The sequence below is a fragment of the Physella acuta genome, unplaced genomic scaffold (genome assembly GCF_028476545.2).
Source record: "Physella acuta isolate Inbredline_101_S28 unplaced genomic scaffold, ASM2847654v3 ptg001205l, whole genome shotgun sequence".
NCBI lineage: Eukaryota > Metazoa > Mollusca > Gastropoda > Physidae > Physella > Physella acuta.
Genome location: NW_026732722.1, coordinates 14,541 through 79,703, shown reverse-complemented (window position 1 = coordinate 79,703; position 65,163 = coordinate 14,541). Strand labels below are relative to the sequence as shown.

Here is a 65,163-nt window from a genome sequence, read left to right as displayed (position 1 = left end):
TGTTCGAGATCTCGATGACAACGTGATCTTATAAATATATCTGCGTATTCACTGAAGTCGCACTTAATATGTTAGCACAGGGACGGCAACTTGCGGATCGCAAGCCGCATGCGGCTCCTGTGATGTCATGGTGCGCTCTCCAGTTCCATGCTTAATAATTAATAATTATTTAGTTTCATTTTCAAAACGCATAAAAATATTATAATGAAAAGAAAAACAACTTTAATAGGATTAAAAAACTCACCAGAGAACAGTGAGAATAGGCGAGGTAGAAAGTAAATGGACAGCTGACAGCCGTTTGGGCACCAGGCCCAACCCCACAGCCGCGCTGTAGCCAGCCCCGTGGAGACCATTCCATGTTTGCCACTGCCCAAGGGCCGCCCTTTTCGATTGTCGTTACATGGGGAATGTTATTTTATTCAGAATGCATTCCTCTACCTGTCAGTATGCAATAATTTTACCTGAGTGACGAAGTATGTTAGTTATTAGTTTCCTACGGTTGAGCTATAAGGTACTGGACTCTGGGTTCGCGTGGGGTGAAAGATAAGCCTTGTGAGAACCGAAAGACAGAAGCGACCGATACAGTAATCAAACCGATATCCAAACCAGTCAGTCGGAGCCTGCCGTGCTGAGGCCTGCCTGGCAATGAAAGACACCTTCTGAACCAGAATAATAGCTTTTGAAACAGGTAAAACTCTTTAAGTATTATTTTTGCAATTACCAGTAAATAGGTGTGTGTGCAATTCAGTGATCCAACCCATACCTTATCATTATTTAAAAAAAAAAATGATCTTTAAAGTACACAATAAAATAGTTGCTTATTAGAAAATGTGTGAGCTCAACTATAAGACCAATGGTTTAGTTACATGTAGGCTATTGTTTAAAATCTTCCGCCTATTAGATCAAATAGTAATAAAAATAGAAAAGCGTGCTTTTATACCAACTCTGATTTTTAAAAACTTAAATTATATCGTAAGATTTTAGCATTTATGATGACAATATATTTAATTCTGATTGTAGACAACATATTTTTGTTAAAGAAATAAACTAAAGTTTCTTTACTACATAATAAAGTAATTAGTGATATGTGATAATATTTGCAATTAAATTTGTAGATATACATATTTATATTAAGAGAGTGATTATTTCCCCTAGTTCGTTTGTCTTAATTTTCAAGGATTAAAAAACGATTGTGTTGCGTTCATCGTGTGTATCTTTTTTTTTTTTTGTTTTTTTTTTATTTAGAGTGATAAATTGTTTAATTTTGTCGGCCAACATTGTGTGTTTTGTTCTTATTTCTTCAGAGTACTTTCAGAGTATTTTCAATTTATTTTAAATCATAGTGAAGCAATGACATACAGCCAAAATATATATATATATATATATATATATATATATATATATGTATACATATATATATATATATATATATATATATATATATATATATATATATATATAATGCTTGAAAAAAATGGAACCCCCCCCCCCCCCATGAGAAGATCCTGGCTACGCCACAGGGTGTCCGTAAAGAAAAAACAAAAAGTTATTTTCTTCTAAAGTGGATTGGGATAGTCCTATAGATATATTATGTGATTTCTAATTGTATCATAGCAGATCTAGCTAAAACAGTTTTTGTGCGAAACATGTGTTTGTTCTTATATGAAATATTAAGTTCATATTTAGCGCTATTTATTTCAAATCAAAGTCAAATGTATTTACCTAATCCTTATCAAATATTAAAATATTGAAAAAAATAATGTTAAATGCTCTTTAATACTGGGATAATTTGTAAATTGTAACTTTTGGCTCTTCCGTCTCTAAAGGTTGCCGACCCCTGTGCTAAGGTTATCGTAAGATTGTCTATTTATCTATACGAAATTAACATTTTTAAAAACCCATTGGAACAGGGGTCGGCAACCTTTTGATACGTAAGAGCCAAAGTTACAATTTACAAACTTTCCTAGTTTTTAAAGAGCCACAACATTTTTAGTTCAATATTCGGTATTTGATTAGGATTAGGTAAATAAAGTTGATTTGTTATTCAAAATAAACAGCTTTAAATATGAAATAATATTTATTCATATAAAAACAGACATGTCTCGCCAGAATAGTAAAATTAGTAATCAAATAATATTATTCTAGCAATATCTAAATCCACTTTAGAAGCTATTTATTTTATTTTATTTTCTCTTTACGGATATCACCGTCTCAGGAGGTGTCTCCCATTAGCCAGTCAGGCCTCAACACGACAAACGCCTTCTAATTGGCTTGGATATGGGTTTGAATAACATGCATCGTTCGCTTCTATCCTGGTTCTCACCAGGCTTATCTTCCATTCCACTGAACGCGGGGTAAATTCGTACCCCAACGTCCAGTAAAAATGAAATTATATAACTATTAATATTTGTTCAAGGAGCTGGAGAGCCGCATCTGGAGGTGAAAAGAGCCGCATGCGGCTCCCAAGCCGCAGGTTGCCGACCCCTACATTAGAACAGTGGTTAGGTAGGATAAAAACAAGCTTTAAATTTCAACCTACAAGTTGTTTTAAAAGTTATTTATATCTTTTTATATTTCACAAAAATCCCGGATTTTTTATATGAATATAAAATATATAATTAAAATATTTTTGAAACATTTAAATAATATTAATTCTTTAATGCAACACTGATTTTTGTAATATATTAATTATTATATTTTAATCCATAGGTGAGTTTTTTTTCAAGGGAATGTACTCCACATTAAACGACAAAGCTATTGGAGCAATCATGCTGGTTATCTCCCTTACCATTCTCTGCCTGAGTCTGGTCGCCATTGTCAAACTGCTGCATTCCCTTCTCCAAGGCCCCATCGCTCTCATCATCAAAAAATTCATCAACGCGGACTTTCCCGGACCGCTGGGCTACCTCACCGGATACCTCGCCATCATCATCGGCGCCGGGTTGACCATCATCGTCCAGAGCTCCTCCATCTTCACCTCCACCCTCACCCCGCTCGTCGGCATCGGGGTCATCGAACTCGACCGGATGTACCCTTTGACCCTTTGGTCAAACATCGGCATTACGACCACGGCGATTCACTCAGCCTTAGCCAACACGGACGGCCTCAGAAACGCGTTACAAGCAGCCTTCTGCCACCTCTTCTTCAACATCACCGGCATCCTCCTGTTCTACCCCATCCCCTACCTCCGCTTCCCCATCCCGCTTGCCAAATTTCTAGGCAACTGCACGGCCGAGTACCGCTGGTTCGCCATCGTCTTCCTCATGTTCTTCCTCTTCCCCGCCCTAGTCTTCGCTCTCTCCATCCCGGGCTGGTACGTCCTCCTCGGCGTCCTCGGGCCCGTCTGCCTTCTCTTCATCATCATCGACGTCATCAAATGCCTGCAGGCTAAACGTCCCCAGAGCCTGCCCAGAAAGATCCAAGACTGGATGTTCCTACCCCAGCCGCTACGGTCTTTAGAACCCTATGATCGCGCCATGCAGAAAGTCTTCTTCTGCAAGCGATTCCAGACAGACTCTACCGAGAAGACAGACACTGGTGCCACGTCAGACAGACACGCTAACGGAGAGTCCAGCACGCGACTTTAGTATTACCACGTTGTAATAGATTGAAATAATTGTGAGGTCAAGGGAACTCACTCTTCTGTATTAGTTATATTTATAATATTGTTATCTTGAGTGATGTCCCTTGTATACTTCCTCCCGTCCTCTCTGTGTATTACCATCGTGGTAGTTAGACCCAATTAAACGTGTTATATACAACCACAGGCTTCTGTCGTCAATCTATTATAACTGGCGACGAAGGATAAACATCTACTAGAAAGAGCACCTAACTACGCAAAAAAGAGGTTTGCTAGAGCTTATTAGCTAATTATTTCTAGAATTATGGCGCTGTATGGCCAAATAAAAGAATTTGATGCGAATGATGAAATCATTCAAGATTACCTAGAGAGGTTAAGCTTTTACCTAGAAGCAAACAACGTGACGATAGAAGCCAAAAAGAGAGCTGTTTTGTTAACAGTCATAGGGCCTCAACAATTTAGGCTACTAAAAGACTTATGCGCACCAGCCAGTCTAACTACCAAGAGCTTTAACGAGCTGAGCAAATTGCTAACAGACCACCATGCGCCTACCCCATCAAAGTTTTTATGTAGAGCTAGATTTGACAGTAGGACTCGTCAACCAAACGAGTCAATATCAGAATATGTTGCTGCTTTACGTCATTTAAGTAGATTTTGTGAATTCGGCGATACGCTGTCTGACAGACTATGTGAAAAGTTTGTGACAGGTGTAAACAGCCCTGATATTCAAAGAAAGTTGCTGCTCGAGTCAGATCTAAAATTGGAAAAAGCAATACAACTTGCAACTTCATACCAGCAGTCATCAGATGCGGCGAAATCTCTTACGCCTTCAGGGATCCATGCAGTAAACAGCAGGTTAGTCAACAAACACCAACCCCATCAGAGCATTCCAATTTATGCTAAACAGCCTGCTCGTTCAAATCCTAGTTCTAAATCTAGTAATAATTATCAAAAATGTCATCGATGCAAAGGTCCCCATGCATCTCATCGGTGCAAGTTCAAGTCTGCAACTTGTTATAAGTGCAGTGAGCAAGGTCACATTGCTAAGGCCTGCTTTGCAAAGTCTTCGTCTGTTGCTAAATCTAGCCAGTCAAGACAGTACCGCAACCAAAGGCAGCACTATGTTAACTCTCACCAAGACTACCTAACCCAACCAATGAACCACTCTACCAGTGAAAATGCTCAAACTGATTTGCAGCCGGATTTCAACCTGTTCTCTGTGAAATCAATAAGTCATGCTCCCATCAATGTACCAGTTTATATCAACGGTAAGAGCATCAGCTTCCAACTTGACACTGGAGCATCTCTAACAGTCATAACAAAGAAAGATTTTGACGCTGTCACAGGAGGATCAGTGCCTCTACAGCCATGTCACAAGTGCCTAACAACATACACTGGTGACAATGTTCCGGTAATAGGAGAGTGTATGGTTCATGTAAGTTATAATGGTCAAAGTGTTAAACTTCCTCTTCTTGTGGTTGAAGGAAATGGACCGCCATTACTAGGTAGGAACTGGTTAAGTGATCTTAAGTTAAATTGGGAGAGTATTTGTTCATTGAAGAATGTAAAAGAATCTAGTCTTACTTCACTAGATAAAGTTATATCTGAAAATAAATGTGTTTTTGGTAATTCAGGTTTACTAAATGATAGAACAGTGAAGTTAAGCATTAAAGATACAAATCCAAGATACTGCAAAGCTAGAGTTCCACCTTATGCAATGAGGAATAAAATTGAAAATGAGCTAAGCAGATTAGAATCTAATGGCATTATAAAGAAGGTAGACTATTCCGATTGGGCGACACCCATTGTGCCAGTGTTAAAGAAGGATGGTTCTATAAGAATTTGTGGAGATTATAAAACTACACTGAATAAGCAAATAGAGCTAAATAGGTACCCTATACCTAACATTGAGGAAATCTCTTTGAATTTGGCAGGAGGAGACAAATTCACTGAATTAGACTTTAGTCATGCTTACACTCAACTAGAACTGCATCCAGATTCAAAAGTCTATACGACAATAAACACACATAAAGGACTCTACCAATATGAAAGACTATGTTTTGGCATATCATCCAGCCCTGGAATTTTCCAAGCTGTCATGGACAGTATTTTTAAGGACATTCCAAATGTTTGTGTGTACTTTGACAATGTGTACATAACTGGTAAGAATGACACTGAACATCTTAAAACACTTGATAAAGTCTTGAAAATTGTTGGTGAAAAAGGTTTAAAGATAAACAAAGATAAATGTCAATTCATGTTGACAGAAATTAGTTTTCTTGGTTATATATTAAGCAAGCAAGGTATCAGACCTCAACCTGAGAAAACAAAAGCCATTAAAGAAGCACCCAAACCTGAAAATACCCAACAACTAAGAGCTTTTTTGGGCTTGATAAATTACTATGCAAAGTTCATAGGAAATCTGTCTGGTAAACTATCACCACTGTACAAGCTGCTACAGAAAAATGCAACTTGGCACTGGGGTAAACAACAAGAAGCTGCTTTTAATACAGCAAAAGAGGCTTTGTCTGCTGACACCTTACTAACTCACTATGACCCAGGGAAAAGACTTATATTAACATGTGATGCTTCACCAGATGGTGTAGGAGCAGTCTTGTCCCACATGGATGAGAAGGGTGACAGACCCATTGCTTTTGCCAGTAGATCTTTGAACCAGGCTGAGAAAAATTATTCTCAGTTAGATAGGGAAGGCTTAGGCATCATTTTTGGTGTTAAGAAATTTCATAAGTTTCTGTTTGGTAGGAAGTTCACCATCTTTACAGATCATAAACCATTGCTAGGTTTATTTGGAGAAAACAAAACCCTACCTGAGCATGCCTCACCAGGAATTCAAAGATGGGCTATCACACTAACTGCATACAATTATGAATTGAAATACAAACCTGGATCTGAGAATAGTGCAGATAGTCTTAGTAGATTACCTTTAAAAAACCAAAGCCTGAGCTATGTACCAGAAGATGTATTTGTTCTCTTCACTATCATGGATAACTCCAATATAAATGTGAATGATATTAAAAGAGAAACACAAAAAGATGAGTGCTTAATAAAAGTATATGAGTACTGTAAGAATGGTTGGCCTGAAGAGTCTGTGAATGATGACTTAAGGCCATGTAAAATAAGAAATAAAAACCTTTGTGAAGATAATATAAAAGATGGAGAAGATGCAGTCCATTATCAGTCAGAGTTACCTAAACAAAGTACTTGTAACTTAATAAATGATTATGGTGATATGGCAATTTCAAATGTTTTAAAGAGAATACATTAGTAAGAAGGAATGTGATCATCAAACAACTTTGCTAACATCATTAGCACTTACAGAAACTAAAAGGGTAACATCAAAAGAAAAGAGCAAAGATTTTTGCCATTGAATACACCCACTTCAAATACTGGATCACAGTTGCAAAGTGATATGGTCCAGGATATTACTTTTAAACAGTATTTTTGGTTACCAGGAAAGCACTATCAGATTACCTGAGGAAATTGATCAATCAAAGAAATCTATGTCAGTCAAGGATCTGAATAACAGCATAATACTTTCAGATGCCAATTCAAAAATAGTTCCATTAAATCATGACAAAACATTCATTGAAGGAGAATTTGGTGTTAATAAGAATGTGTATCTAAGAAATTATGGGAGAAAGGAAAAATGGATACCAGGTCAAATTGTTCAATGTACAGGACCTGTGTCTTATAAAGTTAAAAATAACTTGTGCAGATAATAAGTGTGAATCTATCAATCCCACCAAATCTGAACAGTTCACACCAACTCAGTTGTTCCACAACCAAGTTCTGTTGATATGAGTGAACCAAGTTGTCTGGAGTCAGAAAATGTAAATTCTGGAGTTAATGATTTAAATCCTAGACCTCCTGAGATAGAGAATCCAGATGGTCAGAATATTGAGTCACCAAATCAAAAGCCACTGAGAAGGTCAAGCAGGACAATCAAAGTCCCAAATAAGTTAGACCTATGATTCTAAAGGTCAAAAGGACTTTGACATTATTGTTTTGTATTTTGATTATGTTGTGGCATATTGTGCATTGTTGTAAGGATGTAATCTACCATAGTGTTCATGTTACAATATAATTGGTGATTTTAGGATACTATCAATTGTTCTATTGAGAGATGTGTTATTGTGTTCTAAGGGTAAAGGGATGTAATAGATTGAAATAATTGTGAGGTCAAGGGAACTCACTCTTCTGTATTAGTTATATTTATAATATTGTTATCTTGAGTGATGTCCCTTGTATACTTCCTCCCGTCCTCTCTGTGTATTACCATCGTGGTAGTTAGACCCAATTAAACGTGTTATATACAACCACAGGCTTCTGTCGTCAATCTATTATACACGTGACATTGTTTACAAACTAAGTTCGATTATTGAAAACCTATTTATTCTATTTTATTTAAATGTGTAACTTATGATTATATAAATTACATCAGTTTTAGTTCAATATGTAGATATAGCATGTATATAGCTTACAGAAGTTTGAACGTGATATATATATATATATATACTAGCCGTCCCGGCCAGGCCCTGCTCTGGCTTCTGTGAAAAACCTTTCTGTTAATGACCATTACCTGTGTGTTTAGTAATCATCATAAACCCGGCATTGCCCACCCAAACCACAACCAACCAAAACAACAAAACGCAAACATAACGCTAACACAATTACAAATACAAACGAAAACAAAAACCTAACAACAAACCCAACCACAACCACAAACACCAATACAAACACAAAGAAAAAACAAACAAAAAAGCAAACGAAAACAAAAACCTAACAACAAACCCAACCACAAACACCAATACCAACACAAAAAAATCAACGAAAAAAGCAAACGAAAACAAACCAAATCCAAACGCAAAACCAACCAAAAACACAAATGCAAACCCAAACAAAAAAACACAAACAAAAACGAAAAAAGAAAGAACAAAAACGAACCAAATCAAAACGCAACCACTAACGCAAACCCACCTAAACACAAAGAAAACACTAACGCGAACATAAACGCCCGGGGCGGAATCACCTGTTTTAGCTTAATGAACGACTATAGTACCCCAACTTATTCATAGTCTTTTGCACTCACTTAAACGAACGCGCCTGTTTCAATTTGATGAACAATTTTAATACTCCAAGCTTATCCGTAAAATACCTACAACATTTGCACTTGATCAATCCCCGCTAATTATGTAATTATTTTTTTTTCCCAACACCAAAACAAAGTAATTAAAAAGTAAATACTTTTCCACAAAATGCAATTGTTTTATAAAGGGAAGTAATTGTGTTTTTCCTAATTTATCAAAGGGAAGTAAGTGCTATGGGACTAAATAAAGACATAATTAGAATTTTTGTAAAAGATGATATTTTTTTTAAAACTTGTGTTTAATGAACATGCCGATAATTATTACTATAATTTGAAAAATGAAAATTATTTCCCAACACTTTCAATAGTAATTTTTTAGCTCATAAATTTAGACAAATGCGCACGATAATTTTCTAACTTTTAAATTCGTACACTTCCAACGACATACAAATGCATTACATACAGAACTGAGCTTTATATATTAGATATATAGATATATATATATATATATATATATATATATATATATATATATATATATATATATATATATATGACACATTTCAGTTAATTTTTTAAAAAAATATATAAAATACTTTTTTAGGAATTTTGAGCTCTGTGATCTTGTCATACGAGTTTTGTGAAATTTTATACATTTTTAATAACACGAAGGATTTTATTTAATTCTAATATTGCAGTCATTGTGTTGTTATTTATAACTTTAAAATAACTTTACTGATCCAAACTTGAGGCAATTGGTACGATAACTGCACGTCGTACTAGGTATTTGAACACTCTGTCTTTATACCACTTTGTATTCAGTTGTCTTTTGACGTGTTCGTGATTTCAACCAGAAGCGTGGGTCGGCGTGGGCGAGTCGGTAAAGCTCATGGTTGCTAAACCGAAAATTCTCGAGTTCGAATCCTCGGGCAGATGAGGCTCGTGAGCGGGAGCGGGCCACGCAATTTAAGGGCCCAAAGCCGTCCATAATAAAAAAAAAAATAATAATTAAAAAGAAATTATTTTTTTTTTGACTTGATGGATGTTTTGTAAAAAGATCATGTAGCTGAGGTTAGATTATCTTTATTCTATAGACACCACCTCCCCCACACGCTCTTGATATTTTTTTCCCTTTGTTTTTAAACCACTGTGAAAGCCGAGTCCTCTTTCTCTTACAATCAAACTTATCAAACCACTTCCTTGACTTATTTCCTTTTTAAATAGTCAAATAGGCGTGCTCAAAAGCTCTTTTTTTTAAATAGATTTGTACTAAACAAATAAAAAAGCAACTACTTCTTTTAATTATTATCTTTTAATAAAATACTTACTAAAGAGTGACATTGTTTAAAAATGAAATATATTTAAAATTAATAATATAAATACAAAAAAATAAATAAAAAATAAACATAACACGAGACACCATTCCTTATACAAAGCATTCATGTTTTAAATTCTTTTGACCGCCTCTAGGTAATACAGTCTTATAGCAGAGATAAAATAAAACTAAATTTTACGAAACACGCGAATGCACTTACACACATGACATGATGTTGTCATTTGTTTTAATTAAAAAAAAAAACCCACGTATTTCTCAAAACACGAACAGGCCAGCAATAAGTATCCTATGTTCGTATTTTGTTTGAGTATATATATATATATATATATATATATATATATATATATATATATATATATATATATATATATATATATATATACATAAACACATATATAGGCCTATATATTTATCTGGGGGGGGGGGGGGGGCTACAAAAATTTTTGCTGGGTGGCCCCTTTTTTCTAGTTCCGCCACTGATCGACCCGCGCTTTTTATTTATTTTACTTAACTTCATAATCATTTCCCCTTCGTGCCCAATACACACATGGCAGATAAATTAAATATCGTGTTTCAATCACCTAGACATACGGGGAGATAATGTGGTCAGTACTAAGCCTATCGGCCTTAGTTACCTAAGGTGCGCCAGGTACCCATCAGAGCTGAGTGAACTCACGGAGCCCAACAGAACTGAGCCCGGAACTCGAGACATTCGGACTAGCAGTCGAAAGCTTTATGTTTAGTATTATAGCTTAAAAAGTGTACTCTGACTCAGTGGCGTAGCGAGGTCGGGTGTCACCCAGTGCGGCACTTAATGGTGTCACCCCCCAGAGGCGTTGCGACCCTTCCCGGGTACAAACTTTCAAGTTTTCGATTTGCACCCCCCCCCCTCAAACTTTCAATTTGCACCCCCCCCCCCCTCAAGTTTTTCTCTATATAATTTGCTATTTTTTGCCTTGGTGTCACCCCCCCCCCCCCTAAATGTTGTCACCCGGTGGAGTCCGCACCCCCCGCCCCCCCCCCCACCCTCGCTACGCCCCTGCTCTAACTTTTGTAATTTAACGCTTGTGAAAGCTGGTTACTATATAGAGTATTTGAAATGTTTTTCCCATATTATTTAGTCTTAGATGAAGAAATAAACAAAGCACCGTTATACAAATGACACAATCCGTTACATTGTCACACGATCCGCAGGTCGATTAAACCACACCCAGAAGGACAACTCCTCCACCCCCCTCCACCCTCACTAATCTAAACACCCCCACTCAACTTACCCACAGTAAACCCAATCACATGTAGATTCATTTATATACACACAAACACTCAAATAATTTCCTTTGCTACACCACAACATCACAAAATCATTTCTCCTACAATAAATTATCCCGCACTAAATTCTATTCCTCTAAATTATCCCACACTAAATTCTCCCAAACAAAATTCTCCCACACTAAATTCTCACAAAGTAAATTCTCTCTAACTAAATTCTCCCATACTAAATTCTCCCACACTAAACTCTCCCACACTAAAAATCTCCCAAATCTAATCTCGATACAAAAATAGTCTCCACCAAAATCGCCCAAACATTCAACTCCCCCTTACTAGATTCCATCACACACCAACCCCCCCTCTCCCCCCCCCCCCCCCCCCGCGGTTTGCTCTCGTCTTCTGTTTCTGACAAAATTTCTCGCGAAGAAATTTTTTCTCAGGGTAAATAACAAACAATAATTTTGTTAATGGGAGGTAATTATAAAATTAAACGAACAAAAAAGAAAAGAAAAAGAAATATATATATTATAAAAAAAAACAAAAAACATACACTGGTATTAATGATATAAAATTAAATTACAACAAAAGTAATTAAAACTTTAGGTGATTAAGAACAAAATTTTAATTACAACTCCTAGTAATTGTTAGTTGTTAACACAAAAATTAGTAGTCTCTAGTCTCAACCAGCTGTAATATTAATACAAAGATTTATTAAATCCATTATTGATTGACAGTCAAAGCAGTGTGTTCTTATAACTATATTTACTGAAAAATCTGTAAAACTCAGACCACGTATGTCTTGTGACAGATTGGTATAAAAACAAGATGGCCGAAACCAGACGAAACCGGACAGACAAGACTTTCAACAAACTTCAGCTCGCCCTGTCCCGAGGATAACACGGACACCACGCAAACAACCAGCTGGCCTGTGTCAACACCCGTAACAGACACATATTCAAATGAAACTGTAAATGTTCTTCAAAGTGGGAGAAAAACCGGAGATGTGTCACAAAAGGAGAGCCCTGTACCTGTAAGTACACTCTTCAAAAAAAAAAATCACGCTTTCGGGGACCGCACCTGGGCGGCATCCCAAAAACACGCTATGTGTATTGATTAAAGGAAAAAAAGAACGTTGAATCCACGAATTCATATTAGAGGACCCATTTACGTGTAAACTGAACGTAAATCGTTCTCAAATTCTTAATGTCTACAACTTGGGGAAACCAAGCGAATTGTATATCTCTCTCAAATCAGATGAAATCTACAACTCTCTACATTTGGCAGTGATATGCGAACATTCGGATTATTCTAGCAGCATTTTGCTGCTGCATGTGGATAAACACGGTCAGAGGGGTCACCCAAAATGGGTACCCCCTACCATTACCCAGAATATGATCAACAAAATTATGATTGAAATATCAGAACCAGACACAATAGTTTCAACTCTTAAAATCGGGAAGAGTGATAAGTGGGCAGTCGATTTCTACCCAAACGTTCCTTTAAAGGATTTACCCCATTACATTGATCTTGAGATCGGTGTGGAAACTTACACCTTGTTACTACAACTTAACGGTAGAAGATCTATATGCCCCCTGTGTGGCACGACCAAACACGGGCCGGCCGCCTGCCGAAGCTTGTATGTAAGGAAAAGAGACATAATATCAATAGATAATGATGGTAACTATTTCGACAATGATCAACTTTTAGATGACAGAGAATATGTGTCAGACGACGCCACAGAAACCGAGCCAGCCCAAGAACCAGCCATAGCCATAGCCCCAACCACAGAAGGAGAATGGACAACAGTTCCGGGAAGAAGAAACAAGCCTTTGAGAAAAAAAAAAGACAGTTCACTAAGCAAAGAAAATGAACACATTATTGAAACTGATACTATCCAGAGCCCTACACGGCCAACCCCAACACGCCCAGCCCCAAAGGACTTTAATTTCGTGGAAGACAAACTAGACATTGTAGAACCAAAAGACATCATTCGAAACCGCTTAACCGCAGACAAACCACACGCCGACTAAATCATCAACATTAAAACATCCTTCAAACTAGTCTACACATGCATATCACGATATCCACACACCTTACAAACCACTCACTGATGTAAAACATCTGGGAATAGATTCCGATAAGACAGAATTTACGCCACACTGAGCATGAAAATCAACAAAGTAGAACACCTATTCTCAACACTACAGTTTAGCGACCATACAGCAGTTCTGACAACTTTAAACAACGAACAAACATAAAAATATAATACATACTACCTCTAAACTATAAAAGACATAATATAATTTTACACACAGTCATCACCAAAATCAAACAAAATCCAACATTGGGACGATTTTAAATAAGACATTAAGCGGATATCTATTCAATATGCTTGTAGCATTAATAGCGTTAGGGCCCACATAGAAACTAAATAGAAAAAAAAAAAAAAACTAAGTATGCTTAATAAAGGGAAAAAACAATAACAAAGAACAAATAGACTCAATAGAAACGAAGCTTTAAAAAGTATATAAATGTCGAGGGGCACAAATCAGCAGCAAAATAGAGCAGATAGGCTCGGAAAACCAAACACAGCACACTCTCATACTAGAACAAAGCATACAAAGATCAAAACAAATCAAACAAATAATGGACGAAAACAACCAAGAGACGACTGAACCAAGAACGATTTTAAAATCGACCCGCGCTTTTTATTTAACTTATCTTCATAATCATTTCCCCTTCGTGCCCAATACACAAATGGCAGATAAAGTAAAGACCGTGTTTCAATCACCTCGACATACAGGGAGATAATGTGGTCAGTACTAAGCCGATCCGCCTTAGTTACCTAAGGTGCGCCAGGTACCCATCAGAGCTGGGTGAACTCACGGAGCCCAACAGAACTGAGCCCGGAACTCGAGACATTCGGACTAGCAGTAGAAAGCTTTGTGTTTAGTATTATAGCTTAAAAAGTGTACTCTTACTTTTGTAATTTAGCGCTTGTGAAAGCTGGTTAATATATATGGTATTTGACGTGTTTTTCCCCTACTATTTAGTCTTAGATGAAGAAATAAATAAAGCACCGGTATACAAATGACGCAATTCGTCACATAATCCGGTGGTCGATTACACTACAACCAAAAGGACAACTCACCCCCCCCCCCCCCGCCCTCACCCCCACTAATCTAAACACCCCCACTCAACTTACCCACAGTAAACCCAATCACACGTAGATTTATTTATATACACACAAACACTCCCCCTTACTAGATTCCATCACACACTACTCCCCCCCCCCCAGAATATTAGTGTTAGTCCCGAGAGTGCACCAAGGTGTAACTCAGTTCACAGGGGTTTGCTGTCGTCTTCTGTTACTGTCAAAATATCTCGCGCGTCGAAAGTTTTGTCAGGGGAAAGAACAAACAATATTTTATTTTAAGGGAGTTAATTATATAATTAATCGATAAAAAAGAAGAGAAAAAAGAATCAATACATATTGAAACAAAAACAAGTAAACAAAAGTTAGTATTAATTATAGAAAATTAAATTACAAGGAAATTATTTAAAATTTTTGGTGATCAATATCAAAATGTTAATCACAACTCCTAGTAATTGTTAGTTGCTAATTCAATAATTAGTAGTCAATAGTATCAAGAAGCTTTACTATTAATAACAAGAAAACTGAATATGTAGTAGTCCTCATGGCTTGCCATTAGTAGAGTATTTATATTTACCAGTAAAAACTATAATGTATGCACCAATTCCTGTGTAAATTTGTTGAATAAAATCATTGAGAATAGAAAACAAGTAATTTAAAAAAGTCTAGTGACAATTTTAGCGCAATTTCCTTATGTTATCAAAATAATTATCATTAAAAAAGTTTTTAAAAACCCACGTTTTCTGATTGAACTAAAAAGTAGAGAATAAATGCTATACATCACAATAATGCAAGCGATCACTCTACTATAAGCGATGAAAAACGTGGGGCGCCGAAGTAAAAGTTTTTTATCGGTCATTGTTAATATAAGATGTAAAAGTTATATTACTATTGATTAGATAATACTATTAACTTTTATTAGGGAGCTTGTAGAGAGTCAACAGTATTAGAAACTGTAAGAAAATCACGGCGCCCCACGTTTTTCATCGCTTATAGGAGAGTGATCGCTTGCATTATTGTAATGTATATCATTTATTCTCTACTTTTTAGTTCAATCAGAAAACGTGGGTTTTTTAAAACTTTTTCTAATGATAATTATTTTCTACTTTTTAGTCTTTGTCTGTTTGTTTGCATTAAAATCTTGCTATCGATTTTATCTTTTCGCATTCACTTTTTTTTGGGTAAATGGAGACAACTCGTAAAAAACACGTGCCTTTTCCAATCGACGTTTCTTCTGTGTTGCCGTTTCTTTCACCATTTTGCCCTCGCGTGCACACCATTCGACCATCAATATTCTACTTCCTTTGTACACAAACACCGCGTAAGCACTACTCAGCCAATCGCGTGCTCGCTCCTTCAGTAAGCGAGTAGAGGGAAAGTACCGAACCTTGTTTTATCAAATTACAATTACTAGGTTATGTCCCTTTTTTGTACAAATACATAGGGGTCTAAAATGATCAATAACATTTTTCCATGGATCAATTTAGTAATAATAATAATTGAATATTGTATTGTCATTGGAAACAAAGCTTTCCTGGAAAATTTCAGCGCGTTAGCTAACTGGGAAGTGCCCGAAATTTCGATCGCAAGATTTGATTGGAAAAACAAACAAACAAACAGACGCGAAAGCAAGTTAAAGAAAACGTGGGAAAAAATAGCTCTGTCGTAGCGTAAATCAAGAGCAGGGTTAGTAAAACCATTGGTTAGTTCTTAAAACGTTTTTTATTAATTTTTTTTTCAGTATTTTACATGTTTTATTTACAATAGAGGATTGGTTTTTGGGCGGTGTTTTTGATGTCGAAAAAACTGTTTCTTGCTGTTGTGCAGGCGTGGCTGGTTCTTGAGATGCTGTTGGTTGTATTCTGTGGGTTGGGCAGTGGTTGGTCCAGTGGAGGGTTGAGGAGCATAGTTGGCAGGCTTGTCTTCTTCCGTTTATGGCGACTAAGATGTTGAGTGTTTTGTTTTTGTAGTTTATTTGGATGTAATGAGGGATGTTTGTTGAGTTATCAGTGTTTATGGAGAAGCTGCGGTTGTTGGTGTAAGGGATTGTAGTGATGAGTGGTGTTTTATTGCTGTAGGGTTGTAATGCTTGTATAAGTGTGAGGTCACTGAGTGTGGGGGGTGGGGGGGACCCATCTAAGGGTTCCGTTTATTTTGTCTTTTTCGTGTAGTGTAAAGTGTAGTGTGTAGGGGCCGTGTATTTTGTGGGTGTTGTGAAGAGTGGTGACATCAAAGGTGGTTGAAGAGAAATACCACGTATCTGCTCTTCCATAATTGAGGAGCAGTATTTGTTGGTCGCTGATGGGGTGTCGTAAGATATGCCCTCTCAGATTGGGCTGTCCTTTGGAGTGGATGGTTACTTGGATGGTTGGCGAATCAGCAGGGTAGGGTTCCGGACATTCTTGATCAGGTAAGTTCAGGATGGCAGTGGTGGCTGAAAGGGGTTGGTCCCTGGATTTCATTAAGCCACCCGAACCGTAGTCCGGGTGGCTCCTCCCCAAGTAAGAGTAAATATATATATTTTTTTTTTTTTTTTTTTTTTTTCTTTTTTTTTTTTTTGGCGTTTAATATTGTTCCTTCCACAAGTGGATAGGTTGCATGTTAAAAAATTACAATGTGATACATAGTATAACATTAAAAAGATATACAATGTCTTAATATTTCTTCTGATTTCTTTGTTCCATGTTTCTTGATTTCTTTGTTCTGATTTCTTGGTTCCATTTGTCTCTTTCTTGATTTTGTTTCCGGTTTGCTTTGACATAAAGTACAGGACAGTACAAACATGATCGCTTCTCTGTTTTTTGGCCTTTCTTCTTGTGCTTGATACGCTCTTGGTTTGATAATGGTTTATTCTTTGTTGGTAGTTGTACTTGGTGAGAGTGAGTTTGGTGTCTTGACGTTGATGGTGGAGTTGTTCGAATGGTGTAGAACTTGCGTTGAGGTGAGGCATGATGCGCATGGTGGTAGAGTTGTTCGATGAATTGAAGCTTGGGGAGATGAGTTGGGTGGGTTCTTGTGTTGAGAGATCTTTCGAGGTGAGTTGTTTTGAAGTATTGTTCATTGTGATTTGAGGAGGAGTAACGTGAAGTAGTCAAGTACTTGAGTTGGGCGAGGTGACGTTGAAGAGTGAAGTTTGCTGATGTTGCTGAGTCGATGGTTTTGAGCTTGGTGGAGTGATGATGAGGGCGAGGTAGAGCTGTTGGCGATTGTTTATTTTGAGTAGATGATCTTGAGAGATGGTTAGTTGATTTGCTAGTGTTTTGACGGAAGCTTCCCACCTAAGATTTCTCCTAGGTGGGTGTCGTCAGAGTGTTAGTGTGTTTGTTGGGAGCGAGGTAGATACGTTTGACGTAGTAGATGAGTTCGATTTCTTGAGCGAGGTAGTTGCGTTAGACGTAGTAGATGAGTTCGATTTGTTGGCGATAGACAGACCTCCCACCTAAGATTTCTCCTAGATGGGTGTCGTCAGGCTGAAAAATAAAAGATTGAATAGTTAGCCACTCGTACATTTGAAGCCACCCAATACAAGTACTGGGTGACTCATCTCGAGAGCGTGTGCGTTCGAGGGATGTGTGGGAGCAACCCCACAGCGGTCGTTTGCGAGATTTGCGTGAGTTAGAGTAGTAGGTTTGACCGCCTCTCGACCCCGGCAGCCAGCCCTAAAAAGGGCTGACCAACCAAATGGCTAAGATCCGTGTAGATCCATAACAGATACTACACTTTGATCTTAGCCAAAAGGCCGAGAAGCGGTAAATATTTTTTTTTTTTTTCTTTTTTTTTTTTTTTTTTTTTTTTTTTACTCATTATAATGCTCCTCTTTTTTTTTTTTTTTTTTTACTTTTATTTGCAATTTAAAACAAGTGCAACAACATCAGCATATTTTACATTTTTCTAAATGTTCTTAAAAAAACAACATATCAAGATGGATTTACAAATGTATACACATTTTTTATTAAATTTTATCATCTAATGAAACCATTTTGTCAGGATGAGCGTATTAATAATAAGTATGTACATGGTTATCATAATTGTTTTATATATGTTGTTATACAAAATTTTAAGGGATAATCAGTAAAAGGGGTTAAAGTAAAATGATAGTGTTGGAATCCGCATGAGGAGGGATTGACAAAACTTGTTTAAGTGGTGAGTACAGCGTGTCGTATTTGAAGAGTTGTCCTTCTCGATGTTTATGTTCTGTCGTCTGCATATATGTAAGAAATGGATCTGTCTGGATTGAGGATGTAGAATATTTGATTGTGGCAGGGGTCGTTGTCGGGGTGCTGGTCGTTGAGGTGTTTTTCTATGTCGTATTTGGTGAAGCGGTAAATATATTTTGATAAGATCAGACGACTACGTGACAATGGATGCGATTGTAAAAGTAATATTCTTGCTGTTAATATTATAGCGGGTTGGTACTATTGACTACTGATTATTGGATTGATAACTAACAATTACTAGAAGTTGTATTTAACATTTTTTTATTAATCACCAAAAGTTTTAAATTATTTTTTGTGGTTTATATTTTTTTATAATTAATACTAACATTTGTTTACTTGTTTTTGTTTCAATATGTATTAATAGTTTTTTCTTTTTGTTTTATCGTTTAATTTCATAATTACCTCCCATTAAAAAAAAATGTTTTCTCCCCTGAAAAAAAAAGTTCCATGTGCGAGATACTTTGACATAAACAAAAAGACGAGAGCAAACCGCTGTGAACTGTGTTACACCTTGGTGGAGACTATTTTTTGTATCGTGTTTAGATTTGGGAGGTTTTTAGTGTGGGATATTTTAGTGTGAGAGCATTTAGTGTGGGAGAATTTATTGTGGGAGAATTTAGTGTGGGAGAATTTAGTGTGGGAGAATTTAGTGTGAGCGAATTCAGTGTGCGAGAATTTAGTGTGAGAGAATTTAGTGTGGGAGAATTTATTGTGAGAGAATTTAGTGTGGGAGAGTTTAGTGTGGGAGGGTAAGGGTGGTTTTGAAATGAGGTGTACACATTTTTTGTGGAGCGCATTTCGTTCTATAAGAGAATATATGCCAGTTTAGTCACTTGTATTCGTTGACAGGTGATTTTTTGTTAAATTTGTTGACCTATAATTTTTGTCTTATGATCTTAGGTGACCTAAACTTAACTTTCTTAACTTATGATATTCAGGTGATATAGTTTTTAATTTGGTGACTTAAGATATTCAGGTGACTTCATCTTAAATTTGGTGACGTATAATATTCAGGTGCCTTCGTTTTAGATTTGGATACTTGTTGTTTAAGTACTGCTGAATTCATTTCGATAATATTCACATCTATCGTTTGGTGTCATTCTATTGAATTGTATCACCCCCGCTCCCCTATACCCCCTCCCTTGAATGGGTATTTTGACTCTACTTATTCCCATGTTGATGCCAGCTACCAGTGACAATCAAGTCACTCAATAAACTGTAAAAAACAACTGTCGATAGCAATCTAGCTTATTCGTAGAACAAAAAACCTAAGCAGGATATATATTTTTTTATTGGCCTGCATAGCTGCTTGTGCTTATTGTATCTTTCTGTGTGGAAATAAGCAACATGTTCTTTTGCCTTCAGTCTATAAGAGGGGAAAGCGGCATGTTGCTTACTTCATCTACTCGCAGATGAAATAAGCACTAACTGCTTAACTAAACCGGGACTGTATTAGTGAACGTGGTTGCTTATTTCCTCTACAGCAGTGGTTCTTAACCGTTTTAGAGGTACCGAACCCCATCAGTTTCAAATGAACATTCACTGAACCCTTATAAATAGTTATATCTTCCCCACTGGCAAAATCCGACCATGAATAATGAGTCGGGTGTTTGTTTTAACTTCCGCTGAACCCCTGAGACTCACTCACCGAAACCCTGGGGTTCGATCGAACATCAATTAAGAATAATAAAAAAAATTGTTTTTGCAGAAGTTGCACTGTTTATATTTTGTGTGTTCTGTTTCTTCATGAGTTTCCGCTTCCTTGACTGTTTTAAACTGGGTGGGGCAGAATCTACATATCGTGTGGTCGTGAATTAAAATCGTGCGTTTTTGTTCTTTGGTTGATTTTCCTTGTTCTGTGGGGCTGTGCTAAGTTTTTCTTTTTATTGATGAGGTGGCATTTGCTTCTATATCTGAGTTTGAGCTTCTTGTTGCAGTGTCTTGAAATGTTGTTGATTCCCTTGATGGTGGCTTCGCTGCAGTCGTAATTGGAGTTGCTTGTTGGTTCGTCGTCTTTGGGGATTCCGTTGGTTGCTGCGGTGTGGGTGATCCGCCTGGTGGTTCTGTTATAATCGTCAGTGAACTTGCTGCGGTGTGGGTGGTCCTGTATCCTGTGTTGTTGAGAGATTTGTTTCCAGGCAATGATTTGTCCAGTGAGTGGTGGAGGAGCAGATGTGGCACGCTTGTCTTCTACAGACGATTACGACTAGCACAGTGAGTGACTTATGTGAGACTTCATTAAACACGCTATAAACAGGTATTTTTTTAATGCTTTTATTTTCAATAAAACAATTGACAAAATATTTAACAATCACAGGAGTTAAATTAATAATAATAAATTACATTTTAGGTGATTCATGTATGAAAGAAAATGATGTATGACATAAAAATAAAAGGAGCGTGTCGTGCTTGACAGCCTCTAAGATTTGTACAATAATATACGTGTATACAAGAGCAAATAAACCAAGAAAGAAAATGACGATACTGTTTCGTTCTGACAGAACGTCTCAGTGTATCGGTGGGGTGGTTGTTGCGTGACATATACTCCACTTTGATCTTAACCAAAAGGCCGAGAATAGGAGTAAATAGGCGATTAAAGAAGACGCGCTATCTTAATCTAGCAATCTTTTTGGTATAAATATAATAGCTGGTTGGTACTAGTGACTACTAATTATTGGATTAATAACTAACAATTACTAGGAGTTGTAATTAATATTTTGTTATTGGTCACCACAAGTTTTAAATTGGTTTTTATAAGTTAATTTTGTATAATTAATACTAACGTTTGTTTACTTGTTTTTCTTCATTATATATTAATATTTGTTTATTATCTTTTTATCGCTTAATTTTATAATTATCTCCCTTCAAAAAATGTATTCTTTGTTTGTTTTTGCCCCTGACAATAAGTTCTACGCGCGGGATATTTTGACAGAAACAGAAGACGACAGCAAACCGCCGTGAACTGTGTTACACCTTGGTGCACTCTCGGGACTAACACTAATATTCTGTGTTAGTTTTTCATTCAATGTTGGGTGGGGTGGAGGGGGGGTGTCAAGGAATCTAGTAAGGGGGGGGGGGGGGGTTGAATGTTTGGGTGATTTTGGTGGAGACTATTTTTGTATCGAGTTTAGATTTGGGAGATTTTTAGTGTGGGAGAGTTTAGTGAGGGAAAATTTAGTGTGGAAAAAATTTAGTGTGGGAGAATTTAGTGTGGGAGAATTTAGTGTGGTAAAATTTAGTGTGGGAGAATTTAGTGTGGGAGAATTTAGTGTGGGAAAATTTAGTGTGGGAGAATTTAGCGTGGTAAAATTTAGTGTGGGAGAATTTAGTGTGGGCGAATTTAGCAGTCTAGCGTAAAATCGAGTAAAATTTCCCTTTTCGCACCTAACGGTCCAGGCGGCAAGTCAATTCCAGTTTTTCTCTTTACCATAGGACTACATAGCTAACTTATCAACCATACTTTACATACTTTCAACTTCATTTTTAGATGTAGTATTCGAAAAATCAATCACACTAACTTAACAAAAGAATCAACTCAATTAGCACCCGACTCAAAGGTCTTTAACTCAGAAAGTCCCCCCCCCCCCTCCTTATAAAATCGTTATTTGAGTGTGTGTGGGTATCAATAAAATAAATATAGGCCTTTGTTTACAAGGGTTTGTTTTATTCTTTAGCAAGATAAACTAATGGGATATGAAATAAATGAAGACTATCAATGTACACATTCAGCTTGTTACAATAGAATGAACACACTCGTAAAATGTGTTTTTAACTAATATTTCTTATATTAATAACATTTTGGATCCCGCACAGTCTACGTTGTGAATTTAATCAACCACTGTTCAATTAATAATATCCACCTTTGGCTTATAATGTTTAAGACAGCTTAGATATATCTTTATTTTATATTTTAAATAGACATAATGGCCTAATAATATAATACAAATATAACGGAATACAAAAGCGGAGAATGGTAGTATCGATATCGCTAATACTCAGGCCTACGGGGTCTATTTTGTTAGTCGGGTTTTACAGCTTGTAAACGTCTGAAGAAGAAAGTAAAAACAGGTGTGAAAATAATATTAAAAATGTACCGACTCACACTAAATTCAGATTAAGTCTGAATGTTTTCTTTTTTTAATTGATCAAAATACCAACGGATATAGCGACAAAACATTAGCGATACCGCTTCTCTCGATTTTTTTATTTAAGCCTCTACTATAATTACGAAAAAGATGATCTTCGTTTTAAAAAAAATTAAACTAAAAATCGTACAGTCTTACTTAAATCAACCTTGGTGTCATTATTTTTAATTGTAAATCATTTTATTTATAACTTAATTTCAACTTTATGTTGAGTTATCCTATACCTAATTCAATCATTAGTAGCACGTAGTATAGGCCTCAACATATTAGCTCAACTTATACAATTTTTACTATTTTAAAATTGTTAATTTGTTATCTTTGAATCTACTCATTTACTAGGTCAATTATTAACATTCTTTAAGAAAAAAATGTATAAAAATTGGTGAAATAATTCCTATAAAATGAAGGAACATAAAAATGCGGTATTGATACCGCTAAAAGGGTACCTAATTTGTGAGACATTTTGCATAGTCTGCTAAACGGATAAACCTAAAATAAATATGCTAGTTAGAAAGCTTTATAAAAAATGAAGATAATCCCACTAAAAACAGAGTTAGTCTCAATGTTTTACTATTTTAAGTAATTTTTTTAAAAACTCACCTTTTAAACTCAATATGAGATTAACAAAAACAAGTAAAAAGTTAAAATAAAAATTATACAGCGGTAACGGCCAATAACCGCTGCTAATAAGGAGGGCATACATGATTGGAATTAAATTCAAGTTCTATCGTTTTTTAAACGGTTAACAGAGCGATGCGAACGACTACATTTAACTTTTTTTATGTAATTTTTTTTTTTTGGAAAAATTGCAGTAAGAGATACTTTGTCAGCAGAACGTGATAAATCTTCTTGGTATTAATGTTACAGCTAGTTGATACTAATCACGACTGGTTATTAGATTGACATCTAATAATTACTAGGAGTTGTAATTAAAATTTTGTGATTAATGACCAAAACATTTAATGCCTTTTTTTAAATATATTTTTTTATAATTAATACTAATGTTTGTTTACTTAATTTTGTTTAAAAATGTATTACTTTTTTTTTCCATTTTTTTTATCGTTTAATATTATAATTATTTCCCCTTAAAAAAACCATTGTTTGTTTTCTCCCTTGACAAAAAAGTTCTACGCGCGAGATATTTTAACTTAACTCAGCCAAAAGACGACAGCAAACCGCTGTGAACTGTGTTACACCTTGGTGCACTCTCGGGAGTACCACTAATATTCTGTCAGTTTTTCATTCCACATTGAGTGGAATGGGTGGATTGGGGAGTGTGTGATGGAATCTAATATGGGGGAGTTGAATGTTTGGGTGATTTTGGTGGAGATTATTTTTGTATCGAGTTTAGGTTCGGGAGATTTTTAGTTTTGGAGAATTTATTGTGGGAAAATTTAGTTTAGTTAGGTGGAATTTAGTACGGGAGAATATAGTGCGGGACAATTAAGTATACGTGTCAACTGGTTATGCGCCATACGATACTGCATCATGATACGATACTGTACCACGATACGATTCTGTACCATGATACGTTTCTGCACCGCGGTAAGAAACTGCATCACGATACGATACTGCACTGCGTTACGATATTGTACCACGATACGATACTGCACCACGATACGTTACTGCATCACGATACGATACTGTATCACGATACGATACTGTATCACGATACGATACTGCACCACGATACGATACTGCATTACCTACTGACATACAAGTACTAAACATTTCAGCCCGCTGGTGAAATGAGAAAGTCAGGATCGTTTAAATTTACAGGAACAAAAGTTGAATTCAGTTCACAGACAGTGTGTTGTCTTCATAGGTCGCGAGAAAAACAGCAAGTCGGCTAGATGTTGTCTTCATGCTAATTAGCTGCTGTCCTTAATGCATGTCCTGTTATCTAACTGTTGTCCTATGTGACTGCTGAGCTAAGTATATGTCCTTTTTGATGTCCTCTATTTCTGTCCTACTAACTAGCTTTTGTCGTCAATTCATGTCCTACTATTTGACTGCTGAGCTCAGTTTATGTCCTTTTTGATGTCCTCAATATGTGTCTTACTAACTAGCTGATGTCCTCAATTCATGTCCTGCTATATGACATCAGAACTAAATTTATGTCCTACTATTTGATTGTTGTGCTAAGTTTATGCCCTTTTTGATGTCCTTTTTGATGTCCTCAATATATGTCTTACTAACTAGCTGATGTCCTCAATTCATGTCCTACTATATGACACCAGAAGTAAATTTATGTAACACTGATGTCCTAAAAGAATGTCCTGCCATCTAACTGATGTCTTCAACCAATAAACCTAGCTAATATGGGTATCTGAATATTTTTGAGGAAAGTAAAGGCGGATGGGCATACTGCCGACCATACTATCTTTTCTATGCCCAGGTCAATGAAATAAGAGAGCTCTACTTCACCTGCAACAGAGACCGTCAGGTTCAAAGGGTACTTGACTACTTACTTACAGTGACAAGGCAATTATATTTTTTAATATTAATAGAATTTCATATCGAATTAAACTTCCGGACTAATCCCTTAAAATAGATGAATAAATCATGATTTCATCAAAAGATATGTTTTTTGTATTTCTTTCAAGTGTCAAGATCCATTCAACGAAACGGCAACGAAAATACGACCTCCATGTCTGGAATATTCACATGTTTTATATTTCAGAATAAATTTACTTTTATTTACCAAATTTGCAAAGTGATTTTTAGATTTATTTTTTTCCTAGCAGGATCCAACTTAGAAAATGATGCAGTAAAATTTTGTCGCTCATGAGTTGATAGAGAAGAAAAGCGTTATTTCAATTAACGCGTGAGTATCTTGTTGCATTGTCCAAGCCTTTCCTACTTAACTAAATGAAGGCGAAGTCCGTTTGAATTCACGTAATATTCTATAAATGCATTTTGTTATCAAACTTTTGGTTAACAAAAACTTAAAGCTAGAACTTTGATACAATCAATATCAGTCAGAATGAAAGTTGGTAAATTAGGTTTTTCCTGAATCTGGTTAGTTGGTGTTCACGTAATTTAAAAAAAAAAATCCATCCTGATTGGTTGTTTAAGTTTTGTTGTGAGTGAATATTGTCTTATTCAGCTCTCTGATTGGCTGATTTAAAAAAAAAAAAACAATCGTGAAGTGTTGCAATCAAATTTTAATCGTAGGTCAAATTTTGTCTTACACTTGGGTTTGTAAATGTGCTGTGTCTACATTTCATTTTCGGTTAATACATTCAATTTACGTTACATACATTCATTTTACGGTAACTACATCATACTACCTACGTCACGATCTAACTACCAGTCACTTCTTCCACACAACTCCCCCACCCCCACCCCACACCCTTAAACATCCCCCCGTCCCACATTCAATGTTCAAATGAATACTTAGTAACATGTATTAAAAGCATTTGAAAAAAATATTATTGGGGGGGGGGGGGGTGTTCAAATAGGTAGAAGTAAACAACCCATACACAACTGTTCTATTAGACTTGGTCTTTTGTATTTGAAGCATTGACAAACTGTTAAATGACCAACTCAGTCAGACAACCCATTAAATGACCAACTCCGTTCTACAAACTGTGAAATGACCAACTCAGTTCTACAAACTGTGAAATGACCTACTCACTTCATACTACGTGTTTTGTCTAGTATTTGAACCAATGACAAACCGTAAAATGACCAACTCAGTTCAACGAACTGTTAAATGACCTACTTAGCCAGACAAACTGTTAAATTACCAATTCAGTTCGTTCAACTTGTTCAGTCTTGTAAATTGAACCACCGACAAATGGTTTAAAATTTAAACTTCTCCCACTACTCGAAAACTTTATGTATATCGTGACAATCATCTCTTGCTGTGTTGTGGTAATTATCTTTACCCGTTGATTACTTGCTAATGAAGAAACATTAAGCTGGAAAAAAGTCGTGTTGCTTATTGATGACATAACCAATGCTATTCCTACTCCACGGATTGCTATAATGCTAGAGTTAATATCATAAAAATGTGTATATCATATATCATATTATACTTTTTGATAAATCCTAAATCATATAGCGAGGGCTTGTTGATGTGTGTATATATTTTTAAAATTTATCCCAGCCTAAAAGATACCCTTTAAATGGACAAACATAAATGTAATAATCAGCAAATAACTCAGCTTAAAATTGGTACCCAGCATTACGCCATGTACTTGTAATGAGGATCAGGATGGTCGCGGAGTTTTGAGGTAAGCAGAATTTAGGGGTAAGCAGAATTTAGTGGTAAGCGGAATTTTGGGGTAAGCGGAATTTTGGGGTAAGCGGAATTTTGGGGTAAGCGGTGTTTAGGGGTAAAGGGAAGTTAGGGCTAAGCGTAGTTTAGGGGTACAGTACTTTAGGGGTAAACAAAATCTCGTGGTATACATAATTTTGAGGCATCGGACTGATCATTGCTCTACATGTTTACCTTGCAGTCTTTCGTGGTACGCCGTTCTTAACTTTCTTCTTAAGTGATTTTTATTCAATATTCTAAAAGTGGTCAGATTTTAATTGTAAAGCCATACAGTCTCGTAATTAAAAAACTTGTTTTTAAGTATCAAATTTCTTTGTTTTTTAAAATGCGATAAGTTTTTGTTTCGTAAAAAAAATTTAACAAAAAATAAAAATAAAATAAAAAATTATAAACGCTTTTTATAACAATGTCATTTCTTTTTTTTTTAGTTCTGAAAAATTTGTAATAAACAGTTAATGACACGTGACACTAAGACTTGAGAGCAAAAACGTGACAAACAATTTCGACAAAATCTTCGTCATCAAACAATAACGGAAAAAATACAACAGATATTTTTTAAAAAGTAACCTTCCAAGAATGTCACTGACAACTTTAATCCCAAAACTTAAAACACTGAAGCTTTTTTTGTGAAAAACAAACGAAACATAAAAAAACAACAACAAAAACCCTCAAAGTCAGCTTTCGCGGCTTATTCAAAACAAAAAAAAATTGAGTTATACACCAAGAATGAAAACAGCTTTGCTACAAACCATAAACAAGGGGCGACAATTTTCTCACAATAAAGACCGACATCTCTACCTCCACAAGGGCTGACAACTTCCCCACAAACCCCGACACAACGCCCTAATAAAGTCAAACCGCGGGCAAACTATTAAAACCCAATCCGACAAACGCCCCGTGGCTGTTTTCTACCTGATGGAGAAATTATGTCCAAAAGCCCCTTGTCATCACGCCACGGAATAGGCTAAGTGGGCTTTTCTAAATGGGAGAAAGTGACGTTGTAATTCCAGACATTGAAGACTTGATCTGGAAACATTAAACACAGAGGGGCGAGGCTGGCGTCTTTACACGTCTTTAAAATCGACGTTTTAAAATTTGAGGGAGCTTAACTTTGCTTTTAGAACTCGGTAACTAGTTTATACCAAGAAGTAAATAATGAGGATGTTCCGTGGAGTGATGTTATAAATATTTACATGTCAATAACTGGTGGATTTCTTCCCACGCAGTGTAGAAAAAAGTTGATATCAATAAATCCAAACTTAGAAAAACTTTAAGAAATCCACTGTACACGACGTGATAAAAATCTAAGTTTGGTTGGGGTAGGGTTTTTAGTTTATGGGTGACGAATTTTGTGTATGGGAGGGCGTGGCAGAGCGGTAGAGAGCTAGACTGTTAATCTGCTAATCCGAGAGTCTCGAGTTCGAAACCTGATCGAATTCGAATCCAGGTTCAAGAATGTCCGTGAGTCTACCAAACTATGTTGGGTATCAACTTTAGGGAAACAAAGGCGGCTGGACATTGTGATGACCACACTATTCCTTCATATGCCGAGGTCTCTGAAACAGATGAACTCTGCTTCATCTGCTTCATGTATCTTGGCCAAGAACGGGAAATGCTGATGATGTTTGTGTTGATGATGGTGATGATGTTTATGTTGATGATGGTGATGATGTTTATGTTGATGATGGTGATGATGTTTATATTGATGATGGTGATGATGTTTATGTTGATGATGGTGATGATGTTTATTTTGATGAATGTCATGTAGGCTCGACCGGTTAAAAACTGTTGCGATGACGTCATATTTACTCACCTATTCTAAACACAACGCGATGACGTCATATTTACTCACCTATTCTAAACACAACGCGATGACGTCATATTTACTCACCTATTATAAACACAACGCGATGACGTCATATTTACTCACCTATTCCAAACACAGAGCGGTGACGTCACAAAAATCTGCTTTAATTAGTTAAGTCATTTAAAAATCAACTACGGTAAAAAAAATGACTTAATTCTCGATATTTTTCAGTCCAGTATATTATGTAGACAATACCAGTAGATTTTTCTCTCACTTTGATTTCAACCCATCGTCAAACAAGCTCAAAATAAAATATAAGCCACCCGACCTAGCGGAATAATATTTTTCTTTATCCTATTGATTTAATGTATGTTTGAACGACAAGACACGCTTTTTTATTCCATTGAAATTTAACACTGGAAGATGCGACTAAGCTCCGAATTTTCTTTTTTTAAACAAAATCTTTCAACATGAAATATAAAAAAAAAAATAATCTCAAAAAAGTTTGATTCAATCATTTCTTAAATTATAGAAAAATTGTTTATATTGAAGTAGATAAAGCCATTGTTTAGGTTTACGTGTGGATAAATGTGATGTTACGTTTCCGTCGGAAAGTTTATTCTTGTTTTACTTGATTGTATCATCTAAGGGAGGCCTTACGGACAGAAATTACAAGGGGCAGGCTGACTTAATTAGATACATGAAATTAAGGGGGTAGGTTCCGGTAAAAAAAAAAATCGTTCATATACTAGAGAGAAAACAATTATTTTTCTCTAGTTTTTTAAAGGTACATTTTGTGTCCGTTAAAAACACTAAATTTAAGACCCCGAATTCCCAAAAATTTAGTGTTTTTACCAGAACCCAAAGTTTGAAAGTTCATAAGAAATTAGTTTTAAGATCTACACTAAAAATATTTTAGCTGAGTACCCCAAAATATGGTAGAAGATTATTAATTTATTCTTTATTTGGCTTTAAAGATAATACGTTATGAATGGTGGAAATCCTAAGAATATGTTAATTTTTCAAGATGGCCGCCCTAGTCATAGTTACCAAGCTTGCTTCACAATTAAAAAAAAAGAAAGCAATATACGGATGTACCTTAAAAAAAGCTATAGAGAAATAAAGGAATAGCATTTACATTGCTGGACAGTAGTTGAGGATAGCTGTTAGAAGACAGGACATTATTTCAGGACATCAGTAGGACATAAACTTACTTCAGCAGTCATATAGTGGGACATGAATTGAGGACAGTTAGATAGAAGGACATGAATTAAGGACAACAGCTAGTTAGGACATGAATTGAGGACAGCAGCACAAATTGAGGACAGTTAGATAGAAGGACATGAATTGAGGACAGCAGCTAGTTAGGACATGAATTGAGGACAGCAGCTAGTTAGCATGAAGACAACATCTAGCCGACTTGCTGTTTTTCTCGCGACCTATAAAGACAACACACAGTCTGTGAACTGAATTCAACCTGGATTCCTTTAAATTTAAACGATCCTGACTTTCTCATTCACCAGCGGGCTGAAATGTTTAGTACTTGTATGTCAGTAGGTAATGCAGTATCGTATCGAGGTGCAGTATCGTATCGTGATACAGTATCGTATTGTGGTGCAGCATCGTATCGTGATACAATATCGTATTGTGGTACAGTATCTTATTATGATGCAGTATCGTATCGCTGTGCAGCTTCGTATCGTGATGCAGTATCGTATCGTGAAACAGTATCGTATCGTGGTGCAGCATCGTATCGTGATACAGTATCGTATCGTGATTCAGTATCGTATCGTGATGCAGTATCGTATCGTGATACAATATCGTATTGTGGTACAGTATCTTATTATGATGCAGTATCGTATCGCTGTGCAGCTTCGTATCGTGATGCAGTATCGTATCGTGATACATTATCGTATCATTTGCAGTATCGTATCATGGTACAGTATCATATTGTGAAACATTATCTTATTATAATGCAGTATCGTATCGTTGTACATTATCGTATCGTGAAGCAATATCGTATCATGGTACATTATCGTAACGCAGTGCAGTACCGTATCGTGATGCAGTATCTTACCGCGGTGCAGAAACGTATCATGGTACAGCATCGTATCGTGATACAGTATCGTATCATGACGCAGTATCGTATGGCGCATAACTAGTTGACACGTATACTTAATTGTCCCGCACTAAATTCTCCCACACTACATTCTCCCGCACTATATTCTCCCACACTAAATTCTCCCACACTAAATTCTCCCACACTAAATTCCACCAAACTAAACTAATTTTTCCCACAATAAATTCTCCAAAACTAAAAATCTCCCAACTCTAAACTCGATACAAAAATAATTTCCACCAAATTCACCCAAACATTCAACTCCCCCATACTAGATTCCATTACACTCCCTCATCCACCCATCCCACCCAACGTGGAATGAAAAACTCAGAATATTAGTGTTACTCCCGAGAGTGCACCAAGGTGTAACACAGTTCACAGCGGTTTGCTCTCGTCTTTTGGTTGAATTAAAATATCTCGCGCATAGAACTTTTTTGTTACGGGAGGAAACATATATTGAGTTTTTTTCAAGGGAAGTAATTTTAAAATTAAATGATAAAAAGAAATGGAAAAATAATAATATACTTTTAAGCAAAAACAAGTAAACAAATATTAGTATAAATTATAGAAAATTAAAATTCAATAAACGTATTTAAAACCTTTGGTGATTAATAACAAAATTTTAATTACAACTCCTACTAATTGTTAGCTTTTAGTCTAATAATTAGAAATCACTTATATCAATCAACTTTAATATTTGTACCGAGAAAACTATTAAACATCGATGTGTGGCAGTTCAAATTTCTTAGGATATTTTTATTTGCGTGAAGCTTCTATATATTTCTTTGTAATCTACGATTACAAACAAACATACTTACATCTCACCTTACTTTCACCGATGTCGTCCTCCAAGACGACATTTAAAAAAATTGTCACCGCCAGCAAAGGGGCTGCGCCCTTGGATGTTCCCAATCCTTTTCAGATACAGCGAAGTCAACCGATCAATTAACTACCCTCATAATTGAACTGCCTGATGAAGATAGCCCTGATCTTTTCTCGACTCAACCAACACCAAGTACAGTCATGCAGGTGGTCATTCAAACCATTGAAATCTTAAACGTTTTGTATAGTGAACATTTAAAATGACATGCTTCATTATAATATGAGAAAAACTGTATGCAATACTATGTATTACATGTAAAAAAAAGGATCTGTTCTTATTAAAAAAAAATAAAAAAATTCTATATATAGTCTATACCGATTACGCAGACTCAATCAACAACATTAAAACATACTTCAAACTAATCGACTTATGCAGAGCGCAATATCCACACACAATACAAACCACCCACGGAAATAACACATCTGGAAATAGATTCCGTCTAGACAGAATTTACGCCCCAGTGAGCATGAAAATCAACAAAGTAGAACACCTATTCTCAACACTACAGTTTAGTGACCATACAGTAGTTCTGACAACTTTAAACAACGAACAAACACAAAGCAAACAAAAACATATCACATACATGATATTAAAAAAATTCACTATTGCTAGTCGAGCGCTACACAAAAGCATAAAAGACATAATACAATTTTACACACAGTCATCACCAAAATTTAACAAAATCCAACATTGAGACGATTTTAAATAAGACTTTAAGCGGATATCAATTTAATATGCTTGCATCATTAATATCATTAATAGGCTCGGAAAACCAAACACACCACACTCTCATACTAGAACAAAGCATACAAAGATCAAAACAAATCAAACATATAACGGACGAAATCAACCAAAAAAACGACTGACCCAAGAATGATTTTAAAATCAACCCGCGCTTTTTATTTAACTTATCTCCATAATATTTTCCCCTTCGTGCCCAATACACAAATGGCAGATAAAGTAAAGATCGTGTTTCAATCACCTCGACATACAGGGAGATAATGTGCTCAGTACTAAGCCTATCCGCCTTAGTTACCTAAGGTGCGCCAGGTACCCATCAGAGCTGGGTGAACTCACGGAGCCCAACAGAACTGAGCCCGGAACTCGAGACATTCGGACTAGCAGTAAAAAGCTTTGTGTTTAGTATTATAGCTTAAAAAGTGTACTCTTACTTTTGTAATTTATCGCTTGTGAAAGCTCGTTAATATATAGGGTATACGACATGTTTTTTCCCTACTATTTAGTCTTGGATGAAGAAATAAATAAAATACAAATGACGCAATTCGTCACATTGTCACATGAACCGGTAGTTGAATAAACCACACCCAAAAGGACAACTCCCCCCACCCCCCACTAATCCAAACACCCCCCACTCAACTTACCCACATGTAGAGAATTATATGTATAGATACACACAAACACTCAAATAATTTTCTTTGCCTACACTACAACAACACATTGACATAATCATTTTCCCACACTAAATTCCCCCACACTAAATTCCCCCACACTAAATTCCCCCACACTAAATTATCCCCCACTAAATGCTCTCACATTAAATTATCCCCCACTAAATTCTCCCACAATAAATTCTCCAAAACTAAAAATCTCCCAAATCTAAACTCGATACAAAAATAGTCTCCACCAAAATCGCCCAAACATTCAATTCCCCCACACTAGATTCGATCACACACTTCCCCCACCACTCACCCCACGTGAAACTAAACATTGACACAGAATATTAGTGCTAGTCCCTAGAGTGCACCAAGTTGTAACACAGTTCACAGCGGTTTGCTGTCGTCTTTTGTTTCTGTCAAAATATCTCGCGCGTAGAACTTTTTTGTCAGGGGAAAAAACATATAATATTTTTTTGTAAAGGGAGGTAATTATAAAATTAAACGATAAAAAGAAAAGAAAAAAGTATAAATATATATCGAAACAAAAACAAGTAAACAAACGTCAAAATTAATTACAAAAAATAAAATTACAAGAAAAGTTTCTAAACAATTTGGTGAGTAATAACAAAATAATAATTACAACTCCTAGTAATTGTTAGCTGTTAATTCAAAAATTTGAAAACACTAGTATCAACCAGCTGTAATATTAATAGCAAGAAGATTGATAAAGCTATGTACCCACATGTGCTCACAAGAACGTGTTCTTATATCTGAGTAAATACTGAAGTCTCCCTTAATATGCTAGCGCACGGTCGGCAACCTGCGGCCCGCCTCGGCTCGCGAGGCGCATGCGGCTCCCCTGACGTCATGGTGCGGCTCCCCATTTCCATGCACAATGATTAATAATTCAATTGTTTCATTTAAAAACTCATAAAAATGGTATACTGTAAGGAAAATCAACTTTAAATAGGATTAAAAAACTCATCAGAGAACAGTGAGAATAGGTGAGGTAGAAAGTAAATGGAAAGCTGACAGCCGCCTTGACACCAGGCCCAGCCCCACAGCCCCGTGGAGACCATTCCTTGTTTGCCACTGCCCAAGGGCCGCCCTTTTCGATTGTCGTTACGTGGGGAATGTTATTTTATTCAGAATGCATTCCTCTACGTCAGGAATCTCCAAACTACGGCCCGTGGGCCGGATGCGGCCCGCGAGGTCCCCTCAACCGGCCCGCGGAGATCCTTTTGTCAACGAAAAAAATGTTTGTTGGAGGTGGCTGAGGAAAAACTCAAATCAATCTGAAGATGTAGCATTGGGTGCAAAAGTATCATTGCCAACCGTGTTGCAGACATTGATGAAAATATTGTGAATCAAAAAGCGAAAAATGCAAGCAAGTTTCGCCATTTTTCAATTGCAACTGACGAGTCGCTGGACAGCTGTTCCGCCTCTCAATTGCTTGTATTCATTAGAGATGTGGATGAAGACAAGAAAATAACACAAGAGCTGGCTTCCCTACATAACATGTTTTGCACTGTTACTTGATAGGATATATTCAGTGAGTTAAAGAAAACATTTGCTGATTATAACGTGGACTAGACTAACTTCAGTTACCTGACTGTTGATGGGGGAAAGTACATGAGTGTCATAAAGAAAGACTTGGTTGGACAACCGAATGAGAAAAACATTCTACAACCAATGTCCCTGCACTGTATTATTCACCAGCAAGCTTTGTGTACTAAATATGTGGACATTAGCAGTGAACTAAATCCCTTGGTGAAGATGGTGAAATTAATAAGGTCACATGGGCTCATCCATAGATAGTTCAGAGACATGTTGAAAAATACAAACACAGAATCGCAAGAATTACCACATTTCACAGCAGTAAGATGGCTAAGTTGTGTGAAAGTTATATATAAATTTATTATCGTTGGGAGGGGGAAGACGGTAGACGATCTTCGTGGGATTGAGATGCCTGGAAGACATTCTGGCCCCCGAATTAATATTTGAAAGTTAAAGCGGCCCTTGGGCTGAAAAGTTTGGAGACCCTGCTCTATGTGTCAGTATGCAATAATTTGACCTGAGTGACGAAGTATGTTAGTTATTAGTTTCCTACGGTTGAGCTATAAGGTACTGGACTCTGGGTTCGCGTGGGGTGAAAGATAAGCCTTGTGAGAACCGAAAGACAGAAGCGACCGATACAGTAATCAAACCGATATCCAAACCAGTTAGTCGGAGTTTGCCGTGCTGAGGCCTGCCTGGCTATGAAAGATACCTACTGAACCAGTGGTGTCCGTAAAGAAAGAAAAAAAAAGTTATTGGCTTCTAAAGTGGATTGAGATAGTCATATAGAACTTGTAAGTTTATCGTTCTTTCTCGCGTTAATTCGTGTCTGGTTAGCCAGGGAGAGATAAAAGTTTTCGAACTAAATCAATTGTTGTGAACGGGGTTTCCCATTGATAACAAAAAACATGGCGGCTATTTGTTAGTAGGTCCCGCTTCAAGATTTCAAAATCATCAAACGTTCCAGAAATGCAACAACTGTAAAAACTTTCAACGCTGTTTTGTTCATATGGATGGGAACAAACACATGTGTATGCATTTTTGTATATAAAAGTTTTGTGGCGGTAAGTATATTGATTTTATTTCTTTTGTTGATAGTTTGTCCAAGGCTAGGGGACATTACTCTGACTCTACTCAGTCTTTGCTACGAGACTTAAGATTCCCAGACCTAGACCTAGATCTAGATTCTAGAATGTACCTACTAATTACTAAGATCTACATTGCTTTAATCTAGTTCTAAGAGTATAAGTTCATGAATTAGAATATACTAGATCTAGATTCTAGATCTAGTATTTTAGTGATCTAGATAAAATATTAAAAATATTAAGAAAAGGATGACGGTAAAAACTAAAACAACAGGAAAATGAGGATGACTTCCAGTCTCACTCAGCCTACGACTTACTTATTAATCGAATCTAGATCTAGATTCTAGATCTTGATATTAGATCTAGATATCTAGAACTTAGACAACAATGTTAATGTTAATAGACCTAGATCTAGATCTAGCTAGATTACTGAACTAGACTCTAGTACTGATTACTCAGTGATTACTGTTTAATATTTTAGAAGTAGGCCTAGGGTAGGTTTTACCTAAACTAGATCTAATCTAGATCTAGATCTAGAATCTATCTAGATCTACTAGATTCTCTAGATCTAGATTTTAGATAACAAGCTACTTCTAATAACTAATATATTATATTAGTTATTAGAAGTAGCTTGTAGATAGATGGCTAGATAGATAGTATTACTAGATCTAGATAGAGATAGTAGAATAGATCTAGATCTAGATTCTAGTTGCAGATGGTAGTATGGCAGGCCCTAGATCTAAAATCTAGATCTAGAGAATCTAGTAGATCTAGATAGATTCTAGATTAGATCTAGATCTAGTTTAGGTAAAACCTACCCTAGTTAAGTTTAGTAAGAGCTAGTAATGCCTAGTAATGGCTAGTAAGGCTAACCTGTTTTTAATTTTAAATTAATTTTTTTATATCTAGAATCTAGACTAGATCTACTCTAGCTATTTACTAGATCTAGATCTAGATCAGTAGCCAGTAGAGTGATTAGAGTAGTAGTAGAGTGTAGTGTAGAGTACTGTAGACTATTGTAGAGTGTAGGTACTAATAACTAGACTAAAACTAAATTAGACTAGAATCTAGACTAGGTCTAGATACATTTAGGGCTTACAGACTTATCAGACTACAGTCTACAGTGTTGCAATGAGTAGATCTAGTAATATATAGATTAAATTTAGTTTGAAATTGTTACAGTAGTGCTACTACTTTTCTAAGTAGTAAGTAGTGTAGACTACTAGAAGAGCAAGATGATAGATCTCCATCAAGCTACAATAGAGTTTAGTTAGTAGTTAGTTAGTCATAGTAATAGTACCAAAAGCAGTGTAAGTAGCACAGTAAAAAAAAAGTATTACTAGGCCATCTATTATTGTATTAGGCCCTTTTATTTTTAGCAAGTTAAAGTTTGGTTAAGTACTAGTCTTCTAGCAAGTTGCCTAGTAGTAAACTTATAAACTAGATCATGTGTATTAGTACTATTAGACTAATATAATATATGGATAAACTTAATAATTTATTATATTTAAATTCCCTAGGTACTTGGCAAGCAATTTTCTCACACTTTACTGTGGCTATTGGTGCTGATCTTGAACTAAAGGTGAGCTGAATTTTTTTTTATAATAAGCCATTTTTCAGCTTTTTTTAAGCCCAAGTTTGAAATCGATTCAGTGTTCTAATTCTTAAAGAATATGTTGCTACTAAGATTATATACTGTAAGTATTAATATGTATGGCTTGATAGTGGGACTGTCAGACAGTAGCTTTCACATTTCTATCCTAAAAGATAAGAGTTCAGATCCCTGGCTTTAGTCCTGGTATGATCTCCTAAGTCTCATGAGTACCAGCTCTCATGAGTACCTGGCTCAAGATAGGGAAATTAAAGGTGGCTGGGTATATACCTCTGAACACTCTAATTTTACATGCAAATGTCACAGAAACAGGTGAATTTTAATTCAACTGCTATATTGGCTGTCTGTTTTAATCAATGATTAATTTTTCATATTACAGAAAGCTGTTAAAAATATTATTTATTTAATTTCTAGGTAAATGGAACAGCATGGATGTGGATTTTTAGACACAAGGAAGCTGAATTTAACTTTTAATGAAGAATTTAAATGATGATTGTCCATGAAAAGAAATATTAATCATATACATTGTAATGCTGTATTGATGCATCTTCTGTTTTAAGTAATTAAAAAACCATCCATTTATGAAATTATTTTCATTTTTTTTTTCAATTTTAAAACTGTAGTTCTGTTTTGTTATTTGAAAACAATGATGAAAGTATACTGAACTGCCATTGAGATATTAATATAAATGCTATTGTTTATAGTTTAATTCTTTCAGAAGCAACTATATTGACATCAAAACTGAATCTTTATTGTACACTAAGTATAAAAGCTTACCCGCAAACCAGTCCATGTCAACAGTTTATTGACATTCAAACATTAAATTTTTTTAAAGGTGATTTTTCTTAAATAAAACAGACTACTTTCATATGGGATAAGAAACATTTAATTTTGAAATTGCTTGGTTTATTAAATTTTAATGGAGCTGAAACTAAAACACTGGGTACAAATTTATTATTACTTTGTTTCTCAGAAAATTGCAAATTTTGAACATAAGAACTGTGGGAAGTAGGCAATGATGTTAAAATATCTCTTGAAACTTGAAGAAATTGTGGAAGGTTTAGAGATAGAAAACAACATTTCAGAAGATGATGTTTGAAATAATGGTAAAATATCTTTAGCAATTGTCACTGAATAAATATTTTCATTAGACAAATCACATTTAGATATAGAAGAATAAGGTATGTCTTCAGATTTTCTTATCAGCGAAGATCCTGGGTGATTCTCTTTGTTACCATCGGTCAAACGACAAGCCAATTCTGGAAAATTCATTGGGTTCTTTGCCTGGGCAGCTAAATATATTTAAATTAAGTTCATGCAAGGCTTTAGAAACATCAATTGGATAAAACTCTATAATTTCATTAACTTTTTATTAATATCAGCTCCAAAGGAATAATATAAACAAGTTACACATCATCAATAAATCAAATTTGCAGACATTTCCATTTCACCAAACTTTCTCTAAGTCATAATATATATTTTAAATTCATAGCATTTTGTTAGGCTAGATATGTTGACTTTTATTTACCACAATAATCTGATTATATAAATTAGGATTACCCAGCTATCATACATTCTTCTTTTTACTGCCCTCCTTTATGAGGGGGAGGTAAAAATCATCATAAAATGTGTGATGCAATTTACAGATGAACCCTCTCTCTCTCTATCCCTCCCCATATATATATATATATATGTATATCTACATAATCTCTAAAATCATGTTGGTACCTCTACCTGTTTGAATGTTAGGCCCATTTCCTTAAACTGTTTCTGTGTGGATCTTCTCCATGGGGGTCATCTATAAATGACGTCACGCATTTTTTTTTGACGATTTTTACCTCCCCCCCTCCCCTACACATCGTCACAAAAAGCCAGACCCCCACCCCCTAAAATGACGTCACACAGTACTAGATTCTAGATCTAAATTACTACAGTTGCCTACACTCTAGATTTAGTTCTTAAGTTCTACAACAAGACTACACTAAACTTCGCTAGATCTAGAATAATCTAGATTCTATATATAAATTGATATTGAACATATTCTAGTCTACCTGTCTTAAAGTAAATAGCCTATTTAGTAATTTAGTAATTAATTCCACTCAACTACACTGTAAAATAAAAGAAACTAGATCTAGAATCTAGATCTCTAGACTACTCTTGAGTCTATAAATTAAAAATAAATCCTGTATGTCGTATGTTACTGTCTAAGTCGGAATTTTCAAGAGGGTTTTTTTTAAGTCATAGATCTAGATATAGAATTCTAGATCTAGAAATCTAGACTCTAGATCTAGGCTATATATATTTATTAATTAAATTAGGCTTGATTTCAGATTTACGATTGAAATCTTTTAGGCCTATAGGCCTAAATATCATATTTTATATAGATTATAGATGTATTATTATTATACAGGTTGTATTCTAGATCTATATAAAATATAATATATTTGTGTGTGTGTGTTATTTTAAACGTAATTTACTTAAAACAACTTATTGTCGGAGTTTTTTTTTATTCCAAAAACGAAAGTAGATTTCATAACTTAAAAAAAAAATAAATAAAAAATATTCACATTTGGTTTGAAAAAACAAAAAAACGCCAGCTGGCAACTACCGGAGCGAGAACTTGGTAAGCTACTTTAACAACTTACAAGCCCAATAGTTATATTATGAGACATATAATTTTATCGGAGCAGATCTATCTAAAACAGTTTTTGTGCGAAACATGTGTTTGTTCTTATATGAAATAATAAGTTCATATTTAGCGCTATTTATTTCAAATCAAAGTCAAATGTATTTACCTAATCCTTATCAAATACCAACATATTGTAAAAAAATAATATTTGTGGCTCTTTCAAAACTGGGATAATTTGTAAATTGTACCTTTTGGCTATTCCGTCACTAAAGGTTGTGCTTAAGTTATCGTAAGGTTGGGTATTTATCTAGATTCTATATGAAATTAACATTTTAGAAAATCGATTAGATATGTTTTTTAAATTATTTATATTTCTTTTATATTTCGCGAAAATCACAGTTTTCTTTATATGAATATAACATATATAATAAAAATGTTTTTGACACAATTAAAAAAAAATACTATTCTTGAATGCAACTATAATGTTTGTAATATATAATTTATTATATCTTAACCTTTGAGTGAGTTTTTATTCAAGGGAATGTACTTAACATTAAACAACAAAGCTATCGGAGCGATCATGCTGGTTATCCCCCTTACCATTCTCTGCCTGTGTCTGTTCGCCATTGTCAAACTGCTTCACTCCCTTCTCCAAGGCCCCATCGCTCTCATCATCAAAAAATTCATCAACGCCCACTTTCCCGGACCGCTGGGCTACCTCACCGGATACCTCGCCATCATCATCGGCGCCGCGTTGACCATCATCGTCCAGAGCTCCTCCATCTTCACCTCCTCCCTCACCCCGCTCGTCGGCATCGGGGTCATCGAACTCGACCGGATGTACCCTTTGACCCTGGGGTCAAACATCGGCACCACGACCACGGCGATTCTCTCAGCCTTAGCCAACACGGACGGCCTCAGAAACGCGTTACAAGCAGCCTTCTGCCACCTCTTCTTCAACATCACCGGCATCCTCCTGTTCTACCCCATCCCCTACCTCCGCTTCCCCATCCCGCTTGCCAAATTTCTAGGCAACTGCACGGCCGAGTACCGCTGGTTCGCCATCGTCTACATCCTCCTCATGTTCTTCCTCTTCCCCGCCCTAGTCTTCGCTCTCTCCATCCCGGGCTGGTACGTCCTCCTCGGCGTCCTCGGGCCCGTCTGCCTTCTCTTCATCATCATCGGCGTCATCAAATGCCTGCAGGCTAAACGTCCCCAGAGCCTGCCCAGAAAGCTCCAAGACTGGATGTTCCTACCCCAGCCGCTACGGTCTTTAGAACCCTATGATCGCACCATGCAGAAAGTCTTCTTCTGCAAGCGATTCTAGACAGACTCTACCGAGTCAGACAGACAACCTAACGGAGAGTCCAGCACGCGACTTTAGTATGACCAAGTGACATTGTTTACAAAGTTCGATTATTGAAAACCTATTTATTCTATAATGTAATTTATATGTATAACTTGTATATGATTAGATAAATTGCATTAGTTTTTAGTTCAATATGTATATATAGCATGCATATAGCTTACAAATATTTTTAATGTGATATATTATTTAAAAGATTTTCTCTGGTAATTTTTAAAAAATAAATAAAATTCTTTTTTAGCAATTTTGAGCTCTGTGATCTTGTCATACGAGTTTTGTGAAATTGTATACATTTTTAATAACACGAAAAAGTTTATTTAATTCTAAGATTGCTATCACATTTTTGTCATTTAAAACTTCTAAAATAACTTTATTGGTTCAAACTGGAGGCAGTTGGTACGATAACTGCACGTCGTACTAGGTATTTGATCACTGCCATTGTACAACTTTGTATTGAGTTGTCTTTTGACGTGTATCGTGATTTCAACGAGAGGCGATGTTACGTGCATAGAGGCCAACTTGGCCACTTTTATGGAGAAGCAAATGTTGGGCCACTTTTATGGAAATGCCAACATTGGCCATTTGTATGGAAGGCCAATCTCGGCCACTTTTATGGTAAGGTCAACCTTATATATATATACATAACCACATATATAGGCCTGTATATTTATATGGGGGGGCTTAAAAAAAGTTTTTTGCGTGGTGGCCCCTTTTTTCTAGATCCGCCACTGATCGACCCGCGCTTTTTATTTAACTTATCTTCATAATCTTTTCCCTTTCGTGCCCAATACACAAATGGCAGATAAAGTAAAGATCGTGTTTCAATCACCTCGACATACAGGGAGATAATGTGGTCAATACTAAGCCTATCCGCCTTAGTTACCTAAGGTGCGCCAGGTACCCATTAGAGCTGGGTAAACTCACTGAGCCCAACAGAACTGAGCCCGGAACTCGAGACATTCGGACTAGCAGTAGAAAGCTTTGTGTTTAGTATTATAGCTTAAAAAGTGTACACTTACTTTTGTAATTTAGCGCTTGTGAAAGCTGGTTACTATATAGAGTATTTGACATGTTTTTCCCCTACTATTTAGTCTTTTAATAGAATAGCGAGTGTTTATTGGTTTTATTTATTATTATATTGTTCATTAGTGAATGTTGTAGACTAATATTTTATGATTTTTAAATATTAAAAAATAATATTTATTAATATTTGTGCATGGAGCTGAAGAACCGCATCTTGGCATCAAAAAAGAGGCATGCGGCTCGCGAGCCGCAGGTTGCCGACCCCTGCTGTAGGCCTATCTGTCAAAATATCTCGCGCGTACAAGTTTTTTGTCAGGGGAAAAAACAAACAATAATTTTGTTGAAGGGAGGTAGTTATAAAATTAAACGAAAAAAAAAGAATAGAAAAAAAAATATAATATAATATAAACAAAAAATATACGTAAGCATTAATTATAAAAAATTAAATTACAAGAAATGTAATTAAACCTTTAGGTGATAAATAACAAAATGTTAATTACAACTCCTAGTAATTGTTAGCTGTTAACACAAAAATTAGTATTCTCTAGTCTCAACCAGCTGTAATATTAATACAAAGAAGATTTATTTTAATTCATTGATTCCATTACATAGCGATAGCGTGTTCTTTAAACTGTATTTACTGAAAAATCTGTATATATCAGATGTCTTGGGACAGTTTGGTAAAGAACAGGGTCGGCAACCTGCGGCTCGCGAGCAGCATGCGGCTCCTTTGACGTCCAGATGCGGCTCTCCAGCTCCTTGCACAAATATTAATAGTTATATAATTTAATTTTTGCTGGACGGTGGGGGTACGACTCTACCCTGCGTTCAGTGGGTTGGAAGATAAGCCTGGTGAGAACTAAAGGATAGAAGCGAACGATGCAAGTTATTCAAACCGATATCCAAACCACACCGAAAAGGACAACCCCACCCCATCCACCAACTTTAATCTAAACACCTCCACTCAACTTACCCACAGTAAACCCAATCACACGTAGATTTATTTATATACACACAAACACTCAAATAATTTCCTTTGACTACACTACAACACAATATACTAATTTCTCCCACACCTAATTCTCCCACACAAAATTGTCCCGCACTAAATTCTCCCACACTAAATTCCCCCACGCTAAATTCCCACACACTAAATCCCCAGAATATTAGTGTTAGTCCCGAGAGTGCACCAAGGTTTAACACAGTTCACAGCGGTTTGCTCTCGTCTTTTGTTTTAGTCAAAATATCTCTCGCGTGGAACTTTTTTTGTTAAGGGAGAAAACAAGTATTAAGTTCTTTTATATAAAAAGTTCTTTTTTATAAAATTAAACGATAAACAAATACTGAAAAAATAATAATATACTTTTAAGCAAAAACAAGTAAACAAACGTTATTATAAATTATAGAAAATGAAATTACAAAAAGAAATTGTAATATTTAACGGAGAAAATTCTGAAAACATCATTTGGAAGTAATTGTCCAACTAAATTTATTATCATTTGTGTGAAGCTTTTATATATTTATTCTATTTGGTTAGTCCAGGGGTCGGCAACCAACCAAATGGCTAAGAACCATGTAGAATAATTTACATGGTTCTTAGCCATTTGGTTGGTCAGCCCCCCCTAGGGCTGGCTGCCGGGGCCGAGAGGCGGTCAAATCTACTACTCTAACTCACGCAAATCTCGCCAACGACCGCTGTGGGGTTGCTCCCGCACATCCCTAGAAGCGCACATGCCCTCGGGATGAGTCACCCAGTACTTGTATTGGGTGGCTTCAAATATACGAGTGGCTAATTTTCAATTTTCTATTTTTCAGCCTGACGACACCCATCTAGGAGAAATCTTAGGTGGGAGGTCTGTCACAATCGCCAGCAAATCGAACTCATCTACTACGTCAAACGCAACTACCTCGCTCCCAACAAACTCACTACCACTCTGACGACACCCACCTAGGAGAAATCTTAGGTGGGAGGCTTCCGTCAAACACTAGCAAATCAACAAACCATCTCTCAAGACCAACTACTCAACTTACCTAAAATAAACAATCGTCAACAGCTTCACTTCACCCACTTCAACTACTTCACCAAGCTCAAAACCCTCGACTCAGCAACATCAGCAAAACTTCATTCTTCAACGTCATTTCGCCCAACTCAATTACTCGACTACGTCATAACTTTACTCTTCTTCAAAACCACAATGAACAATATTACAAAGCAACTCACTTCGAACGATCTCTCAACCAACCTAGGAAAAACCATACTTCAACGCAAGGACACTACCTCAACCACCCTCTCCAAGTTCTACACCATTCGATCAACTCTACCATCAACAACAAGACACAGGTTCGCCCTTTCAACAACAGAATATCTCTCATTGACATTCTCAAACTACAAATACCAACTAAGAATCAACCACTACCCAACCAAGAGTGTATTAATCACAAGAAGCACGGCCAAAAACAGAGAAGCGATCATGTTGTATTGTCCTGTACTTTATGTCATAGCAAACCGGAAACAAAATCAAAAGAAATAAATGGAACCAAGAAATCGAAACAAAGATATGAAGAAACATGGAGCAATGAAATCAGAAGGGATATTAAGACATTGTAAATCTCTTTAATGTTATACTATGTATTACATTGTAATTTTTTTAACATGCAACCTATCCACATGTGGAAGGAAGACTATTAAACGTCAGACGGCAAAAAAAAAAAATAAAAAAATAAAAAAATATATATATATATATATATATATATATATATATATATATATATATATATATATATATATATATATATATATATATATACATATATATATATATATAGGGGTGCGAGTGCATGGGAGGTGTTATACCCCCCCCCCTTGCCTACGCCATTGATTACAAGGAGCAAGATGACTTCATTAGATACATGGAATTACGTGAGTGAGCTCCGGTAAAAAAAAATAGACTTTTTAATACTAGTGAGTAAACAACTTTTTCTCCACAGCTTTTTAAGGGTACATTTTGTGTCCGTTAAAAACATGAAATTTAAGACATAAATTCCCCCAAAATTTAGAGTTTTTACCAGAACCCAAAATTTTAAAATTCATAATAAATTAGTTTTAAGATCTGCATTTAACTATTTTAGCTGAGTGCCACAACATATGGTAGAAGATTGTGAATTCATTCTTTATGGGCTTAAAATATAATACTTTATGAATGGTGGAAATCCTAAGAATAGGTTAATATGACTAGATGTCCGCCGTTGTCATAATTACCAAGATTTTCCCATCTCCTGTTTGTAATGGAAACGCATATGCAGATGGGCATTAAAAAGCAATAGAGAAATAATTATTTTCTAACTAGTGTTAAAAATGTTGTTTTTACCGGCGCCTCAAGTCGTAAAGCAACAGATATAAGGAACAGCAGTTACATTGTTGTACTGTGGTTGAGGACATCAGTTAGATGACAGGACATTATTTCAGGACATCAGTAGGACATACATTTAGTTCTGGTGTCATATAGCAGGACATGAATTGAGGAAATCAGCTAGTTAGTAGGACACATATTGAGGACATAAAAAGGACATAAGCTTAGCTCAGCAGTCAAATAGTAGGACATTAATTGAGGACAAAAGCTAGTTAGTAAGATAGAAATAGAGGACATTAAAAAGGACATAAACTTGGCTCAGCAGTCAAATAGTAGGACATTAATTGAGGACAAAAGCTAGTTAGTAGGACAGAAATAGAGGACATAAAAAAGATATAAACTTAGCTCAGCAGTCAAATAATAGGACATGAATTGAGGACAAAAGTTAGTTAGTAGGACAGAAATAGAGGACATCAAAAAGGACATAAACTTAGCTCAGCAGTCAAATAGTAGGACATGAATTTCAGGACATCAGGTAGTTAGTAGGATAGAAATAGAGGACATCAAAAAGGAAATAAACATAGCACAACAGTGGAATAGTCGGACATGAATTGAGGACAGCAGCTATTTAGTAGGACACAAATTAAGGACATAAAAAGGACATAATCGTAGCTCAGCAGTCACAAACTACAACAGTTAGATAACAGGACATGCATTGAGGACAGCAGCTAGTTAGTAGGACACACATTAAGGACATAAGTTTAGCTCAGCAGTCACAAAGGACAACAGTTAGGTAACAGGACATGAATTGAGGACAACAGTTAGATAACAGGACATGCATTGAGGACAGCAGCTAGTTAGTAGGACACACATTAAGGACATAAGTTTAGCTCAGCAGTCACAAAGGACAACAGTTAGATAACAGGACATACATTGAGGACAGCAGCTTGCACGAAGACAATATCTGTCTTTCTGTTTTTCTCGCGACTTATGAAGACAGCACACTGTCTGTGAACTGAATTCAACCTGGATTCCTTTAAATTTAAACGATCCTGACTTTCCGATTTCACCAGTAGAAAATGTAGTATCGTATCGTGATACAGTATCATATCGTGGTGCAGTATCGTATCGTGATGCAGTATCGTATCGTGATGCAGTATCGTATCGTGATGCAGTATCGTATCGTGATACAATATCGTAACGCAGTGCAGTATCGTATCGTGATGCAGTATCGTATCGTGATGCAGTATCGTATCGTGGTACAATATCGTTACGTAGTGCAGTATCGTATCGTGATGCAGTATCGTACCGTGGTGCAGAAACGTATCATGGTACAGCATCGTATCGTGATACAGTATCGCATCATGACGCAGTATCGTATGGCGCGTAACCAGTTGGCACGTATACTTAATTGTCCCGCACTAAATTCTCCCACACTAAATTTTCCCACAATAAATTCTCCAAAACTAAAAATCTCCCAAATCTAAACTCGATACAAAATAGTCTCCACCAAAATCACCCAAACATTCAACACCCCCATACTAGATTCTATAAAATCCTCCCCCCCCCCTCCCACCTCACATTGACACAGAATATTAGTGTTAGTCCCAAGAGTGCACCAAGGTGTAACACAGTTCACAGCGGTTTGATCTCGTCTTTTGTTTGAGTCAAAATATCTCGCGATAAAGTTTTTGCTAGGGGAAAAAACCAACAATTAGTTGTTTCCAAGGGAGATAATTATAAAATTAAACAATATAAGAATTGAAGAAATAAGTTAACAATTGGAAACAACAACAAGTAAACAAACATTAGCATTAATTATAAATATTTTATTTATTTCAAATAGATATAAAATATTGATGATTTATTGCAAAGTTTTAATAGCAATTAGAAGCAATTTTTAGGTATTAATTTAACAACGGCAAGTCACAAGAATCAACCCGCTGTAATATTAATAACAAGAAAATTTGAAAATCATAATTATCCAATGTAAGTCGATCGGTTCATTAATACTCTTTACTGTTATCCTTTGCAATTTTTTATATTCAAATACATGACATCTTGTAAATATTCATTATGTACATTTGCAAAACCTTTCGTTTTCATTTGGTGTTCAAAATTATGTTAAAAAATTTGATGTTAATGTACTTGTTTTAACTGCAAATAAAAGTATTTAAAAAATTTAAAAAAAAAAAAAAAAAAATTCAAAACTTTTCTTTTAAAATATCGTATGGATAAAACAGCGGCCATCATAAAAAATTGTACACCTCGTGGGAAATATTCCCACATAATTTAAGGTACTAACAATGAATCCAGAGAAATCAATGTTCGTGGTAGGAAGGGTTCAGCCAGAAGACAGAAGAAGGTTATTCATCGCACTGCTACTACAGATCATGAGAAAATAACTAATACAGTTCTCTCTGAAAAAAGTTGTCTGTAAACATAATTCTAGGGATTGAGGAGGCCAATATGATTAAGGAAGATGTACGAGGACTTCATTTTAATAACCCTAAAGTTCAAGCTTCTTTGGCTGCAAATACCTTTGCAATTACTGGTCATGCAGAGAACAAAGAAATAGCAGAGATGCTTCCTGGTATCTTGAATCAACTTGGAGCAGAGAGTTTAAACAGCTTGAAAAAATTAGCATCAACTGTAGCTAGTGCTGCTGACAGCAATAAGCAAACAACAGCAGATGTTGACGATGATGTCCCAGAGCTTGTTGAGAACTTTGATGAAGCGTTCATAGTTGATAATGTGTAAAGGACTCATGATTGTTTTGTGCCAGGGACTAACCTCAAAGCTGGCACAAATCCAATGTGTACAGCTTTATTTTGCATTAAAAATGTACACACCACAAAGAAAGTGCCCGTTTGTGCATAGTTAACTTTTTACGTTGCTGCACCTTGGTCCAGCTGGTTTGATTGTGATGCAAGAGAAATATCAAATTGTAGCAAGTGCTTGTCTTATAATAAACTATCTCCATTTTTCATTAAAAAAAAATATTTACACATTGTTAATATGTCCTATTTTTTTCCCACGCTGTTTATATTGTAAAAAAAAAAAGAATTCTCAACAAAACTGTAAAATCATTTAATAAGACTATCATCGTAAAAATACCATTTTTGTATTTCTTTATTTCTAATTACCTTCATTTGAATTGTTGATCGACAAATCATTTTTTAGTAATGTTCACCATTTTGTTCATATAATGATAATTTTTTAAATTGTTTCAACTATGTTAAAAACTAACGCTCACACATTTGTATATGCTGATGTAATTATTTCCATTTGAAAATTATAGCATTAAAAATAATTAATAATAATCGTTTTAACGACAAGCTTTTATGTAATAATGCACTTCTATTTAAATTACTATAAAGAAAAAGTGTGGGTCTCTTCCTAAATATTAATAAAGATATCCAATGGATACTCAAGTGGCTCACGCTTTTTTTGATAGTTATTTTAATAGTGGTGTATAATTAATTTTCTACGTTTTAGTGCATGATAACATAAAAGATTTTTACTACAACGTTTTTTATGAATTTTTATATTTTTTTTTATTGTTTTAATACTTTATAAAGAATTGTGCACCAAATAAACACATACTAATAAAAAAAAAAATTAATATCCACCCCTACAAACAGAAAGTGCGTAAATGGTTGGAAAGACTTGGCAACATGCAGGCTTGAGAGGAATTAGATGAGACACAGGTCCGACAGATGCTCTTTGATTTAGAATCTGCTTACAATGAATTTAACAGGGTCCTGCACGATAATTGATTTTCTGCTATTTAAAGAATTCTGTTATAGTAAATACAATAATGCCCTAGTATTATTTTACCAGATGGGGACATTTTGGGGAAATAAGTGTTAAATAGGAATGTTAGGCATCTGACTGTATTAAATTAGGGTTAATTTATTTCTAAAAATTTCAAATGCAATTTTTCCGATAGTTGTTAAGACAATTTTTTTCTGTGGTATGTTGGTGTAGTGCTTACTGGTTTTGTTCATAATATTTGAAAAAAAAAACATAATTGAAATATTTTTTTTTTCATTGCAAGTATGTCAGCTTTTTATACTGCAATCACTGATACTATTAATTTCTGATCTTTGAAAACAAAGTTATTATATTTGTAACAAATTTGGATACGGTATGAACTTTCATACTATGTACATAGTTCATTTTCCAAGAAAATATAAACATTGAATTTTGTGAATGTCCAAAATTATACTTGCTGTACATATTATAATTAAAGAAATGTTTTACATAAAAAAAAAAAATTAATATCCACCCCTAACCTGTCGGTACTAAACATTCAATAAAACATAAACACAGACATAAACCCTTCACCCTCCCGCTAAATCGCTCAAACAGCATTCCGTTCGTAAAACCCCTCCCCTCACACACATAAATAGAATCATATCAGCAGTTACATCACACAGCAGATTATGACGCTTGGCTTGCCTTAAACACACACAGACACTCTTTACATGCCTCGTCAGACACCTCTACCCCCCTGTGCCCACATCACTATCAGACATGATAACCCCACATCCCCCTTAACTGTTCCAATGACCCCACCACCCACCCCAACATCAGTTTCGAATATTTATTCATTTACTTATCTATTTTTGCAATTCACTATAGTACAAATGTAAATGAAGTCTGTGTACAACAACTAATTTTTACAAGCTTTTATTTAACTCACTTCCTCGTCAGTCTTTATCTGTCTGTCTAAATCGAAAAGTCCGTGTGAAATTGCAGGCACTTCTAACTGACAGATAGGGTTCGTTGTTGGTACGTGGGTCAAGACATGAAGACAATGCATCGTGACATTCAATTTGACTTTATAGTTGACTAATTAATTTTTTATGAATTAATAAAAAATTTGGACCGAATTAGTAGGCAGTTCTATCCACACGCGTTATCACGGCCGTGTTGGGCGTGGAGCGAGGGAAGGGGGAGATGGGGCTCTACGTCAAAAGCACGTCATCACATTCAATAGGCGCGCAATAGTTTTTAGTCGGGTCAGCAGTCTAGTTCTTTACCACTAGACTAGGCCATCCCATAATACTTTACTGAACGTTAGCTATAAACTGCAAAACTGTTTTTCAAATTGTGTATCATATGTTTGTTGCTACACTATATTGTCTTAACATGCGTATAACTCGTTAATACTAAATGTTAAAAAAATAATAAATACATAAAAACGTTTATAATTACAAGCTTTTATAAATGCACTAAAAAAAGAAAATAATACAATTTTTATTAAAAATAAAATAATTTTTAAAAATATTATAAATCTGCGGTTACTTAAAATTAAAAAAAAAATACTTTCTTTAATTATATTAATGCACTACTTTTTATATCACTATAAATAAAAGCGTGGGCCGCTTTAATAATAAGTATTTAAATAAGTATTTTGTGTTAATTTTTTCTTTTGTATTTACTATGTTTATTGTACAGAATGGGATAAAATCCATGCAAACCAGCTTTGTTTTTGACTATTCTTCCAGACGTTATACTCTTTCACCACTTTTGTTGGCAAAAATATTCCAAACCAGCCTCTGTCCGATTTGTGAACCAACAAGCTTTAAATTCAATGTATCTTATGGATTCATTTACTAATTTCGCTATTTATTTACTATACTCTGTACATCATAAACTTTAAATTCAATGTATCTTATGGATTAATGTACTAATTTCGCTATTTATATAGTTGCATAGTCCATATCAGTGCATGGAGATGAGGACTCGGTGCATTTGCTCAACGTCCCGGCAAGACCAACTTTAGAAATGATCCCTAAAAGTATGATCTTCTGTATATTTCAGGGGTCGGCAATAATAATAAATAATTATTAATTTTGCATGGAGCTGAAGAGCCGCAACTGGACACCAAAAGAGCCGCATTATTTTATTTTATTTTCAAAGCTCATAAAAATATTCGGGACACCGAAGAATTAAATTATGACTCAGCAATTTTCAATGCCAGTCAAATGTGACCAGGGCAGTGGCGTAGGCAGGGGGGGGTTTAGGGGGGTCATAAACCCCCCCATAGACCCCTCGGTATATATAAAAAGTATGAGGGGGTGGGGTGCAAATCGAAAGTTTGAGGGGGGTGCAAATCGAAAGTTTGAGGGGGGGGGGGGTGCAAATCGAAAGTTTTAGGGGGGGGGGGGGTGCAAATCGAAAGTTTGTCCCCGGGTAAAAATTGGAACCCCCCCCCCTTGAGACGATTCTGGCTACGCCACTGGACCAGGGTAGACAGCAGCCTTAACGTCAGTGTCGGTAACCACATGCGATGACTCATTGTGAACTGGCTTATAAATAAAACTTTTTACGAATTATCCCCCCCCCCATTCCTCTGAAAAAGTCATATATCCGTAGGGTCGATGTGTCTCAACAGCGCCTTTACAAGCGTCAAGCCTTCAGTAAGTCCTCTAGGCTAATATTACTGCCAACAATTGATAATTTCTCATCAAACAAATTTACCCTAACCCTTAATTATTAGTTTATATGAATTCGACTTTAAATTACTGACAGATTCAAGTTGTCATTATTTACATGTGCACCTCTACTTTTGCAAACATTTTAGTTTTATCATTTAAATGTCTTGTTAAGATTACAATAGAAGAGTATCGACAAAACTTTACAAATATAAGCGATAAGTTTATGCTCCTTAAATATATTTCAGATTCTTGAAAAGCTTGTGCTGTTTTCCATTTAAAAATCAATTTTACATAAGTATGTGTGTTACGTATGAATAAGATGTCATACCTTATTATGTTTGTAATGTCATATTATATTATGTGTGGCATGACATATAATATAATGTGTGGTATGGTATAGCATATTATGTGTTATGTTGTACCATATTATGAGTATTATGTCGTATCATATTATTTGATGGTATGGCATAAGATATATTGTTTGATTTGACATGCAATAGAATATGTGGTACGTCATACCTTTTTATTTGATGGTATGACATCATATTATGTATGGTATAGCATACCGTATTATTCGTGTTATGTAATACCATATTATGTGTGGTATATCAAAGCATATGTCAAGCATGGAGACCATGTGGGATGGGTATTTATGTGTGAGACTAAAGCCCACTTCTGATACAACAAATTAGCTCTATTTCTACAATACTTCAAGGAATAACGTTTACCTTATGAAAATCAGTTTAACTATTACAAAATTCAAATTACAAACTTTTTAACATAGTTGGGTCTACCTAGTAACAGAGTTTCTTCTAGACATCTCTTCTGGGGGGGGGGGGGGGGGGGGCGGAGCCCACCCCCTCTATTACCCACCCCCCACCCCCCCGAAGAAAGTCTACCGCCCCCCCCCCCCCCCGAACGATATGAAATATTTCTAGAAAATATATACTGTTAACAGTGTACGCCCCCCGAAGAAAGTCTACCGTCCCCCCGAAAATTTCAAGTGCCCCCCCCCCCCCCCGGAGAACAAAGTCTGGAAGAAACATTGGTAACAATCAACAATGTGAAGTTGGAAAACAAACAAAATAAAAAAAATTAGTCAAGGGAGGTAACTTTTAAACTAATATTAGTTTTTGCCAAAAATATAAAAGACTCCTTCTTATAGCATAATGCAAAAAAAAATTTGCCATGCTTTCTAATTTTCAATACACAGTAATTCTAAACTGTGCAATAATTATAATATTTTGACGCAGAGAAAAATAATAATGTATAGATCGTTTTCGCTAACACGGTAAACATTTACAAGATTTGTTCTAAATAAGAAGTGTGGATAATGAGAATTAACATCGAAAAAGTATAATAACAAATAATTTTGGATTCCCTAAATTAGGGACAAGAACTAGAAAACAAAAAAGCCGATTGGCTTGTACAGGGGTCGGCAACCTGCAGCTCTCGAGCCGCATGCGGCTCTATTGATGTCAAGATGCGGCTCTTCAGCTCCATGCACAAAAGTTCATAAATATTATTTTTTTAATTTTTTAAACTCATAAAAATATTAGTCTGCATCACTCGGTAATGAACGATATAATAATACATATAACCAATAAACACTTACTATTCTATTAAAATATTTAGTTACTCCCTATTTCAAAATACTTCCTTGTTTTCTAAAATTGAATTATTTAAATGTAAACAATGCCTGCGCTTAGATCATGTTTATCGGTATAACTATACTACAGCCCATAAAAGCCCTGAGTGCACATTAATCACTCACCGTAATAGCGCCAAATTACACCCCGCATAGACGCCGAAGGACGGGCCTGATTCGACTAAGTGAGCGACTATAGCAACCCATTGTATCCATAGCCTATCGCGCTGTTTAAAATGAACGTAGCCGCCATGTTGCTCACGGGTACGCCAGGTGTCAATCCGCAATCGACTTTTATTTTTATATACCGTATACAGAGAAGAATCGAACCCCGCATTGCCGGAGAGTCAACCGAATTAGCCTTTTTTTTCGCAGATACATCTCAACAACTTCCTTAAGCTTCATGGCGATTGGATGAAAGGTGTGGTCAGTGGCGTCGCTAGGTCGGGTATCACCCGATGCGGCAACTCATGGTGTACTTAAAATACTTTTTATTTCTTATTAACCATTTATTGAACTGGCAAAAAATATGTTCTCCATATCTGAATTTTTTTTGTCACCCACCTATATGGTGTCACCCCCGGCGCCCGCCTTGCGACTCCTCTGGGTGTAGTAATGAATATAAGACAGACAATCACACACACATTTATATATATATATATATATATATATATATATATATATATATATATATATATATATATATATATTTACATATATATAATATACCTAATCCTAATCAAAGATCATAATATTGAAAGGAAAATGTTAGTGGCTCTTTGAAAACTGGGAAATTTTGTAATTTGCACATTGTGGCTCTTTTGTCTCGAAAGGTTGCCGACCCCTGGTATATTTCATTTGCCCGCAAATATAAAAAACTCGCAGACATAAGTTGGAAGGTATTGCTAACACGTCAAGAGCACTAAGTCAACTTTAATGGTATCAATATAACAGCTGGTTGATACTAGTTACATTTGGTTAAAGTTGTTGAATTGACATCAACAATTACTGGAGGTTGTAATTAAAATTGTGTGAAAAATCACCAAATGTTTAAATTAATTTTTTACATTTATTTTTTTATAATTAATATATATGTCTGTTCACTTGTTTTTGTTTAAAAGTGGTTTACTATTTTTATCTTTTCCTTTTATTGTTTCATTTTACAATTATTTCCCTTGAAAAAAAACATTGTTTGTTTTCTCCCCTGACAACAAAGTTCCATTTCCACACGCGAGATACTTACAAACAAATAAAAGACGACAGCAAACCGCTGTGAACTATGTGTTACACCTTGGTGCACTCTCGGGACTAAAACTAATAATCTCTGTCAATATTTAGTTTCACGTGGGGGTGGGGGGGGGGGCAGAGGTGTGTGACTAAATCTATTATGGCGGAGTTGAATGTTTGGGCGATTTTGGTGTATCGAGTTTAGATTTGTGAGATTTTAAGTGTGGGAGCATTTAGTGTGGGAAAATTTAGTGTGAGAAAATTTTGTTTCGGAGAATTTAGTGTCGGATAATTTAGTGTGGGATATTCATTGTGTGATAATTTAGTGCGGCGGAATTTAGTGTGTAAGAATTCATTGTGGGAGAATTTAGTGTGGAAGAATTTAGTGAGTGATAATTTAGTGTCGAAAAATTTAGTTTGGCCGAATTTAGTGTGGGAATATTTAGTGTTGACGAAATGATTGTGTTGTAATGTAAGCAAGGCAAATGATTTTCATTGGTGTGTTTACAATTATATCTGCTGTTGGTGTGAGGGGGTTTACTGTGGGTATGTTTGTTGAGTGGGGGTGTTAGGTATCAGTAGGGGTGTGTTTGTTTTGTGTGGGGGGAGGGGGATTAATGGACGCATGTTGTGTGTAGGTGGGATTAGTGAACGCATTTTGTGTGTGGTGGGATTAGTGGACGTATGTTGTGTGTGGTGGGATTAGTGGACGCAATTTTGTGTGTGGTGGGATTAGTGGACGAATTATGTGTATGTTGGGATTAGTGGACGCATTTTGTGTGTGTGAGTTCGGGATTAATTCAGGTGTGCGGATCAGAGAGGCTCCCACCCCACCTTCGCCTACCGCGAACGAAATAGAATTTATATAGAAAGTATATATTTTTACCATGGACTCCCCCCCCCCCCCCACCCCGAGAGAAAAAGTCTGAAATAAACACAGTGTGATGGACTCTGCTATAATACACAAGAGGAAAAAAAAGCGCATTTCTTCTGTCCAGACATCCAGTGTACATTTCTTCTGTCCAGACATCCAGTGTACATTTCTTCTGTCCAGACATCCAGTGTACATTTCTTCTGTCCAGACATCCAGTGTACATTTCTTCAATCTTTCTCGCGGGTCAGAGTTGTTGTCCTTCAGGGTGTGGTCTATAATCAACCTTCGGATCATCTATCTATATATATAACGAGCAGACCCGCGCTGTATCATACGCCGCTATTTAGTTATTGTTTTTTCCACTTTTCAGTCATTCATAATTTGTGAATTCGACAGTACCAATGCTGCCACTGAAAATATTTGCTTTAAAACACTAAACCCCCCCTCCCCCCCCCTCCCCCACCCCCCCCGTGAAAGGAGACTCCTCTTATTTACCTCCTCTTAGTTTAAAATAGTTTCAAACTAAATTATCTGCTGCTTTCACGGTGGCGTGAAGGGGTGAAGGGACGGCAGTGTCGAATTCACAAATTATAAATTACTAAAAGGTAGAAAATAAAACAACTAAATAGCGGCATATGATACGCCGCGGGTCGGTTCGTGTTACTTATTACATTACTTGTATAACGGTGCTTTAGTTAGCCCTATATCTAAGACTAAATAGTAACGGGAAAAACATGCCTTAAACCCTTTATGTTAACGAGCTTTTACAAGCGCTAAAACGAGTTGGCGGGTGTTGACTCGTTGTCACCTTTATTAACTTTAGCTGCTTTTGATGTTTTCTCCGGTACCAGGCCGTGTACCGATCTATAAGTTTAGTTAGCGGGCGTACTACATACTAGACCACATTGTCCAGTTGTGATAACATTTAACAAATCTTGGGGATACGTGGTCTGGAAAAACGTCTGGCAACAATGAGGATAAGCTCTGGATTGGGGAGGGGAATGTGTGTAAAAAAGAGTGACTTTATTTGTGGACGATGAAGGGCAGATTCAATTCCGTACCACGTTTAGAAAAGCAAAACGTACCCTAGGACTACATAGCTAACTTAGCAACCATACTTTACATATTTTCAACTTCATTTTTAGATGTAGTTTTCGAAAAAAATCAATCACACTAACATTAAAAAAGAAGCAACTTAATTCGCAACCGAGTCAAAGGTCTTTAACTCAGAAATTCTCCCCCCCCCCCCCATCTCCTTGTACATTAGTTATATTTGTGTGTGTTGGTATCAAGCAAATAAATATAGACCTTTGTTTACAAGGGTTTGTTTTATTCTTTAGCAAGATAAACTAATGGGATATGAAATAAATGAAGACTATCAGTGTACACATTCAGCTTGTTACAATAGAATGAACACACTCATAAAATGTTGTGTTTTTAACTAATATTTCTTATATTAATAACATTTTGGATCCCGCACAGTCTACTTGGTAAATTTAATCAACCACTGTTCCATTAATAATATCCACCTTTGGCTTATAATGTTTAAGACAGCTTAGATATATCTTTATTTTATATTTTAAATAGACCTAATGGCTTATTAATATAACACAAATATAACGGAATACAAAAGCGGAGAAAGGTAGTATCGATATCGCTAATACTTAGGCCTACGGGGTCTATTTTGTTAGTCGGGTTTTACAGCTTGTAAACGTCTGAAGAAGAAAGTAAAAAACATGTGTGAAAATCACATTAAACATGTTCACAATAAATTCAAATTAAGTTTGAATGTTTTCCTATATTAGTTGATACAAGTGAGTTCCGTTACGTGACGTCAGACAAATAAACCGCGAGATTATCACGTGATTCCGTGCACGCGAGACTCGTGTGAAAAACGTCATCATATTGTGTGACATGTCATCACTTAGGTGACCTAGGACACCACGCGACAAAAATCTGGTCAAAAACGTGTTGACTTTGGATCAAGAGCTCCACCAACGGCTGACTTGAAGGGAGTAAATTGTATGGTTCGCGACCATAATTGTCTAATGTCGAGTAGCTAATTAATTAGCTAATTTAGACTTCGTCAGACATCTCGACTTAATTAGCAAAAACGGGGTTTCCGGTCGAGTCGTCTATACACATAAAAATTAAAGTATGTGGGTTTGTGTGTGTGTGTGTGTGTCTGTGTGTGTCTGTGTGTGTCTGTGTGTGTGTGCCCTTTGTGTATGGCTGCACCTTTCATCTAGTCGCCGTGAAACTTTGGTTAGTTGATAAAAATACTTCCTGAATAAGAATTGAATTTTATTAAAATTAAAAACGAGTTTCTTACTTAATACAGTAATACAATTTTGCTTAATTATACACGAATGCAGTTCGTCTACTGTGTTCAATATGCAATGTTACATTTAAGAACAAATATTAAGACTAAGAAGAGATAACGACAAATCTATATCTACAAATCCCTCCTCCCATCCTAATATTTCTAAAAAAAAAAAAAAAAAAAAAAAAAAAAAAAAAAAAAAAAACCGAATTAAATTATGACGTTTCTTTCACTGTACACGATCTAGATCTGGCTATTTATAGATCCCATGTTGCTGTTTTATTGACAGAACCACAATATCATGAATTATAGAAAGCTACAAGAGACAGCTGAAACAGATCATTCCCTCAGGCTCGGCCATAATCCCTATATAACATTACTGTAAGCCATCTCTACTCTCTTGTTCGGGTAGTAGGGGGGGGGGGATTTTGATCAGAGGTTACCTCCATGACGTGTGACGTCACGACAAGAAACATGGCGCCCACGGCTTATGAACACATGCATGATTGATGCTGGGAGACGGGTATCACGTGACGGCTGCTAAAAGAAAAGTTCTTTCATTACGTGGTCCGGTTTACTAGTGGGCTAATTATGGTCTAGTTTCAAGGTCCCGGTTAAATCAGTGGCGCGGTTAGCTTAGCGGTCCGGCTAAGTCTGTATTCCTGCCAACGCAGTGGTACGGCAAAATCAGTGGTCCGGCTTAATCACTGGTACGATACTCAGTGTTCCGGTTAACTTATTGATCTGGCTAACTCATTGGTCCGGCTAGTTTAATGATCCGGCTAATTCAGTATTCCGGCTATCTCAGTGGTCCAGCTTACGGATGCGGCTAATTCAGTATTCCGGCTAAACCAGTGGTCCGGCTAATTTAGTTGTCCGATTAATTTAGATGTCCGGCTAGTTTAATGGTCCGGCTAACTCAGAAATCCGGCTTACGGGTCCGGACAATTCAGTATTCCGGCTAACTCAGTTGTCCGGCAAAATAAGTGAACCGGCTAGCTCCGTGATCCGGTTAACTAAGTGTTCCGGCTAACAGGTCCGTCTACCGGGTCCGGCTATCTCACCACGTGTCAAACAGATCCGGTTACCGACCTTGTTACCACCGCGCTGATTGTGTTTCTCACCCTGCTGGCCAATGATTGATGCACGTGCTACTGGGGTGTACTCACGCCGCGCTGATCCGTGTGCCCGTGCGATACCCTCTACAGAGCGATTGGTGTTTTTTTTTTGTGGGCGTTAAGACCTGCTGAAGAATTAGGGAGAGACGGGGGTGGGGTGAAGTGGGGGTGAAATGTCCACAGATTATTAGTGTTAGTCCCGAGAGTGCACCAAGGTTTAACAGTTCACAGCGGTTTGCTGTCGTCTTCTGATTCTGGCAAAATATCTCGCGCGTACTTTTTAGTCAGGGGAAATAACAAACGGTTTTTAAAAGGGAGGTAATTATATTATTAAAACATAAAAAGAAAAGAAAAAAGAATTAATACATATAAAAAAAAAACAAGTAAAAAAATGTTAGTATTAATCATAAAAAAATTAAATTACAAGAAAAATATCTCAAAAATCTAATAATTAATATCAAAATGTTAATTACAACTCATAGTAATTTTTAGTTGTAAATCCAATATTTAGTAGACACTAGTATTAACCAGCTATAATATTAATACCAATAAAATTTAACAAAGGTTGCTTAATTGCGTTTGCTGCTGCGTGTTTTTATATCCAAGATGGCCGAAACCAGACAGACACTACCTTCAATAAACCTTAGCTCAGGGTCGGCACCCTTCTGAGACGGAAGAGCTAAGTTGCAATTTATCTAATTTCCAAGTATTTAAAGAGCCACTAACATTTTATTTCAATATTATAATTTTGATAATTAATTAATATATATATATATATATATATATATATATATATATATATATATATATATATATATATTATATATATATATATATTATATATATATATATATATATATATATATATATATATATATATATATATATAATTTAAAATAAATATATTTAATAAATAATATTTATTTATATAAAAATACACATGCTTCCCAGAAAAAATATTAACATATTTTATCTAGTAATCAGTAATCAAATTATATAACTTTAATTATTGACTATGTTTTACAATAGCTTGGCTTTGCATGCCTTTTGAAAGTTTGTTTAAACCTTGCTCATAACTTGTTTTCAGTTTCAAGCAGTCCTCTAGATTTTTATTTGTTAGTTGGCTTCTTTACTTTTTATTATATTAATGCAAGAAAACGCTTGATGGCGTGAATGTTGTCCCAAAGATCGTCAGCACTCCAAATGGTAACTTCTTTACACCACTGTAGTATTCTGGAAGACTATTCCATCTGTAACATAATAGCGCCTGCACTCGCGGCATTTCTTTTAGAGGTGTCCAGTTGTGCAGCGTAACGTGCATGTTTTACTGGAACTCCAACAATTTTTACTTGCTCTTGAGATCTGTGAACTTGCCGCTCCACAAATGTTTGGTTTTCAAATATAACAATGTAATTTGAAGCGGACCAGCATCAATTCCAAATAGCTCAAAGCTAATCTCATTTGATTTTGGGTCTGGAGGATCTACTATGAACGCCATAGTACTTGCATTTCTTTTGAGCTGCTTACATATCTCAGTAAACCCATCCTTCATTTTTTTTATAGTAAACATGAAGTAATTCATGTTAATAGTAGCGTTGATTTCATCACGACATTTTTTTTCACATTTTTCGAAATAAAGTTATTTACCGCTCTCCTTGTCTTCAACAAAATCAAGTAATTGTATTTTTCGAAACAAATGTCTTCAAACAAGGCATATGCTGGATTTTCCTTTCTTAGAAGTTTTACATTTAGCTCGTTTAGTTTCTTTGTTATATCCCCTTATGAAGTCGAATGTTTCAATTTGGGATAGACAAGTTAATAGGAAGTTCATTGAAATAGGGAGTAGTTAATGTTCTAAGAGTGCTTATTGTTTATGTTTATTATTATATCGTTCATCACCGAGTGTTGTAGAACAATATTTTTATGAGTTTTGAAAATAAAATAAAATAATTATTAATATTTGTGAATAGAGTTGAAAAGCCGCATCTCGACCCGAAAAGAGCCGCATGCGGCTCGCGAGCCTCAGGTTGCCGACCCCTCCCTTAGCTGGCCTTCGCCCTGTCCTGAAGATAATACGGACACCCCTCAAACCACCAGCTGGCCTGTGTCAACACCCGTAACAGATACATATTCAAATGAAACTGTAAATGTTCTTCAAAGTGGGAGAAAAACCGGAGATGTGTCACAAAAGGAGAGCCCTGTACCTGTAAGTACACTCTTCAAAACAAAAAATCACGCTTTCGGGGATCGCACCTGGGCGGCATCCCAAAAACACGCTACGTGTGTTGATAACAGGAAAAAAAGAACGTCGAATCGAGGAATTCAAATTAGAGGACATATTTACGTGTAAACTGAACGTAAATCGTTCTCAAATTCTTAATGTCTACAACTTGGGGAAACCAAGCGAATGGTTTATCTCTCTCAAATCCGATGAAATTTACAACTCTCTACATTTGGCAGTGATATGCGAACATTCGGATTATTGTAGCAGCATTTTGCTGATGCATGTGTACAAAAACGGTCAGAGGGGTAACCCAAAATGGGTACCCCCTACCATTACCCAGAATATGATCAACAAAATTATGATTGAAATATCAGAACCAGACACAATAGTTTCAGCTCTTAAGATCGGGAAAAGTGATAAGTGGGCAGTCGATTTCTGCCCAAACGCTCCTTTAAAGGATTTACCCCATTACATTGATCTTGAGATCGGTGGGGAAACTTACACCATGTTACTACAACTTAACGGTAGGAGATCTATATGCCCCCTATGTGGCACAACCAAACACGGACCGGCCGCCTGTCGAAGCTCGTATGTAAGTGAAAGGGACAATATATCGATAGATAATGATGGGAACTATTTCGACAATGTTTAGTATTATAGCTTGAAAAGTGTACTCTTACTTTTGTAATTTAGCGCTTGTGAAAGCTCGTTAATATATAGGTTATAAAACATGCTTTTTCCCTACTATTTAGTCTTAGATGAAGAAATAACCAAAGCATCGTTATACAAATGACGCAATCCGTCACATTGTCACATGATCCGAGGTCGATTAAACCACACCCAGAAGGACAACTCCCCCACCCCCACTAATCTAAACACCCCCACTCAACTTATTCACAGTAAACGTAGATTTATTTATATATACAAAAACACTCAACTTACTTCCTTTGTCTACACTACAACACTATTTACTCATTTCTTCCACACCTAATTCTCCCACACAAAATTGTCCCGCACTAAATTCTCCCACTCTAAACTCCCCACAAAAAATTTCCCACACTAAATTCTCGCACACTAAATTCTCCCACACGAAATTTTACCACACTAAACTCTCCCACACTAAAAATCTCCCAAATCTAAACTGGATACGAAAATAGTCTCTTCCAAAATCACCCAAACATTCAATTCTCCCTCACTAGATTCCATCACACCCCCCCCCCCCCCACCCCACATGGAACTAAACGCTGGCACAGAATATTAGTGTTAGTCCCGAGAGAGCACCATGGTGTAACACAGTTAACAGCGGTTTGCCCATCGTTTTTTGCTTGAGTCAAAATATCTCGCGCATGGAACTTATTTGTTAAGGGAGAAAACAAATATTGAGTTATTTTCAAGGGAAATAATTATAAAATTAAATGATAAAAAGAAATGGAAAAAAATAATAATATATTTTTAAGTAAAAACAAGTAAACAAACATCAGTATAAATTATAAAAAATTAAAATACAAAAAAGTTATTTAAAACCTTAGGTGATTAATAACTAAATGTTAATTACAACTCCTAGTAATTGTTAGTTCTTAATCGAATAATTAGAAATTACTTATACCAACCAACTTAAATATTAATACCGAGAAAACTCTTGATGTACGGTTTCATGGTAGGATATATTTTTAAAATATTTTTATTTGCTTGAAGATATTTACTGAACCAGTGGAGTCCGTAAAGAAAGAAAGAAAAGTTATTGGCTTCTAAAGTGGATTGGGATAGTCCGGGGGTCGGCAACCCGCGAGCCGCATGCGGCTCTTTTGATATCAAGATGCGGCTCTCCAGCTCCTTGAACAAATACTAATAATCTTAATAAAAAAATAAAATATTTGAAATAAAAAATGTTAGTGGCTCTTTAAAACCAGGGAAATTTTGAAAATTGTAACTTTTGGCTCTTCCGCTTCAAAAGGTTGCCGACCCCTGGGATAGTCCCATAGCAGGGGTCGGAAACCTGCGGCTCTTTTGATGTCAAGATGCGGCTCTTCAGCTCGCTGCACAAATATAAATACTTATTTTATTTTATTTTTAAAGCTCATAAAAGTATTAGTCTGCGACACTCAGTAATGAAGGATATAATAATAAATATAAACAGTAAACACTCGCTATTCTATTAGAATATTTAGTGACTGGATATTTCAATTTAGACCTACTTTCTTGTTTCCTAAAACTGAGTTTTTTTAAATATAAAGAATGCCTGTGTTTGGATCATATTTATCGGGGCACTAGCGCCCACCACCATGGCGTGCTGTGTGAAAGCCTTGAGTGTAAGTTAATCACTCACCATAATATCACCGTTAATCACTCACCGACGGTAAGTGGCGCTCTAGCGATTCCGATAACACTACCGCCGGGGCGTCGCGTAGCCCCTAGCTCAGTTTAATTATCGATTGTCGTATTGTAGGGTGCTGCTTAAAACTAAGGTAGGCGCTTAGTGCAGTGACGCCGGAGGACGCGCCTAATTCAATTTAGTGAGCGACTATAACAACCTTTAGTATCCATAGCCTATCGCGCTGTTTAAAATGAACGTATTGTTGCCCATTGTGTCTATCGTGTACAGCCTTTAAAAAAAACAATGTAGGCCCTATAGTGTTCGCAGGGTCGCCCAATGGACGAGGCGCCGGCGGTTGTGTCTGTTGCAGTTTTGCCACTGAATATAGTAGTACCCCTTGCCGCTATGCAGAACGCCCGATTAGCGGATTCCAAGTACTAATATAGCCGCTCTGGAACTCTGGGCGCCAGAACGTGTATTGACAAAAAAGGCACCACCCGGGCGCCTCCCATAAGAATTTTAAATTTTTTTACGCAGCAATCTTCTCGGGAGTATTTTATCTACTCTACAAAATTTCATGGCACTCGGATAAACCGTGTCGAACCGCATACAACTTTTTTTTTACCGTATATAGAGAAAAATCGCACCTCTACCCCCCTGGGAGTATTCTCAACAAATTTTCCAAGTTTCATGGCGATCGGATGAAAGGTGTAGTAATGCATAAAAGAAAAACAGACACACACACAAACACACATACATTTGTTTTATGTATATATATATATATATATATATATATATATATATATATATATATATATATATATATCCTAATTAAAGATCATAATATTAATAACAATAGTATAAAAATGTAGGCGGCTCTTTAAAAACTTGGAGATTTGGTAAATTGTAACTTTTGGCTCTTCTGTCTCAAAAGGTTTGCAGTGCCTTAATCAGTGTTTCGTTGCTCAGGGCTGGCGGGACCCATCTAAGGGTTCCGATGATTTTGTCCTTGTGGTATCTGTCGAATTTCAAAGTGTATGGGCCGTGTGTTTTTGTGGTGCCGTC

The 65,163-nt window shown here is 36.0% G+C and overlaps 2 protein-coding genes, 1 long non-coding RNA gene and 2 pseudogenes across 4 annotated transcripts; 4 read left to right on the top strand and 1 right to left on the bottom strand.

The window, feature by feature from the left end:
• Window positions 1-2,729: 2,729 nt before the first annotated feature.
• Window positions 2,730-3,587, top strand: LOC131957082 (sodium-dependent phosphate transport protein 2B-like). The gene has a single exon (XM_059321780.1). It carries the CDS (start codon window positions 2,730-2,732, stop codon window positions 3,585-3,587), a length of 858 nt encoding a protein of 285 aa, XP_059177763.1.
• A 14,482-nt stretch (window positions 3,588-18,069) lies between these two features.
• LOC131957091 (uncharacterized) lies at window positions 18,070-18,197 on the bottom strand (annotated as a pseudogene).
• An 18,115-nt stretch (window positions 18,198-36,312) lies between these two features.
• LOC131957079 (uncharacterized) lies at window positions 36,313-38,154 on the top strand. 2 transcript variants are annotated; one of them, XR_009389026.1, is made up of 3 exons: window positions 36,313-36,424; window positions 37,462-37,523; window positions 37,968-38,154. It is a non-coding gene; the product is annotated as an uncharacterized LOC131957079 (long non-coding RNA). The 2 variants fall into 2 exon arrangements; XR_009389025.1 differs by lacking the exon at window positions 36,313-36,424 and adding an exon at window positions 37,068-37,251.
• Window positions 38,155-40,723: 2,569 nt separating this feature from the next.
• LOC131957080 (sodium-dependent phosphate transport protein 2B-like) lies at window positions 40,724-41,509 on the top strand. The gene has a single exon (XM_059321779.1). The coding sequence runs from the start codon at window positions 40,724-40,726 to the stop codon at window positions 41,507-41,509; it is 786 nt and encodes a 261-aa protein (XP_059177762.1).
• A 5,776-nt stretch (window positions 41,510-47,285) lies between these two features.
• Window positions 47,286-48,681, top strand: LOC131957085 (transcription factor BTF3 homolog 4-like; annotated as a pseudogene).
• The last annotated feature ends 16,482 nt before the right edge of the window (window positions 48,682-65,163 follow it).

What these genes read in the sequence shown, in the direction of transcription:
- LOC131957082 (XM_059321780.1), top strand. Translation starts at nt 2,730, where the DNA reads ATGTACTCCACATTAAACGACAAAGCTATTGGAGCAATCATGCTGGTT.
- LOC131957080 (XM_059321779.1), top strand. Translation starts at nt 40,724, where the DNA reads ATGTACTTAACATTAAACAACAAAGCTATCGGAGCGATCATGCTGGTT.